Source organism: Silurus meridionalis, chromosome 9 (assembly GCF_014805685.1).
Source record: "Silurus meridionalis isolate SWU-2019-XX chromosome 9, ASM1480568v1, whole genome shotgun sequence".
Lineage (NCBI taxonomy): Eukaryota > Metazoa > Chordata > Actinopteri > Siluriformes > Siluridae > Silurus > Silurus meridionalis.
Genome location: NC_060892.1, coordinates 10,276,741 through 10,348,829, shown reverse-complemented (window position 1 = coordinate 10,348,829; position 72,089 = coordinate 10,276,741). Strand labels below are relative to the sequence as shown.

Here is a 72,089-nt window from a genome sequence, read left to right as displayed (position 1 = left end):
CATGCCCACAAAGAGTCCCTCTAAATATTGTGCTATGAAGTTAAGTGTGGCAACAAGAGTGGATGGCCAGTTTTGTTCTTACCTTGCTCTGAGTCAAGGTCTTTCACTTCGATATGACTGAAAAGAATATGAAAAAAATGCTGTATTTAAAGTGAATCAAAGATTGTGGAGCACATGCTAGAACCATCTAATATGACAGACTTTCATGCATTACTAATTTCCTTTGCAGTGGTCAATAATCTTTTAAATAAAGCTAACCAATATCTTCTTTCTTTGGATGCAAACATTACATCTTAGTTATTGTTCAAGTAAATCAATAATGCAACTCCCAAGCATTTTTAATTAAAATGTATGGTAGGTTTTTTTCTTTTCAAATGATCATTGATTTTCACTACAAATTGCCATGGTTCTTCAAGTAATCCAGTTTTCAGCAATGTTCAATTAATGGACAGGAAGTTTACCCACTGTTTTTCTTTCCAAGTTTATTCACTGTGATTATGTTTGTAGTCAGCACAACCATTTAAAAATGTTGTTCAGAAATGAAAACGCATACTACATACAAGCACCAGATCACCCCTCTAACCAACGATACTATGGCACCAACTCAACTGATAAGAAATGCCACCATTATTTATATTGTCATCTTTCATTAGGGTTAATATGGAGCCTGCTTGGTGCATCTGATGGTGCCGGCATGGTGCTGCATCTTTCTCTTTCTGCCCGTACACAGACACAGAGGGAAGGGATGCTGCAGGTTGTCTAGGCTGATTGGTTTCTTCTAAACCTAATCTACCTCCTGTGTGTGAGGGGAAGCAGTCAGAGAGATGGAAAGAGAGAGAAAGAGAAAGAAAGAGAGAGAGAGAGAGAAAGAGAGAGAGAGAGAGAGAGAGAGAAGGCAGAGGAAAAAAAAGAGATTGTGTGAGGTGCTTATTTTCATAAATCTATCTGCACACCAGAAACAAGAGAAAAAAAATAATGAAAGATACATGAGAATAAAATAGCCATGTAAAATATTTTTGTCACTTTCTCCCAATAGAAAGCTTGTTTGATATGTCAGCATAATCAAATCATGTCATAAGGGAGAGGAAAGTGTTCTGCCTTGAAGGCACAATTTTTCAAAGTAAATGCTATTACATTATTTTGCCTCCCCAGCGAAATATTAATTTTACTTCATTATGGGTGCTGTTATCAATCTGAGCCATATGTCTTTATTTTTCTCTTTTTTTCTTTTTTACATTGTATTACCAATAACAATTCAATTTATCTGATGCAGAACTGCTACATGTAGAATTCTGTCCATATTTGCATGAAGCAAACTGCATAAAAATATCACATTTATAAATTGATTTGATTTATTCATTTGAATTCATTAGATTTTTTTTACCATAATATCAGTCAATGTACTGACCCTTTATATGAAATTTCTGTTAGCTGTTCTGGTTAGATGAGCACATATATCACAGAAATGTGTTACATATTTGTTCTCATATTTATAATCATTGCTGACTGAATATGATAATGCCTGCATCAATACAAACATCTGCATGGTGACTTTAATAAGTCTCTAATGTATGTTTACTAAATGCATATGAAAACTTGAAAAGGATAATAAATCTCTCTTAATTTTTTTTTTGATTAAAGATTGTGATTAAAGCACCCTTGACATTGCCACTTATCTTGACATTTTATTTCAGCTGAGTCCCATGTGGCCTAGTTGGTTTTCTTAAAATAATTTATTTCAATTTAAGCTTTTGTTTTTTTTCTTTTTTTCTTTCAGAACTGTTCTCTGTAGCTCGCATTGTACTTCCCCTCTTACCCGAAGTGGTCATAAGAAAGATTGGCTGTGCTTTATAAGTCATACGTCTGCCAAATTGCATGAGCACTTATCGTGGTCATTAGTTTCCATTCAGATGGTGGAGGGACGTACCGCGCTGCTGTGCTTGGCCGTCTCTCCTTGCTGAGCCACATCAGCAGTCGAGCAGTCTGTAAGGCTTTCATCGCATCTAGGGATATAATTTCTCAGCTTTTAATAATGCAGTACTGTTCAGCATGGTAGCCATTATTGTCCCTCCAGGACCTTGGCTGTATAGTCTCAAGAGAACCATAGTTTAAATCAACAAGGCATATACCAGGATGTGAGGTGAAGTAAATTTCAAAACTGCCTTACTTTGACATGGTGCTTTTAATTAGACTTTGAGCCCTTCACTGATTTTTACAAGTTCTCACTTGTGTGCTTTTTTCACAATGTACTTTTTTTCTTTCTGCAGAGCTGTTCATGCAAATGATATTTAAACAGATAAATAGCTGTGGATGAGCACATGCCCAGAAGGCCACAAGAATCCAAGAAAAAAAAAGAAAAAAACAGGTATGCAAAGAGAGAGACATCCATCCTTCCGAATTTGATTACAATTGTTCTGTGTGCTTATGATATTGTTTTTCAAGCCACAGACATAATTACACACTTGCTGAAATTAAAAAGGCTTGGCACAAAACAATAAATGCATGTTATTCCATGTTAATTACCTTCTGTAAAATAAGACAGCGGTCTAAAAAAGTAGAACAGACAAGAGACAAAGACGGATCTTTGACACAAAGGTGAATGTGAGACTGGACTGTTCAGTTTGCAGAAATGGCATGTGGCTCAGTAGCATGACATTATTAACTGGAGATATTTTTTCAGGGCTGCGTAAGTCACCTTATATTACAGAAGGCTCTCTCAGATCGCTCGTTTAAAGGTCGTTCAGCTCTGAGTTGAAACATTTCCAGGTTCATGTGACTGGATTTCCACTGAAAATAAATCTGTGTGTAAAATCTGCTGTATATAAAAACATACTCATTAAATGTACCCAATCAAGTTTTTCAGAATAATGTGAAATATTTATGAGATGATACACATGTAAGCCATGTATCACAGGTTTCATTATGTCACTGATTTCAAAAAGACGATAGGAAAAGAAATATAATTCTGGAGCTTCGCAAGGATTTTTTTAGTGAATTTTTTTTTAAACAGACATTAGTAGTTTATTAGTGGGTATTGGTTTAATGTATGTTCAAGTGATATATTGGACCTGAAAATTATCAATATCTCTGAATTTCTAGACTGCCGTACAATACCATATTATACAGAACCATAGCATTCAGTGATTCAGTTATTTAATATTTAAATCTAATACAATATTGTACTATAATACTTATAACTAATGACAGTCTGTATATCATATTGTCTCCAAATTTATAATGAAATTATATTTTCTTTTTTTTGTTCTTTTAATTTAATCCTTTAATATGTCTTTGCCCAGTTGAGGAGGTCAAAGCCTTCCTTCAATACACATGAAATGCCTGCATGTTTTTAAATGTTTACTTGTGTAACCTCACAGGGCCACCGGATGAATGAGGAGGAGATGCTAACCTCACAATTCTCTATACATGAGCTAAACAGATTGCATAATTTCACTCTCATCAATAATGGAAGGACAGAGGCCGTCCTTTCCACACAGTGAGCAGGCCAATTGTACTTTCTTGGATTATTTTGCCTCACATAGTTTGTCACTTCATATTCTTGTTTCCAGTAAATGTGGTGATATACATAATAAACAAAATCAACTTATGATTTCAATTTAGTTCTGGATATTGTGGAAGACTAGTGATTTTGTTGTTGAAAATATATCAGTGGCAACAACAAGTCATAGTCTACCTCAGTGACCAGGACACACTCCTACGATAGTGTTTCATACACAACGAATATTAGCGACTGATATAATGATAATCATTACTAGCATTTTTATCAGGTCCTGGAGAATTTTTTAATATTCATCTTAGCAGGCTGTTAAGAGACAAAGAAATTCTTGACTTCTTTCATTTCATTATAGGTAATTATTCTTTCCTCCTTTTTTACAGACAAATTATTTTATGTGCATGCTGAAAATTATTTTTTTCCCCCAACCTGTCAAATAAACACAATTCCCTGAGGTTTCTGTCTCATTATTGACCAAACAAACAAGAAGTGATTATAAATCAAAATAATTTCACACACAGTAGAATGGATCGTATTATTTATTTTGTCAGCCTCTATTATTATTCAGGCACAAAGTCTTCTAGACATTAAAACATAAATGTCTCTCTCATGGCTGTAACAATGCATAATAGGATGCCTTTATACAATACAATATCAGTCGGCATTCATCAGCCTTTAGATTGGTCATTAAATGGCAACAGTTTTATAAACACAATTCTTTTTTATTATATTTCAATGAAGCATTTATCACGGAAAAAAAATGAAAGAGGTTATAATACATATTCACACCATGTGTAGTCATGGATACTGTTCTGATTGGTGTGGTGAACAAAGAAAGACAAGTGTGTCCTTGGAAATTTTCAAGAATCCTTTACTTTTTGCACTTGATGTGGGTTTAAATTATGGTAACACCAATGGCTTTTAAAAGACAAAATGCCAACATATGCCATATCTAAAAAAAAAAAAAACAAAGCTGTTGAAGGTTAAATAATGATTTGCTATTTTAAAATCAGGAAAATTATAAAATTATACCAGGTTAGTTCATTGAGCAATTTACTAAGAAATCACAAATGTGATTTATTTTTGGTGCATTTACATTCCCTCCTTTTTGCTCCAGTTCTACTCTTATATAACAATTAGCATGATTGTGGGATTAGCCAGAGGTATATATTCAGTCAGAGGCCTTGCTTTACAAATACTAATATCTAAGGACAGCATAGTTTTTCATTTGCTGATAAATGTATATTATTTCAACATTGTTATTTTTTCACATTCTTTAAAGAATGTAAAGTGAGTTGGGAAATCAGATTTAGGAACATGCACAAGCATGTAATGTTTTGCAGGAGTGGAACTACTGAATATTTCTTCAACATTTATATAACATTTCATTTCACATCTTGACACCATTGTTCACACTGGCCTTGTCTGTTCAGTAAGTTTAAAATCATCAGGGATTTTTTAAGGTGAATGTGTTTCTAAACCATCTACTGCAGAAAATTATTATACTCATGAAAAAAAAATGTTGTATTGCATTTTATTCACTTGACATTTTCACAATGGAAACCAGGGTTTTGCACAGTTCTTTTGTCTGTTTCTACTGTCAAGCTCACTGTTTGCAATCTTTTAATGTCACTAAAATATAATAGTTACATATCATTTAGAAATAGGAATTTACCATAGCTTAGCATAACATTACTCAAAGCACATACCTGTTTCTTAGGCCTGTGTGTCTACTAAAAATAAATCATTCTGACTTTGGCATTGGTCCAGTTCTAAATTGTGATCCAACACATCAATAGAAATAGCCACTGCTGGCCTCTGTACTCTTAACACATATAACATTTCTGAATATTATGAACAAAAATATACACTATTAGTATAAAAGATACATGCAATAAATAAGTAATCATTTATTTATTATTTTAAAACAAGGCAATCAGTCATATAAACATTATGCTAGTGAAATAAAATTTTTGTGGACTTGCTAAAGCAGGTAATGTAAGAATGTATGTTTTGCTTAATAAATAACAAGAGCCATATCAAAAGTACAGTTCATTAATAATTGAACAATGAAAAAAATATTTTATGAAAAAAATGACATTTTTAAAATTTGCAGAACTTTTATGAGGGTGGCTCAGAAATGCTAAAAGAGGAGAACTGTGGGAGATTTAGTCACTCAGTCAGTCCCAATTATTTAAAAAGCACTTTAAAATACAATGACTGTTGTTGAAAGAGCTGAACAAATTATTAAATGTTTTGTTGTACAAACATATTTGATTGTTGTGTCCACTTTCAAGTACATAATTGGTACAGCAGGAACCTTACTATTAATAGCTTAATAGATTAAATGTAAGGCAACTATGTATCTTATATCCAATAAAAATGTGTTTAGCATTTACAAAACCACAAAGTTAAACATTAAACATGCTATTATATTGTGTTGAAATTTGCTCATTTGAAAAAAAAAATATATAGCTTATAAACTAAACCCCCATAGTTCTGAAAACAGGGCCTTAGGACCCTCAGAGGCTTGTGAAACATAGGTGGGGGTTGGGGGATGTCTTGTTTTTATTTATGATGGCACAATTATGTATATAAATACAATGATAATAAAACTCAGGAAGGGTCTACTTTTTCTACTGTGCATTTGAACACTGTGCTAGCAGCAAATACTGCTGTATGTGTTTTATCCTATATAATGTGGTTCTTCATCAAACTAAAAGAAGATGTACCTGAAATAATCCAAGACACTGGAATGAAAAAGACACATAAATCAGTGTTTCCAGTAAATACTACTGCCATCCACAACTCCTATGCAGGTGATTGACTCCTATAATTCCTTAAACCTTATGACTGAAATTGAGTTTAGGACTATAAAGTCACAATAGTTGCTGTAAAATGATAACTGAAATGTATGGAAAGCAATAGAAAGGTTATTACTAAAACTGTATCGTTACAATTGAAAATATAAAGTTATAATTATAACTGAAAAGTCATAATTGCTGCAGTAAGGTTAATCAGATGTTGCAGCATATGCCTATAGCTGTAGGTTATAACTTAGACTATAGTGTATACCTGTAGCTATCGGTTAAAAATGACATTGGTGCATACACCTGTAGTTGTAGGTTAGAACTGAAACTGTAGTGAATACCTGTAGCTATAGGTTATAACTTAAATAGACTGTCTTAAAGTCAAGTCAAGTTTATTTCTATAGCGTTTTTCACAACAGACATTGTCTCAAAGCAACTTTACAGAATTTTAAGAGTTAAAGTGAATGGTGTGTATTTATCCCTGATGAGCAGCCGCCACGGCTGCTCATCAGGGATAAATACACACCATTCACTTTAACTCTTAAAATTAAGACTGTGGCGAAGAAAAACTCCCTTCGATGTTATGAGAAAGAAACCTTGAGAGGAACCAGACTCAAAAGGGGAACCCATCCTCATTTGGGTGACATCAAGAGTGTGATCATAAATCTTTCAACAGTACAGAACACTGGAGATTGAGAACTAACATGAGCACTGGAATGTAAGATTATGAGTAATGTTCTTTCTACAGTCTTTTACAGTCATTTGCGGTTATAAAACTACCATCATAATGATGGTATTAAGATTTGGAGTGATTTAAGCAGGACACCTCTGAACGCCTAGTTGTGAAATGCACTGGTAACTGTAAAATTGGTTGTACATTATTTATAGACTTACCAATTATATAATTAAAATGGTAATCAGGATACAAAGGTTAGTTATATTTTTTAAGTATTTTTCTAAAATGAAGCAATAAATCGTCTTTGGGCAGGACTTGTTACCAAAATAGCTTCATCAGCACCATTTGATTCCTGTATTGAATTGTAATTTAATACCATTCAGTCTAACCATGTTCATGTCCTTACACTGACCCGCTGGTCGCACTAATCATAACCCTGAAAATGTTTCATGGAAACCAAGCCAACAAGTGAGTGTGTGTTTGATGCACAGATTTCCGACATCCAGAAATGAAGCAGAGTTACAAACTCCTCCTCATCCCTTCACTGAGTCAAACACGACGGGATGTTTGGCGTTTCCCCCACTTGTATTCCACGAAATCCTGTGTCCTGGTCTAGGATTGGTTAAAAATCATTTTTCATAAGCAGTCCACCAATAGTGGATAGGAACTAGGGATGCTCGCCAATCAGGGACTAGGAGGCGGGATGTTTTGAATACGGGTGGGGAGAAAACGCGTTTGTGCCTTTGGGGGGAAAAAACATGGAGTCGGGAACAGTAAGTTTGGAAATGTATTAAAGGCTTTTATAAATAAGTGTTTAGCACATTTTTTTACTTCAGTAGTTAAACGGGTGCTGCTTTAAAAAAAAAAGCGGAATGTTTTAGATGTTAAAAGAAAAATGTAGCTAACATTTTGTTTGTTTTGTGTAACTTGCAGCTGGTTAGCGGGTCTTTCTTTTCTTGCTATCGTTTGTAGCATCAAAGCTAACAAAGTTTACTTAAAGTCTATAAAACTTGTAACAATGGCAGCTCAATTTTATTTTTGTTATTTTACAGTGCGTTTTTGTTACTTGTTAATAATTATAATAATAATAAAAGTTGTTTTTGTTACCTTAGTGCTTTCCAAAGCAGTGTTTTTATAAACGTATAACATTAATATAAATAAATACAGCAGAAAACCGTGCTAGATAGCTGAATTAGCAACAGCATCTATTACAAGACAATAATAATGATATTAACAAATGTTTTAACTATATATAACATGTAATTTAGATTTATCGAATAATATATGCAATGCATAATTGTTTTTATAATTTTATATAAAAAAGAAATAATAATAATATCGATTGCAATTGTGTTTAACCTGCAACATTTAAAGTGATGTGAATTGTATGTAAAAATGCAGACAACAACATACTCGAAGCACAAAACTGGTTTCATATCCACAAAATTAAATTTAGTTCCAGATTCACAATTTAAATAGATTTGATCAACTGTAATGCATTTATAATGGATATAAGATATTCAGAATGGCCAGACATTGCTTCTGTTTAATATCAATGTGTCTAGATTTAAACAATGAGACATTATTGCTATGTGTAATTGGTAGCAAAGAGTTAAAGGGTTACTGATCAGAAGATTGGTGGTTCAAGCCCCAGTATTGCCAAGCTGCCACACTTGGGCCCTTTAGCAAGGCTCTTAACCCTATATCATGGCTTTGCACTTCGACCTGAGCTTCCTAACATGACTGAGAAATATGCAAAGCAAAAAAAATCACTGTGTTGTAATGTATAGGTTATAAGTAAAAAAATAAAATCTTTACTTTTATGACAGAGATGCTGAAACTTTACCTATAAAGCGCAAAAAACAAACCTGATTGAGGGCCATGGGCCGAACGAAAATTAAAAAAATTTCTAAAGTTTCCAAGGTTTCTATCATTTATGATTTTATAATATATAAAATCAAAAAGAAAACATTAACATTAACTGATGCGGTTTTATTTTCACATTTCTAGTTCAGTTAATCTTATAGTACAATAAGAAACAATCGAATTTATTGTACAATAAAATTCAATGCCTAATACAGCTATTCTGTAAACTCTAATGTGAGGCATAAAACTGGTTCTTATTTGTCAATGGTTTTTCTAAAAAGCCCCCCCCCCCTTTCTTCTCATACATTAGTTTGGACATCTCTTTTTAATTCGATATAACTATTAAATATCTGTTGAAAGTATTGCTATAAGTATCCCATATTATTTACTATCACAGTGAATTTTTCTCTGATGCACAGTCAAAATAATAGTTCATTTAGTAGCTCCTAAATACATATTTTAGCTTTGAATGTCATCAATCTTAGTATGTACATTTCTTGTAGTAATCTTCTGCAGAAAAAGAAAAATGGATGCAGGATCCTGAGCACTGTTGTGCTGGAGTTCTACAGAGGTCATGTCTCCCAAAGTGGCTCACCAGCAAGGCAAGGCAGAGGACACAGCAGTGCAGGTGGCAGTGCGAGTACGTCCACTGCTCCCTAAAGAAATCCTGCACAACCATGAGAGCTGCATCACTGCACGGCCTGAAGAAAAACGGGTTACTCTGGGCCACGATCGCCACTTCCACTTTGACTTTGTTTTCGAGGAAAGCTCTGTCCAGGATGATGTATATGCAGTCTGTGTACAGCCCCTCATTGAAGCGTTTTTTCAGGGTTTTAATGCCACTGTATTTGCTTATGGTCAGACAGGCTCAGGCAAAACCTACACAATTGGGGAGGCAAATATATGTAAGTGTTACTTTTTTCTGCATTACCTCTGCAGTTTGCCCCAGTGTTTTAGAAGGCCAAAATGCAAAGCATTTAGCTGATAAGTCTTTTTCTTCCTCTTCCGGTTTCTTCTGTTAGGGGTCGCCACAGCGGATCATCCTTCTCCATACTCCCCTGTCCTGTACATCTGCCTCTTTCACCCCAACCACCTGCATATCTTCCCTCACCACATCAATAAACCTTCTCTTTGGCCTTCCTCTTTTCCTCCTTCCTGGTGGCTCCATCCTCAGCATTCTCCTACTGATATACCCCCTGTCCCTCCTCTGCACATGTCCAAACCAACTCAATCTCTCCTCCCTCACCTTGTCTTCAAAACGTCCTACATGCGCTGTCCCTCTAATAAACTTGTTTCTAATCTTATCTATCCTTGTCACTGACAATGAAAATCTCAGCATCTTCAGCTCTGCTACCTCCAGCTCTACCTCCTGTCTTTTACTCAATGCCACTGTCTCTAAACCATACAACATCGCAGGTCTCACCACAGTCCTATAAACTTTCTCTTTCACTCTTGCAGATATCCTTTTATCACAAATCACTCCTGCGACTCTTTTACACCCACTGCACCCTGCCTGCACTCTTTTCTTCACTTCTTTAACACACTCTCTATTACCTTGCACTGTTGACTCCAGGCACCTAAACTCCTCCCCCTTCTCTACCTCTTCTCCATGCAACTGCACCCTCCACTGCCCGCCCTCTAATTTACACACATGTCCTCTGTCTTTTAGTTGATAAGTAATATTACAAATTACCTGATCATGGCTTGTTTGTCATCTTACACTGAAGTGCTGTTGTGCTCTCAATTCTTAATGATGATTTGTTGATTATTTTTCTATTTCTAGATGTAAAGCTGTTTCTATTGGTTTTTAGACACTATGATTTTTTTTTTTAATGGATAGCTTTGTTATTTCTGGTTAAGATGATGAGCTGCTTTTTAACTTGAAAAGAGGAAAAAGAGGCTAGTGAAAAAAAACGTTAGCTGTTATAAGTGATTTTCACAACATAGCTGAATATGGTTTGTAGAAGCATTGGCAAATGCTGTGCAATAAGTCAAGAAACAGAATTTGGGCATGGTAATGAGGCTTTGCAACACACAATTGTTGAATATTATTAAAGCTTGTCTTCTGTCATTACTTTAATATTTAATTAAAATATACACTAGGGCTGTAGTTACCATATAAGGTGTATTTTATAGGTATACATTATTGTCTGTAGATCATCCATCAGGTTAAAAGGATCACTATTGAGTAGGAATCCTTATGGCGAGGATTATTCTAAGCACAGGACAGTCTGTCTACTTTATTGCCACATCTAGCATGTTGGTGCATGTTTTAAGAGTCCAAGAGCTGTTGTTAGCAGGATATTTTGGTTAATGATACGCAGCACAGGATTGAAACTGGCTGAGAATTTTTTTATAGTAGTGGTCCTGTAGGTGTCACTTTCACAGCCTAAATGAGGTTCAATTACACTGGCACACTGTACAGTCACAGATGTGCTACAGACAACAAATGTAAAAACTATATGTTTGGTGTACAATATTGGCAAATCTGTGTACACAGTATAAAATGTCATTTCACCATCATATATTTACTTAGAAAAGAAATTGTGGGATATTAATAGATCTCAATGTATTTTAATGTATTTGAACTAGTCTTCACTTAAAAAGTGTTTCTCATGACAGCTATAGAGTTTCTCTGTTTTATCAAGGCCAGTGATTTTCAGGGTTTGAAGATGGTTGCATGCTTCTTGTTAAAATCTTCCTCCGAGTTCACACACATTTGGGATGCCAACAACACTTCCCCCGGCGCAGCTGTCACTGCTCGAAAGCACAGCCCCACTTGCCATCTGAGATCTTGCTTTTTGGCATTTGGCTGTAGAGAGCGATTATGAACCCACTGCTGTTTATTTGGCCGCAGCTTCCGTCAGTGATGACGAGCAAGGAATCATTCCTAGAGCAGTGGCTGAGATCTTCAAGCTCCTGGACGAGAATGACCTTAGCGACTTCTCTGTCAGAGTGTCCTACCTGGAGGTTTACAAGGAAATCTTCAGAGACCTTTTGGAAGTGGAGACAGCGAGTAAGGACATTCATATCCGGGAGGATGACAAGGGCAGTATAGGTGAGGAGCTTAAGTTAGCTCAGGGTTTCCTGTGGAATCTATGAAATGTCATATTCTTCATTACCATGTACGAATTGCACAGCTATTCAAATATCAGTTTATCTGCTGGTGATATTTATATTTGAGTGTGCACCCAATAAATATATAAGCTAGAAGTTATTTTTGTTAAAAAACAGCAATATTGGTATATACTTATAAACTGTATATTAGTTTGTATCAACAATTGTCCATAACTCAGAAATGGTAGGTAAAGTAAATATCCACATTGCTTAAAGTATAACCAGATTGCTTAAAATCTTGTGTGGCCAATAAGGAGAATTTAGAAAATAGAGCTTAGATAGACAATACATGGAAATGTTAGCACTGGCTAAGTTTTACTCCTAATTTCAATCATTGTTTGTCTCATATACTTCTTCCCTAAATATGCTTAGTCATGAAAAGCAGCTAAGCAAATACATTATTATATTAACAGGCACATTATTGCTTCTACAGGCAACCAACAGTACATTGGTAATATATTTTGCAGAAATACCATCAAGTTTAGTTTCTTTAGCAGTAAGACCTGTAGATGGGTTAATCAAAATTTGAGTGTCAAAACATTTGTAGTAGTGTAAGTGCTTGTTTATTACTATATGTTTATTAGTTACCAAATAGCTTCTACTTAGGCCCATGTAGCCTTTCCCCCATATACATTTATACTGTGGAAAAATATTTGTAGGAGAAAACTAGATACTAGTCACACACCATACTAGACATAATAACTTGTGTTGCTGTGGTTGGTTGATTTGCCCATGCTTGTCGTAATTTTCTTAAAACTTCAGCCTGTTTTATTGTTTGTTATACAAATAAAATGCACACGATAAACTGTTAAAAATGAAATTAAACTGGGTATAAAAACAGGTCCAGTAAATACATTGTTATGCAATTCAACATCAAAAAGCAGGTAAAGAGTAGATGTGATCTGTTTTTGAGTATTATGTTTGTAATATTTACATTAGCTTGTATGATTTTATACATGCCCAATCCCATTGGTTGTCAACTTTCCAGTAGATGAAGTCAACTTTATTCCCTCACTCCTGACCACAAGTCTGTTTTGAATGTACAAGAAAATGTTTTTTAATGCTTTGTTCCCTCCACAGTTCTGTGTGGAGTAAAAGAATGTGAGGTGGAGGGGCTTGATGAGGTCTTGAGTCTCTTAGAATCTGGAAACACGGCCCGCCACACAGGAGCCACGCAGATGAACCCTCACTCCAGCCGCTCTCACACCATCTTCACCATGCACATGGAGCAGAGGCGCGGTGGCTCTCGTGCCGCCAGCAGAGATTCACAAATCCTATCATCTAAATTCCACTTTGTGGATCTGGCCGGGTCCGAGCGAATTCTTAAAACTGGCAACACTGGAGAGCGACTCAAGGAGAGCATTCAAATCAACAGTGGACTTCTTGCTCTGGGAAATGTAATTGGAGCACTAGGGGACCCAAAAAGGAAAGGCAGTCATATTCCTTACAGGGACTCCAAAATCACAAGGTATGAAGCTTAGTTTAAATCGTTATATATATATATATATATATATATATATATATATATATATATATATATATATATATATATATATATATATATATATACAGTGCACCCCAGAGAACAATTTTTTATACAATAATTATTTTGAATTAGACATTAGACAGATGTTTGTTGTGGTCTATAACATTAGAGAATACAGTATATAGCTAGTGAAGGAATGTCACAAATGATCAGTGGTAGTGTAGTAAGCTATGTGGCCAAAAGTATGTAGGCACCTGACTATAGCACTTGCGTGGTTCTTCAGACTGTTGCCTCAAGGATAGAAACAGACACAGTTTGTATCCAGTGTTTTTGTATGCAGCAGCATTACAATTTCCTTTCATTGGAACTCGATTGTTCCAGCATAACCATAGCCCTGTGCACAAAGTGTGGTCCATTTGCCAGTGATTAAGTGGAGAGATTCAAGTAGCTTGCAGAAACACCTGACCGGCAACCTCACCCAAAATCTGGGCCTTACCTCACTAATGTTCTTGTGGGTGAATAGGCAAATAATGAAAATAAGGAGGAATAAATTTAGAATTTAATGTCCAAAAAGCATATGGGTGTGACAGTTAGGTGTCCACAAACATTTGCCAATACAGTGTAAACTGTATACTTCTTAAACAAGTTTTAATATTTATATTATTAAGATGGCTAGCGCAGTTTGATATTTTAATAGTGTAGATGTAGTGTAGATCGGTTGGTACGGGGCCGCACAGAAAGAATACATAACTTACATTAGTTCCGTTTTATTTATTATCTGATTCTGAACGATGTTTTATTTTGGAAAATTACCAGATTTTCTCCGCCACATCTGTCTATGACTCAATCTTAATGCATGTCAAGATGCTTGCCTCTGTCAAATGTCTTACCTCCATCCGCTACCTTCTTAAAGGGGCTGCTCCGGTCGGTAACATAATACATCACCGCTAAATTGAAACCCCCAAGCTAGCAAAATGAACAAAAAACAACACAGTGGATTCACGTTTATTATTAAATTTAGAAAATACCAGTTTTTATGCCGGCCGTATCATTTTATTTTGTTGTATTTATTCGCCACACCTTAAAGACCGGTCCGTGAAAATATTGTCTGACATTAAACCGGTCCATGGTGCAAAAAAGGTTTGGGACCGCTGGTGTAGATAATATTTTAAATGATTTTTTACATATATGAACAAGTAGATTCTTTTAATAAATAGAAGAGCAAAATGTAGACACAAAAACAGATTTTAACATCCTAGTTGTTAACAGTTGAGTAATTAAGTAATAGCAATACATGGTATAAGAGTATTAAAAATACTATTATAATAATATAATACTGATATTTTCATATCAGTATTATATTAGCCAGCCCTAGGAATTGGGAAATATAATTTAAACTACTTTGTGACATTTTAGTTTTAGCTGTTCCCTGAATGACTGAAATAATACAGAATTGTATGTTTCCCATTTCCTTAGAATTTTAAAAGACTCACTTGGTGGCAATGCCAAAACACTCATGATTGCCTGCATCAGTCCCTCATCCTCTGACTTTGACGAAAGCCTTAACACCCTAAATTATGCCAAACGTGCCCGCAACATTCGAAACCGAGCCATGGTGAACTGTCATGGGGAGCCAGATCGTGTGGAAAGCCTGGAACTCCAGATCAAAGCTCTAAAGCGGGCCCTGGAGAACCGGCATCGCTCTGAGACCCGAATACTTGCACGTTCAGAGCCCGAACGCCAGGCACGTTCCCTGGAACCAGATGTGTGCAAGTTGCAGGCAGAGAGCACCCACTATAGGACATGCACAGACTCAGCCTACAGGCTGCTGATGGAGCTGCAGGGGGAGGGAACACTAAACCCAAGCCAGCTGTTGCGTGTGAAGGAGTGGCTTTGCGCTGTTGAAGAGGAGCGCAGTGGTTTGAGTACGGCCTCGGAGCTGGACAGTGGCATTGAGAGCAGTTCCACTGAGGACACTACTGCACTGAAAAAGGGACGGGAGCTTCTAAAGTGCCAGGTGGGTCATCGAACAGTACAGTTTTATACATGCAGTGGCCTGTTCATCGTCGTCACTCACAATAAAAAGCTTTTAATGTTTCGCTAACCTCTTTCTCATTATGCTTTCCTGTGCTTCCTAATTCCACCACCATGTCTCTTTGCCTTTCTTTCTATTTCCAGATGTCATGCCAAATACCTTCCTAGCTGTCTTTCTTTTCACTTTTGCAGTAGTTGCCCAATCATCCATAACCTCTTTACCACCAGCTCCCCCCTGTCTGATCTCTTCCCTGAATGTGTTCCTCTTTCAGTTTCCACAATCTTATTTTTAGTGTTGCTATTACTATCAAAATCATATAAGATATGCAAACTATTTTTCTTTTCCATTTTAGGGATGACAGATTAGTGTCCTTCTGTGTGAATAACCCTACCATGTTGATTAACTCTGATTTCATTCCTTGTTGCAACGTGCTAACATGTTTCTATTGTCCAGGAGCTGAATATGAAAGAAGAATGGAACAGGGAAAGGGAGAACTACATTTCCCAGCTTCAAGCACAGATCCAGCGATTAGAGCAGGAAAACACAGACTTTCTTGCTGCACTGGAAGATGCTATGGAACAGTATAAACAGCAGGTTAGAATATTGATACATATTTGACTTTCATCAGGGGTGAAAGATACATTTTTGTTGTTTTATTGGCATTTACTTCAATTTTGGCTTTAACTTTCATTTCAGAGTGATAAGCTCCAGGAACAGCAGGACATCATAGAGGAGCTTCAATGTCTTCGGGCCCATCCAGGGATGGGGCTGCTGACACAGAGACCCCATACTGCACCTAATAAGTCATTTCAGCAAGCAAGCCTTCGCCCAGGCCATTTGACACCTTTCTGCAATGGAGAGGCTGGAGAAACCTCTGCTCGGCAGGTCCATACCTTTCCCCTTGTTTATATTTAAGAACAGACAGTAAAAGGTGTTTTACTTCTCACAGATGGTGCAGTGAATTGAGGGTTAGCAGTAGGAGTATTCTATGTAACTATACAGCCAACATTTTTAAATATTCGTGCCACAGTTCAAGCAGTATCACATTTTGCATTAAAAAAAAAAAGAAATTTTCACAAACCATATGTTATCTGCAGATAAAAACTGAGCAACTAAAAACTGAGTCTAAACAACTGAATGTGTCATACATTGCTGCTGTATATGAGTCAGCTTAATTGCTTTACAGAACTTCATCACTTAGTCTAATATAGTGAGAGAAATTCCATAGCTAAACTGATTCTTTATTATCTAACTAATCATTTTAGACAGAATCTGGACAGTAATAATTCTAGACTCTAGTAATTAAAGACTGATCCTAACTGATACTTAGAATTTGCATAATACATGCACTGGTACTGATGTGTGAAAATGTGACATTTCAGTTATATATTTTATTATTGAACTTTTTTTAATAAACACTTTATCATTGCAAAAGACATGGTTTCCCCTATGTCACTTTATACACACCATTCAAGCAAGGAAGGAAATGGTAGCTAGCTACTGAGGGCAGTGATGCCTGTGCAACTAACTAGCTAGGTGCCATTGGGCCAGTTGGAAATGATCTAATATGCAAAGTATTTATTGGAAATAATTCTTTCAAAAATTGTGTGATTTTGTGTGATATTTGAGGCGTCAAACCTTTATATATCATATGCAACATCATTTTTATATATCATTGTATAGTATCTTGTCAGAATATCCAGGTAGTGTGGAGAACAATATACATTTTCTTTTCTAAATTTTCTATATATAATGTAATGTTCTCTGTAATATAATCTATGCTTTCAGACTGGCATGAGTGTTTCAATGGATTGTCATTCATTTTTGGAAAAGGCCCATTGGGACAAGGAATGTGAGTCCTATGAAGAGGATAGAGAAGGCGAGAACACTTGCAACAAAGGAGTCAAAGACAAACGCAAGTATGGGTGGTACTCTTTTTCTTGCTACTTCTCTAAAAACAAATCTGTGCACATATTAAGTGAAATCAGTTTGAAGAAAGTAATGTTTACACTTCATGTATAATAGCACATTAGAGTTCGCTTAAAACTGCAAATCGGAGGGCAAGTGTTATCCTGTGCCTCGATTGACCGCAACACAGCAAAACAAAGCACCTGACCATTTTGTCAATTTATAGTAAATTATATTTATAATAAATATAATAATAATTTATAAGTAAATTTAAACTTTTTAAAAGTACCAGTGGGAGTAATTATTGTGGCCATGTTCCATCAGCCAGGAGCAACTATGGAATCCAGAACAACTGCCAGGTTCTCAGGCTAGGACCACCCACAAAAAGCAACGTTTGATGACTTAAGAGAAACTGCCAGTTTGAACGCAGGGTAAAAAGAAGGAGGCATCAAATTAGCATGAAGGGTGCCCTGAACCAAAATGTAATATGTAGGCAGTGTAGTGAAATGTGATTGTAGAGATGTTATTTAGAGTTGGTGGGTGTGAAAAAGACTTGCACACAACTCCACTCCAATCTAATGATCGGTTGAATGATTACAAGACGTGTTATTTGCTTTGCCAAAAAGTGCAGTCAGTGTTTTAAATATAGCTTCAGTTCTTTGTAAGTACAGTGCCTTGCGAAAGTATTCAGCCCCCTTGAACTTTGCGACCTTTTGCCACATTTCAGGCTTCAAACATAAAGATATGAAATTGTAATATTTTTGTGAAGAATCAACAACAAGTGGGACACAATCATGAAGTGGAACGAAATGTATTGGATATTTCAAACCTTTTTAACAAATAAAAAACTGAAAAATTGGGCGTGCAAAATTATTCAGCCCCTTTACTTTCAGTGCAGCAAACTCTCTCCAGAAGTTCAGTGAGGATCTCTGAATGATCCAATGTTGACCTTAATGACTAATGATGATAAATAGAATCCACCTGTGTGTAATCAAGTCTCCGTATAAATGCACCTGCACTGTGATAGTCCCAGAGGTCCGTTTAAAGCGCAGAGAGCATCATGAAGAACAAGGAACACACCAGGCAGGTCCGAGATACTGTTGTGGAGAAGTTTAAAGCCGGATTTGGATACAAAAAGATTTCCCAAGCTTTAAACATTCCAAGGAGCACTGTGCAAGCGAAAATATTGAAATGACCACTGCAAATCTACCAAGACCTGGCCATCCCTCTAAACTTTCAGCTCATACAAGGAGAAGACTGATCAGAGATGCAGCCAAGAGGCCCATGATCACTCTGGATGAACTGCAGAGATCTACAGCTGAGGTGGGAGACTCTGTCCATAGGACAACAATCAGTCGTATACTGCGCAAATCTGGCCTTTATGGAAAAGTGGCAAGAAGAAAGCCATTTCTTAAAGATATCCATAAAAAGTGTCGTTTAAAGTTTGCCACAAGCCACCTGGGAGACACACCAAACATGTGGAAGAAGGTGCTCTGTTTAGATGAAACCAAAATCTAACTTTTTGGCAACAATGCAAAACGTTATGTTTGGCGTAAAAGCAACACAGCTCATCACCCTGAACACACCATCCCCACTGTCAAACATAGTGGTGGCAGCATCATGGTTTGGGCCTGCTTTTCTTCAGCAGGGACAGGGAAGATGGTTAAAATTGATGGGAAGATGGATGGAGCCAAATACAGGACCATTCTGGAAGAAAACCTGATGGAGTCTGCAAAAGACCTGAGACTGGGACGGAGATTTGTCTTCCAACAAGACAATGATCCAAAACATAAAGCAAAATCTACAATGGAATGGTTCACAAATAAACATATCCAGGTGTTAGAATGGCCAAGTCAAAGTCCAGACCTGAATCCATTTGAGAATCTGTGGAAAGAACTGAAAACTGCTGTTCACAAATGCTCTCCATCCAACCTCACTGAGCTCGAGCTGTGTTGCAAGGAGGAATGGGCAAAAAATTCAGTCTCTCGATGTGCAAAACTGATAGACATAGCCCAAGCGACTTACAGCTGTAATCGCAGCAAAAGGTGGCGCTACAAAGTATTAACTTATGGGGGCTGAATAATTTTGCACGCCCAATTTTTCAGTTTTTTATTTGTTAAAAAAGTTTGAAATATCCAATAAATTTCGTTCCACTTCATGATTGTGTCCCACTTGTTGATTCTTCACAAAAAATTACAGTTTTATATCTTTATGTTTAAAGCCTGAAATGTGGCAAAAGGTCGCAAAGTTCAAGGGGGCCGAATACTTTCGCAAGGCACTGTATCTTTATTATAGCTACTTAGATTATGTATTGATATGATTTTTCTACAGATGCATAAATATTACCTGGTCCAAGAAGGATGCACCATTTCAAGGATCACCCAGAGGAGCTAGGGGATCCCTGTCTCAGGTCCTGGGGCCTAGCCACCCTCAAGGATTACACTACAGCAGACGAACGTGTAAGTTCAGCACTTACATTATACAGATTCCGAATTATTACAACCCTTGTTTTGTAAGAATTAATTGTAGTTTTTTGGTTTGTTATTAAAAATTCATTCCTGCATTTCATACTGAATCTATGACAGAAATGTAACACTTTTATTTAAATCATTTAAATATGCATTTTCAGTGTTTGATAGATGACCATATAGCAGTTTGCACACCTGTGTGCTGACAGTTTTGACTGTGTTTTGTGTGGATAGCTAACACCAGTGTAGGGGAGAGTTCTGTGCTGGAAAGCCTAAGAGGCTGCTTATTGGAGATGGGTTCAGACAGAGGGTTGCTTCAGGCCCAGCAGAAGATCAGAGAGCTTTCTGTCACCATCCGAATGAAGGAGGAACTCATCAAGGAGTTGGTCAAAACAGGTAATTTTGATCATCCAGACATGAGTATGTGTGATGAGCACCAATTGCACGAAGCTTTTTCATGTCTTTTGGATTGAAATAATATATGTTTATTATACCAAGCAATTAAATATTTTATTTTTCATAAAAGTAAATATTCCAGCACAACTTAATCGCTGACATAATGATTTGAATGAGACTGACTTTCTTTTGTTATTGTTATACTAAATGTAAAAATTAGTTTGTCTTATCAGATCATTGCCCCAACATGTCTACATTCAATGCCCTGATGGTATTTTCTTGGTGTGTTTACAGGAAAAGATGCCCAAGCTATGAATAGGCAATACAGCCGAAAGGTAGCTGAGCTGGAGCAGGAGGCTGAGCAGGCACGAACTGAGCTCACAGAGGCCCACAAACAGCTGCAGGAGCTGGAGGTGCATGGCAGTCGTGATGCTGCTGACCGCTCTAAAGCCCAGGAGTGCCGGAGAAAGATTGCAGCTGCGCAAAGCAAAGTGCAGGTCAGGCTGTAGCATGTGTCTATGGTTGTTATATAGGAGTTACAGCATCAATTGATTATAATTACATTTGTTGTGTTAAATACAGATATTGAGTCTTATTTATACCTTTAAAATGGGATTTAAACATTTAATAACCTGGTTTTTAAAGTGGTACAAGGCATGTTTGATTGACGTCTTCATATTCATTGGTCTGACAGAACTGTTCATAACTGCTATAAATATCATAAGCAAGGGATTATCTTGTTTTGGGGATATTTCACAACATTTCATGTTACTATAAGCAGATAAAAAGTACAGTGTTTTTTATTGTTTTATAAATACAAATTGTAAGAAATAAACAAGTGGGCGTGTATTCTCTCCCTCTCACAGTATACTACTTTTTTTCTTTACTCTTTGCTTGCTAAGTTGCTAAGTCATGGCCTGTTTTTTTTGGAATCCGTTTTGGCAGCGGACATGGAACGTGGGTGTAGGGGCAATCCCACACTTCATTCCTTAAAATTTTTGTAAAATATATTATATAGAAAGAAATATGCAAACTTTAAAATTGGGCATATTGAGTTTGTAGGTCAGAGATACCATGCCACAAAAATTTGCAAGAGGTCCCAATTGTAATTTTCTTCTTTCATGAACAACTTATTGTAAGAATAAGGGGGAGCTGGGGAGCTGGTAACATTCCATTATTGGACAAGCCCCTTAACCCAGCTGCTTAGTTGTATGAATGAGATAAATGTCTCTCTGGATAATGGCATCTGCCAAATGCCTTAAATGTAAATGTAAAAAATTAGAATTAATTAATTAATATAAACGTTATGCTACAATCAAATCGACAGTGTTACTGGCTCTATGATGTTATGGAAAATATGAATAGACAAAAGACAAATTCAACCACATTGAAACTCAACTTTTTTTAATAGATTAACTTTAAAGTAAATGGATCAAATTAATGTTTAAAATAAAGGTTTCTGTTAGATGTGCAAGATGTGCTTGTTTGCAAGAGGCTACTGAAGAAGAAGAATAGCAGAAATTCACCTTCTTTTTCCAAAGCTTTCTTCTAGATCTTGTGTTGCAGGAGTAACAGATGCATACAAGGTCATTTTTTTTTTGTCTTTGGCAAGTGTCCCTTTCAGCACGTTTGGTTTGTTTGATGAAATCATACTGTCATCTTATCCCTAACGCTTAATTTGGGGATGTTGTCACCCATGTAATATATGTACTAACATAACAGCATTGTATCTCTGAACCAAAGATCACATGGATTTTATCTTGGCAATTAGATTTGAAGGGAGCAGTGGCTCTGTGCTTTTTACTGGAGGGTTGAAGAGTTGATTTCCCAGTGGAGCATTAAGACATTGGGACAAAGCATATTAGGCCTGCAGCTGTAACCATCCTTCCACCATTTTTCTTTTAGAGATTGTCCTGAGGCACTTGAGCAAGGAGTGTAATCCAAAATCACAAGACCTTACAATACCTCCAGGAACACTAATAACACAAGGAATGCAAATCCTTGCAATTCATATTAGTTACCTTGGAAAAAATTCCTTTGCTATTACAAACCCATTCATCTGCATATATCAATAATTTGTTGGCATGTGTTTACCTAAGTGCCAAAGTGTGGGAGTCCTGTCCCGAGAAATCACAGCACTGCAACGTTCCAATTTTCTCATTTATTCAATCTCATTTAACACACCTGATGGAGGTCTTCATGGGCTGAAGCCCAGCTGTGGTGTACAGATTCACCCTGAATCTGCATTAAATCTCAATACAGCATGGAACAACTCTTTGTATTTTAAAATGTGATTTTGTTTAAAATTGTCATTGTTTTCAGTGTTATCAACTATATTCATTAATTCCACCTGGTTTTTACATTTACTTACTGTTGCCTTGATTTCTCTATCATTTTCATCAACACATCTCAGTAGTGTATGCAAAAAATGTAATGGTTCTTTTTTGTTTTAGATTTAACTGTATTTGTTTTGCATTTCTAAATGAACAGGCATGTTGTTTAGTGTTCAAAATCAAGTTAATTGTGTTTTGCTATTTAATATCCATATATTCATACAGAACAGACTGTCAAATTATACCTTACATATCTGTTATTACAATTGTATTCGGTTAATGGTTTAGTTTATAAATAGTTTATATGTCCGAAATCACACATGGACTAAATTACACAGGACATGCACTTGTGTTCATTTTGTAACATTTGTTTAAAGGTTTTCTATCAGCTGAGGTCTTCTAAAACCAGTCTTAAAAAGCAGATTGCTGTTAAATATAATTTATGCTAGAAGCATATGCTGTTACATTCACTGGCATATGCTATGGGTTTTGTGGTAGGAGCATTTTTTTCCTCTCTGCATGCCAGGATTTTCTACTTGCAATGTTGGCACCTCTGGTTTTTGTTTATAATGGTGACCGAGAACGTCTGTGCCTTAAAGTCTGGAACAGTGTTTTTTTTTTTTTACGGCTGTTAATTAATGTAAGAGTATTTTATTATTGTAAATGAGATGAAATTATATTTGTAATAACATTATGTATTTTGTAACCTAAGTCAACATCAACTGGAAAGACTTTTTGTCTAAACTGCAGCCTTGAGTGTGATGTCTTCGTTCCACATGTTTGCAGGTGCTGAAGCAGAGGCAGCGGGACACTGCACAGCTGGCCTCTCTGTCAGTGCAGAGTGAGCGTCGTGTGCAGGAGCTGGAGAGAAGTGTACAAAGTCTGCGGCAACAGCAGGACCAGCTGCAGAGGCGCCTCCGGGAAGAGAGTCAACAGAAAAGAAGGCTAGAGAGTGAGATGCAAAGAGGCAAACATCGTGTAAAGGTGACCACATTAGCAATGGGATTTTCAGCCATAACAGTACCACCAGCATTTCTGATGATCACTTATAAGACAGTTCATTCTGAGATTGATAAATAGTTGATTGGACATTTAAATCCCTCACACAAACATTATGTCAAGTGACATCTGAAATACTATCTGACCTTAACAAATTTTGTGATTACAATATATGCTACCTGTCTGTTTTCAGGAGCTCGAGATAAAGAATGAGCAGCAGCAGAAGATCCTGCGTATTAAGACTGAAGAAATTGCTGCCTTCCAAAGGCAAAGGAGGAGCGGCAGTAACGGCTCAGTCGTCTCACTAGAAGAACAGCAGGTACAGATCAGGAAAACTCAAACCACAGCATTATCAAAACAGAAATTGAATCTTTATTAAAGCCTGCCTTAGAGGTTTTTTTGTGGTTTGTTTTATTATAGGAACCCTTGTTACTGTCTCATGGGTTGTTTCAGCATGTTTTAAGTTTACACTCTGTGTTTTACTCATGTTTGGACTGGTATTTGAGCTTATGTTTTAAAATAACCGTGTTGTTGCTGTCTGTGATAAACATGCTTCATCTTATCAGAAATTATTTTCCTCAAGAGCAACAGTATTTTGGGTTGACAAAAATGTGGCAGAGTTCAAACTGTTACAGTCTTTGTGACTGTTGTTGGTCTTTTGAGCAGAAGATAGAAGAACAGAAGCGATGGCTAGATGAGGAGATGGAGAAGGTTCTGGAACAGAGGAGAGGTTTGGAAGACTTGGAGGGAGAATTGACCAAAAGGGAGGAGATCCTAGCCAAAAAAGAGGCATTGCTCTTAGAGCGTAGCGGCCTGGAGACCAAGCGACTCCGGTCAAGCCAGGTATATCTGACCTTGTTCATCCAACGTCTGTATGATTTGATACAAAGCATTTCGTGCAGACTCCACACACATCGGCCTGAAAATATATTCTTACTCTCTTAAAAAAGTAAGCTGACTGTGTTAAACCCAAGGAGGACCCTATGGCAAAATTACAATCTACATAATTAAACTTATACAGAATGTGAATAATAGGTATTAACATGAATTCCAGTCGCGAAATACATCAAATGGTTATAAATAAAGCATATAGTAACATTATCTAAAAGTCCATTATGATCATTTACCTGGCAGGCTCTAAGCAAGGACCTGGCGACACTGTCAAACCGTATTGAATCGCTGGAGCGGGAGCTATGTGAGCGAAACGGCCAGCTGCGCAGTAGCAGTGCTCAAGACTCACAACACATCCGCCAGGAGATCTCCAACCTGAGGCAGGAGAAAGAGCAACTCCTTAAACAAAGAGTAGAGTTAGACGACAAACTCCGCCAGGGTAACCTGCTGTCCCCTGAGGTGGGTACACAGCATGAACGCTGCTTTATTACACCTACATTAATTGATTGAGTTCCATTAGTGACCTCATTACATCTATATAACTATTATGTAGACTATTATTGCATTATATCTCAAGTTCAACTCCCTGTTGACCAAGTATATTAAATTAGGTAACTCTTGTAGGTAAACCCTTTTGTGACAGAAGCGTTAGCACATTATTATGCTGACAAGAGGTTCTTGTAGTTATCTATGGCTGTGATAATCTATAATGATAACATTCTTTTTAAATGCTTCTGAGGTCCTGATACATTCTGACTATATGTATTAAATGCACAATACTGTCTTAACCTAACCCTAACCCTGTCAAAAGCATTGCATCACAATCTATGTTACAAAACTCTGTTAAGAACTTAAGGTTTGTGATGTGTAAGAGGGTTGGCATTAACAAAACTTGAGAGTTACCAATCAGTGTGTTTAGAAAAGCTTCACTCCAGTATTTCCAGAACTTCTGATTTCTTTCAACAAGTCTCTGAAAAGTTTTTTGTTGTTTCTTGACATTAACTGCTCACTGTGTTGTAACTGTCCTGTAGGAGGAGCGCACCCTGTTCCAACTAGATGAGGCTATAGAGGCACTAGACGCTGCCATTGAGTACAAGAACGAGGCCATAACACAAAGGCAAAGACAACTAAGGGCATCAGGTAGCATGCTCACTCAGTGGGAGATGAACCTGATGGCCAAACTCACCTACCTGTCTGGCTCTGAGACACGGGCACTACTCTGCAAGTACTTTGATAAGGTCTGCTCCGACACTTTTTATTGACGTTGTGTTGTTAGGTTGTTATGATTGTCAAGGGGAGTGTATTATCAAAATTGATTAGAATTAATTCTGAATGTATAGTTACACTTTACCTTTCTTTTTGCTGTGAATTCTTTGAAGGTGGTATCTTTGCGAGAGGAAGAGCGGAAGCTGCAGATAGCCTTGGCTGAGCTGGAGATGCGATTGGAGGAGCAGCAACACCTAGTTGGGTGGTTGGAAGCAGCACTGGAGCGACAGCAGCTGGACACAGACCGCCGGCTCACACAGCAGCAAAAAGAGCACGAAATAAACGTGCAGCTCCTGCTGCAGCAGTGTCGAGGTAACTCCTCAGCAGACAAACCACCCTTTTTAAGACTTAAGAGTAATGGGAAGACGATGAGCAGAAAAGCTGTATCAGTGTTACTCGGTGCACATCAGAAGGGTTTTTTTTCATACTAAATGTAATGTAAAATAATAAAATAGATAATGTCTTATGGACTACAAACCTCAAGAGAAAAATTATAATAATAAAAATAAGATATAACCATCATAATAATAGGAACCAGCTAGAAATTGCTTGGGCAGAACCTAATATTCTAATGAGCACATTTGATTGATAATTTGTTGTCCTATTAGTTGGCTTTGAAAAATTAACCAATTGTTCATGCTTTCATTATTCATCCTTTGAGCTTCATATTGTGGGCCATAAAACCAACGTAATTAGAAAGAACTAAACCTAATTGAAAAGTAATGACTTATTTTCCCATGGACTTTAAAGATGGTGCTTAATTATAATCCTTTAAATTTAAATTAACACAGAGATCATCTATACACATTACAGGCAAAACAGTTTCATACAAAAAACAAATGCCTGAAGACGGTTCAGGGTAAGAGTCAGGCACCAAGCATTATGTTGCTGTTATTCCTGTGGATATATAAGAAAGCTGGCAGGAAAATTACAAATGTTTAATGTAGGATGCAGATCATTAGTCAAATGAAAGGAAAAGAAAGCATTAGAATCAGATAAGCTGATGCGAGTGCAGATAACTTCATTTAGAGTGCAAATATATAAAACAAGCAAACAAAAATCATTAAACAAATGCAAAATAACATGAAACATAAACCTGAGCATGAAACAAACCAACAGCATGAAACAAGAAGCATAAAAAGACAAACATGAGACAAAGGTGTGTCTTTAGTGACGTATGACAGTCATGTGATGGTGTGGTGGTTGATAGTGTGAATCATAGTCCACCTCAATTAGGCGAAAAAATATATAATTATTAAAAATAGAGGATACAATAATAATTACCTTTCGAAGACATGTTTTTGTCTATAATTAGCAAATATTTAATTTGTGTCAGAGAAATTTGTTAAACAATGCACTTGTCTCATTTGTATTTTTTATTTTTTTTAGTTTTCTGTTCTATTTTGTGAATCAGCTGCCAAGACATTGGATGGAATTTACTGTGAATGAAAAAAAATGTATATTGCATAAAAGTGAAATAAGTCTTACTTCCTCCACAGATCAAATGGATGAAGGTCTGGCTGGTAGACAGCGACAGTATGAGGGATTGATCCACAACCTGAGCAAAGAACTGACTCTGTGCAAGGCAGCCAATCAGGAGCTCAACAACAAAATAAGGGACATGTGTGGACTGGGAGATCAGAGCAAGAGTGAGCCTTTAGTTAAATGTTATGATAACTACCTTTTTATTTGTAATACTTAAATTGAGAAACTATATCCTAATTTACTCAACCTCAATATACTAAATAATAGCTAGTTTTCTGTAATCTTAAATTATGAACACATCAGTTTTGTAAATGTTTGTAAAATATTTGTAAAATCTCATCTTAACCAGGTGAAATGTCTGATTTTTACTGCAGGTGGAATAGACAAGATGCAGTGCAAAGCAGGTGGAGACAGTACCAGGTACACTCCTGAACCAGACAGAGTTCACAAGTCAAGAGAGGAAATGCGGGAGTTGGTGAATGCACCACTGCCCCCCACATGGAGGCGCTCTTCCCTTCCCACTGAAGACCAGCATGTAATAGAGGAACTTAAGCAGAGGGTAGCTTGTGAGATGCCAGCCAACAGAATTGTCCAGCCTAATATGAATATGAACACTGCATACTGGAGTGGAACAGGCTCATTGTCCCTTAACAAACCAAAGAGAGAGAGCAGACGCTCAAGCCTAAACCCAGGACACATTAGTTCAAACTCTGTTATCATTGATGTTCGGAAAAACCCATTATAGCAAACCTCTTATTCTTCTTGTTCTTTCGGCTGCTCTTGTTGGGGGTCGCCACAGCGGATCCTCTGTCTCTATACTATTTTGTCATCTACATCTGCATGTTTTCCCTCACTACATTCATAAACCTCCTCCTAGGCATTCATCTTTACCTCCCTTCTCAGAATTCTTCTACTGATATACCGCATGTCCCTCCTCTGCACATGTCCAAACCATCTCAATCGCACATCCCTCACCTTGTCTCCAAAACGTCCTATATGCTCGGTCCCTCTTTTAGTCAATGCCACTGTCTCTAAACCATGCAACATAGCAGGTCTCACCACCATCCTACAAATGTTCCCTTTCACTCTTGCAGATACCCTTCTATAACACATTATAGCAAAGTAATGTTTACTTTATAGTACATACATTTTTCATTAAACTGAATCTTTTCCATTTGTACAATTCTAGTACTAAGTTTATACTGTGGACTTTTTAAACCATTATTACATTTTTGTGTACAGGACAAAAGCACTTTATGTAATGGCAATATTCGTTGAGCAGATCTTTTTTGTCTGCTCTTTTACAAAAAAACAATTGCATGCTAAGTGGCCTAAATTTTATATACATGAACAATGTAAACAGTGTTGTATAAAGTTTGTGTGTGTATGTAAAAATATTTCAATAATAAATTTAAAGAAAAATTCGAGCCAGCCAGGAGTCGAACCTAGAATCTTCTGATCCGTAGTCAGACGCGTTATCCATTGCGCCACTGGCCCACTTAAAGAGGCTTTTGACGTGGCTCTATAAGACGATAGACTTATCTATCGGTGCAATATGTAATTTTAATGGATTATATAACGGGAATTTCTATCGCGATTTATTTGAGATACCTAACTAAAGCAGGCATGATTGCTAGCACAGCACCGTCTCTATTTTTAATGCGTTTGCATTAGTAACGAGTGAACTGGTTAGTATACACGTTTTTAAAATGTTTTCAGCTCTTTTGTAAATATACTTGATATTCAGTTTAACCTTGCTAGCATTTAATTTTATAATAATTACATTTTAAAAAAATAAAATAAAAACATCCGAGCCAGCCAGGAGTCGAACCTGGAATCTTCTGATCCGTAGTCAGACGCGTTATCCATTGCGCCACTGGCCCGATGACGCAAATACTTAGTTGATAGTCGGTGTTCTACTTCACGCATGTAATCTGTGACCTGTAACCGATATGATTATGCACTTTAATTGTTGCATTATGTTTGTAAAGCAAATGTTAAAGTTAATGTTGAATATCTCACCTTCAAAAGGGTCGTTAAAAAAAATCACAAAAATTGGAACGAGTCCAAAGACAAGTCGAACCCCCTTATCCATTACGCCATTGCGCCACTAGCGATAACGCCTAAATATGGAACTGTTTATGAAGCGTCTCTACGAAAACTGGAAATAAAATGTATTACTTGATTATTTGAGTAATTTAATTATATATTTATATCGACAGTTATTTGGGTTGTATTTTAGTTCTCTTAGTTTTAATAATAACGATATAAGTAGGAAGGGTCCTAACGTCCATCTTATATGTACCTTTTAGGTCTTGCCGTTTCAATTACATCTAATATGCATAATTATGCACAGATGTGATTGTGAATAAATGTGTCGCTTCTATTTGTGGTGATCTACATGACGAGGCACTTTAGTTGTTGCACTGTTTGTGAGTAAATTCTACTCGCGTTTCATTCGGTTTCAGTACATCTAGTGGTCGTGTGTGATCCTGAACCCGTCAACGGCCTCGTGGCCTAATGGATAAGGCGTCTGACTTCGGATCAGAAGATTGCAGGTTCGAGTCCTGCCGGGGTCGTGATTTTGAAGGAGTTGAGGTTTTGTATAAAAGGCGCTGCAAAAAATATTGGGGAAATGGAGAAAAAAAAGAACTAACCGTATTATCATATATTATCAATTATCAACTATATGACATGTAATCAAGACATCCTTGTTTTAATTTATTACTGTTTTTTTTGCGTATAAGATAAAATATCAAAACGGTGCTGCGACAAAGTCGACAGCTCAGAAGGGTTTAGTGTCTGTTTTGTCAAGTGAACACGATCTGGGATTAGTCAGTGAACCGAAAGATAAGGGGAAAGAGCAAGTCTATGTCAACCCACTAGGGGGCAGAATAGAACAATATTTTATATTTTAAAACTTTATTTCCCAGTGAGCTGTGTCTGTTCAGTAAAATTAGTACCAGTTCAAAAGGGTGAACATTTCAACAAGCAATTAAATGGAACACAATATGGAATTAGTTGATGTTTATGTAAGGAATTACAGCCTGCATTTCGTTTTAAAAGATGCAATCAGAAAGAAATCTGTACTTTCTGGACGTTCATTTCAAAGAAGATGCAGAAAAGCACAATTCAGAGAATTATTTTTACTCGGCCTGAGAGTATGTGACTCGCCTTTGATCTTTATTATAAAAGGTTCCTAAATTAATTCGTTTGATTATATACTTGAACCCAGACGGAATTCAGACTGGAGACATTTATTGGCTTAATATTTTTAAAAGAAAAGTATATCTGCAAGGTTGTATGGATATGTCTACCGAGCCTTTGTGTTGTATTCGCTGTCCTTTCAAACATCAACTAACAAATTAAGCATTACTGGTGACGAAAATGTCCTTCAAATACATTTAATACGGGTGGATTAAACTCAGTATTGTAACACAGACCCGAAAAGGCAAAGCTGAATGTAACCAAATTATGTATCCATCAGAAAAAGCCTAAACATTATTGCAGTTACTTCGTGTGTCCACTAGATGTCATAATTAGTTTCCTTACAAAACAGCCAATCGACGGGTTTTCAAATCAAATGTCCAATTTGACCACGTGTTTCGGAAAATACCTTTGGAAAGATTTGGTTAAGTAATGGGATATACATATATATATTAACTTTAATTAAATATTTTGTAATATCGATGTTTGAAGTTAAATAATGTATCAGCGTTTTGTAATTCCAAAAAAGACAGTAAGGAGCAATGCGGGTTTAAAGCCATTAACATCATCCCTTCCTAGTTGTGATGTGTTTTACACACAGAAAAAAAAAATGTTTAGATTCAGAGCATTATCAATATTAACGCTTATTTTCAATTACATTTTGTTGCATTTGTAAAGAGCCTGTAACAACTGGCAAAGTGAAAGAAAACAATACAGTATATACAATTTACATTTAATAATGTATACATTTATCCCTAATATGTAAACCAGAGGCAACAATGGCAAGAAAACCCCCTGAGATGATATAAGGAAGAAAACTTGAGACTCAAAAGGGAACTCCACCTCATCTGGGTGACGAACAGTACCCCCTTTACAGAATCGATTTCTATAACTGTCTACTAGATTATCAGAATTGCAGTTGTGTCTTCAGGAAATCGACGGTATTAACTGTTCACTGGAGGAGACTTTGGTGCAAAACTGTTCGTATCAATTGCAGTTCAGTGCGTTGTTTTAGTTTCTTAGTGCTACCAAGGTGGTGCAACAGGATAGATCAGGCACATCACTGCTTTTTGCTTACATGACAAAAAGACTTGTCATGTAAAATCGTAATTGTTTTAATCAATTTATTTGAATTAGCTTAGAGTGGTTATCTCTTCTGCTCTCTCTGAAACCTGTCCCATGTTAATACTGGATTAAATAGACGGTAAACAAAATATATTTATTTAAACATATATGTATTGTTGCAAAAGAATAGCTACAATCGAAACATTTTTCTTATTTTTGTATATTAATGTGTGGAAATATCTGTGTAGAATTTCTGAGTTTTTACCGTAAAAAACAATTTCAGTGATCTATTTCTCAGCAAAATGGCTGGAAAAAGGGTAATTTAAAAGGTTTGAAAAGCTGTATGTGGTCCAGTGTTTGTGTGATTGAACGATGAAGAAAATATCGGTTTATTTCATTTATTAGTGAAGTTATTTAAATCAATCTATATACCTCGCTTTTTGTTTAGACTATATTTTGAATTATTTAATTATACAACATTAATATAGTATCACGAGTCTAAAAAACAGACTATATTCAAACACGTTTTCATGTATTTTCGAGTCGTTTTATTCAAACAAGCGTTTTGACGCAATCAGATGATCACAGCGTGAAGTCGCCGCTAGAGGTCGGTGTTGTCGCAAAAAGGCTTGCACATAATAATTAACGTATTTGTGGCCTTGGATAATCTATTAGGCTCTTCAATTTAGTTTTGATTCGCAGACAACTCGCAAATAAATATAAATTTATAAAGCTGGAGATAAAATAATTTAAAGTAAGTGTACAAACAACGCATCACGCAACGTTAATGACACATTCCCAGCTCTACTTATACCATCTTTTGGAATTATACACTCTGAGATTTGGTAAAGATGAATATGAATGCATTATGTTAAATACTACAATTCAAAAACTAGATTTTGTGAAATAAGACATATAAGGGCACAGTATCTGTTTATTTTCTGCCACGATTCTTTTCTTACAGAGCTTACCTCTATGAATGATTCCCCCAGGACGCAATAAAGGTTAAACTATACAAAGATACCCGAATCTATGTGCAGTGTACATTTAGTGTACAATTAAAGAAAAAACGAAAAATGTCGTTTCCTGAACATTTTAATTAGCGTTTGTAACCTACATATAACCTAAAAGGGGGAAAAAACATTTAAACTGGTGACTTAAAAATTATGCAATTGAAAAACAGAATTAAGATTAATCACGTTAATTATTCTGGTCAGTAGCACATACCCATTAAACCCACTAATTTGGCTATACTTACTTCATTGTACGTACAGTACTTTGGTTGCCTTTTTAAGGGAAAATCCAGAGGAAGCACCCTTGCCGTTTTAACCACCATAAAATAATGCCTAAAGGTTATGCTTTGTATGATGCAGGACGACTGATTATTAGCAGATCGAGGGTCGAAAGACAACTAGTGTATTCCTGTCTGACCTGCATTAAACCGAGAGGGTGGACTTTTAAAGTGAGCACTTTATAAACACAAAACGAAAAGTCAAGGGTCAAGGACTTCCATCAGACCGGCCAGTCACTCTTATTGTCTGTCCTTTATGATGAAAACCAATTGTATTTTATCTGACAATTAAATACAACCCGTGGATAGGTAGGAGTGTGTGTGTGTGTGTGTGTGTGTGTGTGCGCGTGCGTGCGTGCGTGCGTGTGTGTGTGTGTGTGTGTGTAAGATGGTGGATTAAACTAAGCATTATTTACAAGTTGTAAGTTTGTAACTAGTAAGTAAAATAAGTATAATTATTGTTTTCTATATGCTGTAGATTAAATGTCTGCATTGAAGACACTTAGTAGGCAATGGTAGATATTTCTGGATAAGATAATAAAGTAAAAAGAAATACATACATAATTATTTATCTAAAGAAAGAAAGGAAAAGATGACCAGAGTACATGGGTTTGGTAGACGTGATTAAGATTATTTCATATACACCAAAGATTATTTAGCTATATTATTTAAACATAGTTATGATTATTATCTAGTCGTTTATTTAAGGTATGAGTGGACTGTTATCTACGAGTATTCCGTATCAAGCAAGTTATCGAGTAAGATAATTGATTAATATAAAGCCCAGAAAAGTAAAAACAGTACAGTAGTTTGTTCTGTGTTTTCGGCTATAAATATGTGTGAATAATGACATTATCCTTCTTAATCAGATAATGACTGTGAGTGATTGTCTATGTCTCATGTCCCAAAAAAATCCCGACAAAAGGTGTAAAGAGGAGGATTAAGACCGTCGCGAGATCTAAATGCAATATTTGGTTAATTTTTTTTTTATTATTATAATCTTTTATTAATTTGCGTTTAAATGCTTAGTTGGGACCTGTGGTCTTGATGCGAACGAGGCTAACTTTCAGTTAACCCTCTGACTGCTCATTTAAGTCTGGCTGGACAGAAATGTACAACATGTGTTAATTCCGCATCTACAGCATATATAGCATAATGTTTTCGGTAATAAGCTATTTTACTGCGTCATTGTTTTTATTTATCTTAAAAAAAATTGCGGTGTTTTATATAACAGCTGCAAAGCCAAATTATTGCAGGCCAATGTTTAAACGAAGCATTGAGAGTTCACCAGTTTATTTTGATATAGATTATTATTGATAAAATTAATTTTTATAAAAATAATAATAATTATTATAAATTATATATATATATATATATATATATATATATATATATATATATATATATATATATATATATACACAGTGTTAACCATTACAGTTGTATACACAAGTAGGAATTAAACAATTAATTTTTAAAGTTTATTGTCTATAAAATATCTCGGTGTCGGAAAAGATTAAATAGATGTCCGCTAGAAAAGAGAGAGAGAGAGAGAGAGAGAGAGAGAGAGAGAGAGAGAGAGAGAGAGAGAGATACATCCTCTCTCAGCTTTGATCCGCTTTTCTCTGATTGGCCTGTGGCCTGCTGCTTCTTGACGTCACTGCGGGAAAGAAGCGACAGTGCAGGCTTTTAGACCCGAAAGCTACAGACTCCAGAGCCAGAGAGCGTCGCACCACACGCACGGAAGAGTCTGCTCCTGCCTGAAGCTCAGCTCGGCCTGTGAAAGGTCAGACAAATCCGCGAGCATCTTAAATAAAACACTAAACAACGGGCTTTATTGGTTCCATGGGAGGAAATCCCCCATGTTGGAAATAAAACAGCTCAGTTTCTGCTCACTGGATCTTAAAGAAACGCATCGCGGACTTACAGAGGAAAACGCAGCAGGGCTGTTGCCGTTTACCATCACGATTCATTTGTTAAAATATTTTGTAAGTGAATGTTTCAGAAGTACAACACAGTCCTGGTAGCATGACTTTAGCGGCAGAGATCATGCTTGGAGAACACCGAGAAGACCATTTAGATGTGCCCAACAATCGGGCACTTAACACTTTGCATCCTGAGCACGACAGAAAGGAATACGCACGGCATCATAAAAAAAGTAAGACTTTATATTTCGTTGTCAGAAATTGGACGTGATCTCTGGATCACAAGATCGTACCCATTATTGAATTGTCATAGCATAGACTGGTCGCTGACAAGCATGTGATTATAGCCATTATTACCTTTATTAATGTTTGTGATTATCTCTTGTACTCAGACTAAATGAGGAAACCAGACAAAGTGCTAACAATTAATCTTTATGTCCCTTCTACTATTACACCGCTAAACAGAGCCAATGAAAGTCATGTTAACTTACCGGAGTTAACTTTTAGGGGATAAAGTGAGGGTATACACGCTGCAGTAAAGCTCATTAAAACGGCATATGAGAGATTATTAATAATAGTAGTAATTACAACCTGAAAAAAATGCAATCCTCTAAAAACATGAATGCCAAATCTCTTCCCCAATTTCAATAGAACACGTGCATAAGGGTGGAATAATGGCATACATGCCAACATGAAGTTTCCATAATGAGAGTTTAACTTCACAATATTAGAATATACTTCTTTAAACTATGTTAAAGTTAAAAGGTTAAAAATAAAAAATAAAGCATTCATTGTGCATGCCTTATCTTAAATATTATGATTGAAAATTGTAACCGTATTAACAAGATAACACGAAGATAGGTTTGTTTGTTCCTTTTAAAATATTAATATGGTGTCCTGTAGTATACGTAGTAACATGACTCATTCACTTGCTATATACATCTTATTTAAGATGCAACACAACAGGTAAGCCAGGCAGTCACAAAGAAATCAAACCCCATGACGTCATACGCTGCCCGCGCTCCAGAGAATTGTAGGGTCATTATTAGGGGGTGGTGTCTACATTTAAATTAGTTACAGCTAAATAATAATAATTGCATTAGTTTATAAAAAGTATTTCTTGTTTGCTTTTTTTTTTTTTTTAAGACGAAATAAAGACGAAACTTTTTTCCGGCCTATAGAATGACATTTTTAAGATGTACCTGTTAATCTTTTTTCAAGATGATACAATTATTTTAGGTTAGAAATAAATTATGATTAGTTAATTGCAATGCTATCTAATCAATAGAACCATTATATTTACAGCGCGATGCTTTGAGTAAAATACACCAAATGAAAATACTTTCCAGGAATTAAAAGTTAATTATGGGGAAAGGGGCATCACATAACCATTTTATCATGACCCACGTTAATAAGTAAGCGTTTTATTTTTACTGTTGGTTACAATACAGCTTAATTATGGCATAAGACGTGTGACAAAAGATTAATAATGCTGAACATAATTTTAATGCCGTAATATCAAACAACGTCGATTCATCAACAATAATGATAAAAAAATGGTTCTGCTCGAAGTGAGATTTCTGCTCTCAAAAATTATTTCACCTAAAATGAACACACGTCTGTTAGGTTTTGTGCAAAGAGATATTGAGCGCTAAAAAGGCCAAAGGATCAGGAGGACTAATGTCTAACGAGGCAGATAAAATGATCTATTTTAGGAATATTAATCTTGCGCTAGCAATTATTAGACAACAGGAACTATTCTTGCCTAACGGAGCTAAATGAATGACAACCTCAAAAAAAAAAAAAAAAAGAAAAGAAAAACAACAGCACCATAAACTCTGGTGATCACACTGAATAAATGCCCAGGCCTCCTTAATACAAACGTGCGCACAGATTCAGTGTGCATTAATAAACGAACGTGCTTCTCTTTGTTCGGTTGCTAAGATATTAATCTCTTTTTTTGTTCATCATCAGGTCGGCACCTACGAGATGCTCCCCGTTACTTGTGTCGCGTGTGAAGGGGTCGGTTGCTATCTTTGGTTATCTAGCTGTATGAGTGTTTCTCTTCCTTCATAAAGCTAGATAACCGAAAGTAGGAGCGGTCTCCTGTACTGCGCACTGCTCCTGCACTAGAGCATAAACAGGAAAAATACTGACCACTGCGTGAAGATCAATCATAGGAAAGGTAAGCAACTGTGTGCAAGGTTTTTTAGCCAGAGATATGAAATATTAGCTGTGATTCTCGACCCCCAAAAACATTATTTTCACTTATACTTGACAATTGACATTCTAGAACACAGAAAACGTGTTGTTTTTTTTGTCTTGTTCTAGAATTTGGTCACGTTGTTTCTTTTCAATTTGCCTAATGATATTGTAGAACACAAAATAGATCTGTCAGCCTACAGATGTTTTTGTATTGACATCCTAAAGGCAGTCTTATGCAATGCGTCACTTTCACCTGTTATCAACCATCTAAGCAATTTGACTTGGCTTTCTAATTGCCCATAATGTTTAGTTAATGAATGTGCAGACCTTTTTGTTTTTTTTTGGTTATGCTAAGTATTTCCCGAAATTTCCTACCTATTAACGCTAATATGAAGGGGCGGGGTTAGCAGTACCAATTCGCGCGAATGATTTTTTTTTTTTTTTCAGTTTACATACGTAATTTGCATGGGAATGTGTTCCAGATATGCCCAAAAATATTTAATTAATAATGTTTATTATCTAAATTCTCAAAATGAGATCTATTTGCAGCCAGAGAGAAAAGTCTTTTATTATTCTATTAAAGCACAATATAGCCTACGTACTAAACAGTTTGCATTGCATATATAGAGCAAAACTTTTGCCTTAAATTTGGTTCACATTATCTCCACCCACTATACACTTCCTAGTATGTTCAAGAAAATGGAACAGTTTAACTTTGCTAAAGCCCCATACCACATTCACAAGTCAATTCGTCCTTCCACAAGCTCTTCATCCTGACTGCTTATGTATATAGGACTCTGTCGATGTAGCAGTCTCCCAAATGTGATGAACCACTTTCTTTCAGTCAACAGGGTTACATTACAGCCTATAGCACTCTTAGCTGTGAGGCCTACAGTGGCGCTCAATAGGCGTGTAGTGGTGCTCAATGGCTTGAGCACGGTCCTTACTAATTGGTTTGATTTGGAGGGACTTGTGAAAGGCCTGCACAGGGTTTTCCCACGACGGCACAGATTTCTGCCCGAAGTGGTTCAGGGGCCAGTGTGGATTTTTTTCTCCCAACAAAAGACAGTAGATGATGAGGCGGCTTATGGGTTGGCTGTCTTTAATTTGAATAATTACACACAAACAAGCGTGCACGCACACACGCACGTTATATGACTTTAGCACTTTGTATTTTCTATGGGAAAACGAAAGCACATCTACAGTTATCATAATTGCCACAAATGTCACAACCCATTACCAAATACAAGCTAACAAGTTTATATTGCAAAGATTTACTAATATTAAATCTTATTAGTCTACCTTGATCAAAAATGCTGCATACAAAGGCCACCCCCTCGAGGCTTACAAATGTTTTTGAAGTGTCCATCATAATCATATCAATTTAATGCTTGTATACAAAATTTGCATGCAAATTGATATATATATATATATATATATATATATATATATATATTATATATATAGTGAAGTAAAGTGTGTATAATGAGGTACATAAGACAGCAATACAGTTGTCTTGGACAGCTGCTTCACCGATACAACGTAAAGCTTTGACAGTGGTCTCTCACTTTGGCATATCAATGTGGCTTCTTTAGTAGTTTAGTCACAGCTGTCCCCTTAACCACAACATTAGCACCACATTACCAACATCTGTTTGAATTAACAAAGCCAAAATGTTTAGTTGAGCAGGATTATTATGTATGTGATCATAATGTGTAACTACCAGTACCCATTTTGTAAAACTCAAAGTGCTTCTTTTATTTATCAGTATGAAAGATGGTCACAGATAGACCTGTCAAATTGCCAGTTCCTGACTAATTAAAACCAATGAAATAAAATTAGCAGAATTACTTTATGCAAGTAAAGTTACATCTAGGAAATATATAAACCTGATCTTATTTATATTTTAAGTGCAATTATTCTAATAAAAAATATACTGTTGAAAGTCAGACATGTTTCTTATTCAAACCTCTAGCTATCTCCTGACAACAGTGTTTGCTTGATCGACCAACAACTAGGAGCTGGCACAACACCAAGTGGTAAGAACAAGCACTATCTCAAATTGGGGTTTGCTGTGTGGTTTAGCAAGTGTGAAGCACATTTAAAACATGCCAATGAAAAATTATGGCTTCTAAAATCTGACCTTGAACTGCTTTACTCTACTGAGGCAAGCATCAAGGAAAAATAAAATATATCCAAATATATTTGAAAATGTTTTTTGCATTTGAAAATGCTTTCCTCTCTGCTCCAGAAAAAGTCGTGTAGTATGAGATTTAGCTCTGAGTTTTTAATCAACTGCTTCATATAAAGGACATGAAGGATTGATGATGTGACATAAGCAGCCTTTTTACCCTCTAGCATTTGTTTAGTTTAGTTATTGTTTTATGGTATCTCCTGTTTAGTGTGTGTGTGTGTGTGTGTGTGTGTGTGTGTGTGTGATGCCAGTCTTTTGTAAAAAAAAAAAAAAAAAAAAAAAAAAATCACCTGGCCCTTGATATTCACAGGTTCTCTGACACATCCTGTCTACAAAACAACAGCTCTGACTTCCAGGCTTAAAATTAGTTTCCAATCTGTGGTAGATGTTACTGTTTTTTTTCTGCATTTTTATTTAATAAAACATGCCAGTGGTTACATAATATTTTGTGAAGTAATATTTTTTAGTTTTATATAAAAAAAAAAAAAAAGGTATGTTGGTTATCAGTATCTATAAAAAAAAAACCACTTGGAATATTCCTAAATGATGACTAGCTGGAGCTGGAATTGGAAATGATGCTAATGCCCAGAACTCAATGATGCCATGTTAAAACCACAAAATATATTTTGTATGAATCCTAGATAAGATCAAAGAGACAGAGATGGAATTTGAATGTCTTTTGGTGTGCTTCAGAATGCGCAGTTAGAATGACTCCAGGACATTAGGCTGGGGGCTTCAGTGCAATAAATGAGCAAAGAGAGGAAATTATATGTCTGTCTCCATCTCAATAATGATAAAAATGTATGGCTAGCTATCACATTACATATTACTGTTATGTAAAATTAATGCAAGCAAAGAAATTTTGTCATCATTCATTAACAATGATCTTTTCCAGCTAAACTGGTTACCCAGCTAAATTGAATAAGGGTTATGGGATGAAATTACGGTTGGATAGCGATTGATGGTGAAGCTGATATAGTACACCTATCCTGCAAGCACTACGTTAAACACACAACTATAAGCTATAAATATCCAAAAAGCCAAAAGGTTACACAACCTGCAATATTGCATTTATTGTTCTACTTGAAGGACTGTTGGGGGGAAAAAAAAGCAGAAATGGTTAAGTAAACAATTCTAAGTTCTTTGTTGTGGGCTTGCTTTGCAAAGAACACAAAGGAATTACAGTTATTTTGCTCCCTGATATTTTTTCCGCTATCTGAAGACAGATTATATGGTAGTTGCCATGACATCTGCTTTGGCAGTGATTAAAAGGGGCTTTTTATTTAATTGTGCTTTACTCTTGTCCCCCTATAGTGACTGCCAGGCCATTCACACTGTCTTGATGGAGCATAATAGCAAAAAAAAAAAGGCTATCTAAATGAAAGAGCAAAAAATAATGGTCAACTTTCATCCTCTTTCTACCAGCCACCTCCTTCAATCAACGGAAGCATTCAGTGCCATGCCTGCCTCCCGGAGCAGAGGGCGGGCAAAGAGAAAAAAAATGATGTGCAAGAGGCTACAGTTCATGTGCCAGTGGAGACAAAGAGGCTGCCAGTCGCCACGATCCCCACAGATGCTGAAGATTGGAGCTCTGAATGAGGGGCTGTCCTTTGAGGAAGCCATCTTGACGGAAAGGCTGGCTGCCTGCTTCCTAAAATGGCTGTGTTGGCATGAGGTACGTTTGCATCATTGCCTCTGTTTGACCAAGCGTTTGCCATTAGTCCTAGTTCAGAGCAAAGCTTTGAGTTCACTCTTTACTGGCTATGTTGATCAGCTCATCAAATACCTCAGTCAATCCTGCTGCTTGACAATATGTTAACATATTACTCCTTGTTTTTAATCATGTTATTGTTGCTTCTAGCTTTTATAAGCATGTAGTGAAATTATTATACAAAATAAGCATGACATGCTTTCAGTCAGGAGAAATAGAAACATTTAAAGGTTACATATAGAACAAATACACAGTAAGAAGGTGCTCACAGTTTAAAATAATCATTCACATTTTGTAATTCTTGATTAAACTTAATTACCAAATTTATTTTATTAAAATATGTATTATAAGCCAGCACAATGTAAGAGTGAAGTAGCAATGAAAGTTATGATAGAATAAAAATTACATAATAAGAACACTGTGATTATCACATCAAGTGTCACTTTACTACTATATGCAGAAAGATCCTCACTTGTCAAGTTGTGTTGAACCTCCTGTAAAACGATCATAACTACTTCACATTTAGCTAAAAGGTGTTGCTATATATTCATATCCTTTTGACCAGTGAACCAGAGCTGACCCAGTTTAAAGTGCTCTCAGGCACTTTATTGAGTACTTTTAATAAAATTCATTTTTACTCTTCGCCAACTGCAATATAAAGACGTTGAAGTACTTACTCTATTCAGCCCATCATCTAATGTTGAGATTAATCTAATGACATGGCATCAAGGAGCATTCCTAACAACATGAGTAAACTCATTCATCAACAGCTAATTTACAATGTAGCTATTGACTGGTACTGTAAATGTAGTATGGTGCAATTAGCAATTTAAAAGAAAAATATTAAGTTTAGATGTCTTCTTCTGGTTTGCGCTACTAAAAATGAAAGAAAAAAAAAGAAAAGAAAAAACACGTACATTCACATGGATGACTTTTTTTTTTTTTTTTTTTAAAGGCCAGTGTTTTTCAATAGTGTTAATTATCTGTCCATTATCAAACTATTTGAATATTAAGGTTAGTATTCAAATGTGTATAGTTCTCATCTGGTTAAACATTGAAGCCAAAGAGGTTTTATTCCTCATCTTCAGAGTAAAGAAACGAGTTGGCATTATTTACAGGCCTAGTTTGGATCTCAATTGTCCAGAAGATAACTCAATAGTAAATATAATACCTTCGATAGATGCAGATTGTAATTCCCACCAGTGTAACAGAACCCAGACCCTTGTACTATATTATTTGGTATAAGATTGTAACATTATAGATGTAACCACAGGTTGTACATAGGAACAACGCCACATATTACTCCAGCTGGTTCTCTCTCAATAAGTACATACAAAACGACCATATTTAGCAAATATTGGATAAAAAACCCACCACTACATAAATGGGTTTGTCAATGTTTAAAAGCATGCGGATGTGACTGAAGTGATTTTCCAACAGTTTGTTATTATTGCGTAAAAGCATCATATCAGTGCATAAACAGCGTATCATGCACCAAAATGATACCACTGCAAGACTAGAAGGTTTTAGGCTTTTGTTTGTCCCTACGATGCAATACTGTTCTAGAAAAAACACACATTTGTCACTAATGTGTTTTAATGCATAAAATTAGTGGAATGACTGCCGACCGTGTGAACAATAGCTGCGCGTCTGCAACGTGTTTCCGACGTCCTGAGGCAGGACACAGCTTACCTGTAGGAAGAAGGCTAAAGACAGTCTGTCGTTAACAAAGGCCGGCTTTCTGTCCTAATCATTTATGTAAAAATTTTAAGAAAGAAAGAAAAAAAAAAACGCTGAGACAGGAAGTTAGACTCTTCGTGTGGAAGAAAGATAAGTTGAAATAAAAAGTGAAGCCATGAAAAACGCTCTTGCAGGCTTCTTGTCCATAGGGGGGCAAAAAGGATGCAAAGGAAGCAACAACGCAGAAGCAGTGTGTTAATGAAAAGAGGGCACGCGCGGGTATTAGCATAATTGCATAGGCGCGCGAGCTCACAATTAAAGGCGCAGTGACGCTTTAATGCAGCCTCCATTTCTGAAAAGCGTTTTCTTTCATGTTATGTGTAAGTGTTTAATTGTGTGTGTGTGTGTGTGTGTGTGTGTGTGTGTGTGTGTGTGTGTGTGTGTGTGTGTGTGTGTGCGCGCGCGCGCGCGTGGGCTTTCTAAATGCCAATGTGTGTCGAGGTCATACAAGACGACATTAGCTCCTGAATTCAAGTGATAAGTCCCTGTATAAAAAAAGAGACAGAACCATCCCAGGTATTTCAAAGCTTCCATTATGATAAACAACGTAATGAAGTGGTTTAATTTCCTATTGAAAGCCGTATCAAGTTAGGCCAAAGCGTTTACAATTATATATATATATATATATATATATATATATATATATATATATATATATATATATATATATATATATCAGAAACCCTCAAAATAATTACAGCTCTTAAAGAGAAATAATAGCACAAACGAGATGCACTTGCAGGAGAGCCCAGATTGAGTAAGTCTAAATGTCATGCACATTAATGCATAGTGTGGGAGATGCTGTCACATCCATAATGGACATAAATGCACAGGGAACTATTAGAATGGTTAATCAAATGCATCTTCACAATGCCTATTGATGAACATGTGATGATGGTTGTTCAGGTTATGCAATGGAAAATTTTAGTCCAGAAGTCCACATTCAAAAGTGGATTGGAGTGTGTTACACATTTGGTTTTATTGTCATGTATTTACAATAAAAGAGTAAATACAGAAATGCATCATCTTTTTTATACTATTATATTTGGCACATCACTGTAGTCTACATGCATGAGAAGAAGTGTCTGTGGATGAAAGGAGAGCACTTTGCCTTTAATAGCTGTTTTCTAATTAGGCAGTGTATTACTGGAGGAAGGGGAGGGGAGGCTCCCCTTCCTCCTTTGCTTGTCTCAGACCTTTATGTCCAAGATCTTCACTGGCTATGTGTAGAAAAAATTCACAGAACAATACAGGTAGCCACATAAAGATAGGATTTATGATAGATTTTTACATACTAGCTGCACACTCCAGTATGTAGTAGCTCTTAAAACTCACTTATTGCTTTATACATTTATTTTACAAATGTTATTTTGTGTATTAGATGAGAAGCAATGTGTGTGTGTGTGTGTGTGTGTGTGTGTGTGTGTGTGTGAGTGTGTGAGTGTATGAGCATCGCGTGACTGATGCAGAGCATTGGCGTTAAGTGTTAATTATGCCACTTGGCACGGTGCCAATCCTATACCAGATCTTTCCAGTTTTCATCATGCAAATTTAATTGAGCTTTGTTATTGAGGTTCAGCTCTAAAAGCCACTGTGTATTTCAGCAGTGTAGGATAAATGTATACCTTATGGTTAATTACGTAGTTGTGCAAAATACTACCTATCCGTTTACAACAAGGAACGGGATAATGACTGTACTGTCATACAACATAAACTGCATGCTTAGCATTTTTTTTATTATTATTATTATTATTTAAATTGTATTCGCTTGAAGGGTTAATCTACATTTGACATGTAAATTAGGCTGCGTAATTAAACCGTGGATTAAATAATGATTTTTTTTGGATGCTGAAGCTGACCGCTGAATATATTAGTAATTATTTATAAATATAATTAGTATAATATATATTCAGCTGTGTGTAAAACTGAATAATATTTGACCTGCATTGCATCTCAGCATGCTTTATTATGTTGTGTATTTTGTATGCAGTACGTTGCTTGGCTTTGTCTTTAATAGACAGATTTTTAAAATGTCTGAGTATCCTATGTGCTATGTGCCTTCTTATTTTTATATTCTGGGGAGGAAACGTGGCTAAAAGGATAGAAATATCTGGTGTATAGGGGTAAGCATATAATTACTTAGCTGCATTAATAATTAGCATGAAGGTCCTAACAAGGAAAATAAGACAAAGGTGTGTGCATGGGTGTGTGTGCCAGATCTAAAAATTCTATATAAAACAACAAAATGCTGTTTCAAAACTACAAAGCATTTATTGCTTTATAAAGATGGTCCAATTATGTGCTGACATCATACATTGCATAACATGAAGAAAAGAAATTGCCTGCATAATACATCCAAAATTATTTCACTGTGGATGGCTTGGAAATATTCGGACACATAGGGTTGAAGTCTGCAGCTGTAGAGTACATGTTAGTAAACAGTTAGACGTTACTGCATTATTATTCTGATCCTCGTCTGCCCTCTACAATAGCAGCATTGTAAGTGTAGCTCTTGACGTGATTCTATGGTGCCCCCTTTTCCCACCATTGTCAGCATGGATGGGGAGTGAGAGACACAGGAGGCACTAGACTGGGAAAGATGCTCAGTCCCAGACGGAGCCAGCTGCCTAAATTAGCGCCCAAATCCCGAGAGACAATCTGCTGAAGAGGAAAAAACAACAGAGAGAGCCCTTATTTTAGTGTGCATGTGGAAAAATGGGTGGGAGTGCATAGGTGCATACAATGTTTCATATTTCTGATCATGTAATAGTAACTATTTGATGTTTAGTGATGTTTGGGTTTTCCATGCATAACATAGTCATGCATGTTTTCTTATATCTCTGTTCAATATTCTGCAGAACATAAAACGATATAATAGCTTATCAGAAATAAAACATTTTTGTCTTATCACAGAAATAAAACAATGGGTCATTGGTCCCAAGAAAAATAACAGTGTAGACCTGACAGACAGCCTGTCTCTCTTTTCCCTTCTGCCAGGGCAGAGCAGTTGGGAGAGCAATTAATTAAAGCGCCATTATAATATATTACCCAAAAGAATTGAGCCAGCGTTACAGAAAACCACAAAAAAGAGAGAAAATGTTTACACCAGGGACTCAGTATTTCATGGGAAAAAAAACATGAAAGAAAGAGGAAAGAGGAATAGATTATTCCAAAAGAGTTGTGAATTAAAGACAAAATAAAATCTCTGTGTCAAGATCACCTGTATGCTTAGGTTGTCTCCCCATGACCAGATCATTACACCTTTAAGAACAAATCTCAGATAACTACATGATGGAGCTGGTGTCTGTATGGTGGGAACCTTTGCGCCCACCATGTGTGTGGTAAGAAGTGGTGGGTGATATGTATAGGGAGGGGCAGGCGGGCTTTACTCTCTGACTTTTCCTGTGGCCCCATGTGGCAGATGCCGCAGCTGGCATGCTAATCGTAAAGGCCTGGGAGCCGACTATCTGGGAATATTTGTCTGGCATACTAACAGTATTTCCAGAAGACCCCCGTCAATAATATCCCAACTTCCCCCACACCCAGAACCCAAGCCCTCCAAATATCATGTAATTTTTCATTTCCACTATCAACGTTTTTTTTTTTTTTTCTTTATTTTTAATTTCATGACTTTTTCTTTTAAATCAGTGAAATCTGATTTGATATTGTGATAACATAGTACATGGTGGAAATAACACTCATACAATAATAAATTGGCAGTGCAGTATGGCACAATTACATATCTCTGTTATTGCATCACCAAAGGTTTAAAGACCACTCCATTTATGTTTCTCCATTCATGTTTATTATTGTCATATATGAATTTAAATGTCATCTTGTTTTTAATAAATGCCCTAGATACACACTACAGAATTCTGTCAAGACATAAAGATACTTGCAATTACTATAGTGAACACCGTAAAAATCTCAACAGTCAACACAGAAAAAACCTCATCAAACCACCTCTGGGATTTTGCTGAGGATGTTTTATGGTGAAATCCCTTTTTCATCCATTGTGCCTACCTCAGCTGCCGTTCCTGTTTTAATCCCAGTATAAAAGTGATTATCCAGAGAACGCTTGTTCCCATCTTTGTATCAGCTACAGGGGCGCTTTCAAATGGCCTGTTCCCCTTTCTTTGCCTTGTCACTGGCCAATTGGCTGTGAAAAGTTTACCACTGGAATTCTTGCACTGCAAAAACTGATATATTAGCAAGTAAAAATAAATTTTATGTATATTGAATTTTGTCTAATATTTAAAATTTTAAGATTCAAATAGACCAAATGTAAGATTATTAGACCTATTTATAGTCATTTGTTCCAAGTTCAAGCCTGAAATGTTCTGGTCATTATGATAAACGTGTTTTCTGTACATGTCCATAATAATAGACATTTAAGCGGTCTTACACAATGATAGATCTGAAGAAAATAGAGTCAATCTCTGACTTCAGCTTAAAGCCTAAAAGAAGGGGATAAATTGAACACCAAGTGCTTCATATTGGAGCATATGAGTGACAGAATGTTTAAAAAAAAAGGGTATATGCTCATGAAATGCCAGTAATTTCAACAATATAAGAATTTGATAGACTGTCACTGTACATGACAAATGAAATACACTATTTGTTTTTTCTATATTGTCAAACTGGTCCAATAATATAAAATAAAATGAAAAATAAAATGCAAATAAATACAGCAAAGTTTCAATATGGTTTCTTTGAACTCAAGTTCAAGTTCACTTGGAGGATGTCTAGCCAAGGCTAGACAGACTGGGTACTTCTTCATCCAGTTCTGTCAACTTTGTCTCCCTGTCTACCCCCAAACCAAAGGGAGGGGACTCGCAGCGCAGGGCAGTTGCCAAGGGAGAGGGGGCAGACAGGCCCAGAAATGTGTTGCTGAAAAGGCCGGCCTGTCAAAGTGTCTGAGGGAAGTCAGGCTAGTTGCCCCCCACACCCACATACACACTCCATACGCCATCCCTAGCAGCTGGGCACATTTACAGTGTAAGTGTGGGTGCATTTCCAGGGCCTGGGAAAGTCAGCTTTGCGGTGAGCACTTTATATTCATCAGGCCCTCCCTCCACCCCTCTCTCAGTGACTTTGGTAAACAGCCCCCCTCATCTTAAGAGTCTAGTCTATCTCCATCTACTAAGTCCTCCTCCATCTTTATAAAAATATTTTACTCTTTTTCCCCTAATTTTATTTAAACTGTCAGTTATTAAACAAAAACACATTGTTGCTGTATATGTCTAAATTAATTAAGCCTGTTATGTGGTGATTTTCTAATAGGTTAGACTAGTAAAGCTGTGGAGGTTCTGACTCCACCAAGAACTAAACTGGGTATTAACTTCATACCAATCAAATATAAGACAGAAATTTTCCAAAAAGAGCAAATTGTTTTTAAATGAAAGAATACGGGCCATTTTGTGAGAATATTTTTGTCATAATATTCCTCAGTTTGGATGTGTGTGTATTTTCATATTGCATTATAATTTGAGTTTATTGGCAATTACAGTAAATGTGTTGATTTCTGTAGTATAAAAATATATGTGGGTACAGTGTACAGTAGCTTGCAAGAATTTTGGTGAGAAAGACAAGTGTGTGTGTGTGTGTGTGTGGTGTGTGTGTGTGTGTGTGCGTGTGCGTGTGTGGTTGTGTTTTCTTGAGATCTCATTGAAGTCGGAGGACGAGTATCGAGGATAAAAGGCCAATGATTTGCATAAGCTGCATGCTGTCTGAGGGCTTGGGGCTGGGGAGGGAAAAAGCGATATAAGGGAGCATAAAAAAGGAAAGAAAGAAACCCCACATTGTGGAGGCAGAGAAAGAGAGAGGGTGCTTGAATGAGGGAGAGGATGAAAATTAACAGAAAAAGAGGTCTCACCAAGTCTCCTGGAGGGATTAAATTGTCCAGAAGCCTCTCTACACATAATTTGGTCAAATTGGTAATGGCACCACTACATAGTACTCATGCATGATGAGGAACAGCAGTGATTTTTATGACTTTGTGAAGCAAACAGGAAAAACATGACACGGGTCCTGTAAAGAAATGGGAAGGTGGGGCATTGGCAGTTGATTATATATAGGAGATTGAATTATTAATAATTTTTGCAAACATAAAGTTAGTGATTAATATACAGCAACATTATAACCACATAAAGGTACCATTTCAGTTAGAGTTTATATGAAAGAACCCTACAAAATCCTGAAAAAGCCTTGTTGCAGTTCCAATAAAACGTGACCATTGTTGCATATTTCCTAAAAATTTATTTACCCATTTATTAGATGGCACAAATTATGGCCACAATTTGGTTTTTGTACTTGGCATAAAATGAATCAATGCCAAAACAATTTCCACTCATTTACTGTGCATAGAGACACACATTTAGAATGCAACTGGATCTTTAGTCAAAAGATTATTTAATGGGAGAACATGCATTACACATGATTCAACACCAGAGCAGGCATGTTCTCTCAGAAGCTTGCAGGGACATCCTGGAAATGCAGTAAATTGATCAAATGGATGCTTCTCCCTTCCAGCAGTATGGATTTAATACTCTTTTGGTAGATAAAAACTCTAATGTTTTTATTGAATGCATGTACATTCTGTGGACAGTGATGTTGTCAAACCATCTCCTCTGCAATTGCATGTTGTATCAGAGTTGAGAATGTTCATAGCATCCCATATTTATATTTATATTTTCTTTCTTCTTCTAGGAACTCTAGGGCAGCATCAAGCAGATGGGATACTTTTCGATTCTAGACTATTCTAAAGTCCCTGTGCCACTCTCATCAGCTGCGTTGGTCCCCAGATATCTAATGACTTCCGGCTATTTAATAGTGGACAATCAAAACAAATTGCAAAACATACAATATTAGGAGACTGGCATTAAAAAGCTTTTTGCTTCTTGAATAAACAACATGACAATCTGTATAAAACTGAATAATCTGTATTTTTAAAGCTACAAAGGGCAAAGACTAAGTATGTATTGATCATTCTAGACTGCGCAAAATGCTGACAAATGCCAATGAGCCTAACTGTGTGAGCTGTTTACATTGTATATTTTATTTTCTATTAAGTGAATTTAATAAATAACTGTAGAGTTATTGAACATAGGAGTAAATTCTATTGTCTATGTTTAAATTTTTTCTTCAGAGCTTCAGTCTCACTGTGAATAAATAAAATGTATTACTTTCTATTCTATCTATTAATCCTTGTCTTTCAGTTCATTTTTGTTTTTTCTTTTTAATAAACATGTGCAATATAAAACTGATATTTATGGTTTGAATTGTTATTCCTAGAGCAAATATTTTAAATCTTGTTTGTTACTTGTGTGCCATATGTAGATTGGCACTCTGGACACCCATAATGCTACCATACAAGGTAATTTAGACCAAATAATTTAGTCATTCAAACAGTTTACAGCTTAAAACACCTGCATGATTCAGACAGGATTCACCAACTATTTATTAAGTAATTATAAACAGTACAATGGCATTTATTCTTAAAATGTGTACTACAGAACAAGTCCTTCATCTACCACAGCAGGTGTTTTGGATCCACATCTTATGTACAAGAATATTGCTAATGAAGTACATATGCCAAAAATACAAATGCATCAACTTTGAAGTGCTAGATTTAATAATTTGCTTCATTGTGCTAAAATGAAATTTAATAACAATTTAAATACAAATTATAATGAAAAAAGTGTCTATTTAAAATAAAAGAAAATGTCTATTTAAGCAGCCACACTCTCAGCATATTACAAAAATATTTAACAGCCTATTCAGGAAAGTATAATGATATTCCTCTTAAGAATTACACTGAGGAAAATCTAAGAAAACATTTACAGTTTTATAAATTATTGATCATTCATACATCGAATAAAAAAGTAGAATACCTATTTACATAGAGGCTTAAAGATTCTGTGTACTGTATAAATTAAAACAATTAGCCAAAAAAAGATTTATCTATAAAATTTGAAGCAGGTCTTTTCACTGGACATCTTCTGATTATGTAATAAAGAAAGTTGTTTTGCACTGCAATCAGGCTTGTCTTAGAAATCCTGATATTAAATGGTAATGGAGGGAAATATTTTAATGTTTATTTTGTAAATCATACAGAGGCTACTGGAGCAAACATATGACATTATTTGAAGCACTAGTTACCAAAGAAAAAGTATAAAACTGAATAAAACTGCATCATTACATGTATACTTACATTTCAAGCTGATAACATATAGACCTACATTTGCATGCTAATAATAAAATTAAGATAAAGCAGTGAGTGCTATAAGACCTGAGTTGTCCTATAAATAATGTCTTCAAATAAAATGCTGGTTTTACCATATATTTATAAAAAGGTCAGTATGAATTGTTAAGCTTTATAATTAAATTACAAAATGGAGTATATGTTATATAAACATTTTTAAAAAGCATACAGGCAATTGTTTTTGTTGTCAACAGTTACATAAATGTATAATTACTAATTGTTTTTTGTTAACTATGTTAAAGGGATACTTTTTGACCAAAGAATTGCGGAATTTATTCATTTGGTAAGTCTCATGGTCTTATAATTGCAAATGAGAAAAATAAATACACACATTATAATTTTTAAACTTATTTGCAATAAAATATAACTGCAAATAATTAAATAAATAACTAAATAAATAATTTAAGTTCAATGTCAGTGTAATATTTTGGTAAACAGGTGCACTTATAGAGTGAAGTTGAGTAAATAAAGAGGCAACATGCAATAGGCCTAAATTCAGTGCTCACATGCAGGTAGATATTGAAATTGTTTTGTTAAATAAACATGCATTGCTTTTATTAGCAAAAATAACATAATATGGATTTATATTAATTGGAATAAGATGCAGTCAGTGGAGGTAGGCGTTGTGCGAGTTTGCGTTTGATCGCCAGTCTCTGGAGGGTCGGACAGGGTCAGAGTTGATCATCAGGGGTCAAGTGGGTTGTCCAGCTATTCCCTAATGGCTAATCTGACAGGCTGAGTTAACAGGAAACGACACGATTTTCCTCATCCTGTCATATCAGTTCATGTTAAAAACCGACATGTGCAATAATCAAGGATTACATCTGTTTAAGACAAAATCTTAATATCTTATGCTAGAAATCCATTATTGACACATGGGCAACCCGTTAAGATCTATTTAATTTAAACCATTTTTTAAACCAAATTTCAACTCATTTTGCACAATACATTTCCTAATATCTTTGTTTGATTAATTTTAAAATGATTTAAACTATTCAACTCTTTAAAACTATACTTCCAGATTTATTTATGATGGCACAGCTAAAGATTTAAAATAAACCTTATACGGTCTAAATGTGTGTGAATGCTGTTGCTTTGTGCAGCTGATTATATATGAGAATGTCTCTGCGTGTGGTACTGGACCATCATTTGTATTCATTCTTAGACTCTGGTCAGATTTTCTGCTTGTCATAAGAGAGATAAATAGGCATGGATTCTATTGTATTAAAAAAGCATTCAGGATCCATTTATTAAAAATAGCATGCAGAACTTAATCATCTAGGAAGAACCAAACATTAGTCTATTATGTTTCGTGTTGTGATGAAATTCTGATCGCCAAAGATGGCTACATGTACCAAAGACAAAACAGCCAGTTCATGTCCCAAATTAAAACACTGGAATGCTGAACCTCAACTCTGATTCTCCAAAAGACATTTTTTTTATTCCTAAATGTTGGGTTTGGGTTCAGCTGAAATATTATCTAATAAATGTAATAATCTATTAGAAGGTAAAGCATACATATATGCCATTCCTGATGGCCTACACCAGAGGTTTTGTTCAGCAACCTTTATTTGTGACTATAGTGACTACAACCTGTCAGAAAATTAAGAAATAAAAGAATTGGCACCACTATAGCCAGTTGGTAATAAATAGCCGTTAAATCTCACAGTGAATGTGATTCAGGGTGCAAATTAGCTACAGAGCTGCTCGTCTAGTCTCAGAGAACCAAGGAATCATTGTGCCATCATTTATATCTTCCAAATCAGTAAGCATTAGAGGTTGTGCTATATGTTAGCATAAGAATAGAACGGGTCCTGTGAACTTCTGCGACCTCCTGACTCTCTTTTTCCCTACGATGAATAGCACCACTTTGAGACTCCCCAGTCTCTCTCCAACAAGCTTGAACCATGCCTAAATTCTTAATTATGGTAATTTATTATATCTTAAGCTCCCAACCGCCTTTATTCTTGTCCATCTACAGTTTGTTTTAGGCATTCATGCCACCTTAGAACATCATTAAAGCCTATTATTTGGCAAAACTCAATAAACCATGCTTCCATATTGCGCTAAAAATGGAACCTGTGCATTACAGGACAAATTAGGCAACAATGAGCAAACTAATTATATTCGTATATACAAATATTCCTTATGCAAATGTAAACATGTACCAAAAATGTACCCTGATATTTATATAACATAGTAATTCAGCTAAAATCACTTATAATAATGGAACAAAAAAAATACTTATTTTTATATAATGTATAGTTAATGCCAAATGTGTACCCTGATCTTTATATCACTTGATACTAATACTATATATATATATATATATATATATATATATATATATATATATATATATATATATATATATATAATTTTTAAATGTAGTTTATCATGGCAATCCAGCCCAAATTTGAACATCCTGTATCTGCAATATGCACAACACCATCTCAAGCAGCCCCTCCTAGACCTGTCTGTCTCTAACGCTCAAGCAAACCAGACTTGAGGGAAAAAGGCGACATCTCTGGGCGGAAACACGAAGCAAATTCATTTAGCGCTTTAGAAACCCGAAGTTCAGGGCTAGAAAACCAAACGATTAATAATATACGTATCGGTTAAACAAAAGGGAAGATGAGGCCGCCGCCATATTTAAACGACGCCATGCCGTGTTAAATGAGTGAAAGCCTGTTATAAAATATCACATATGTGCCTTGAAATAATATTTAATACCCACAAAATGGTGAAAAGTACAAATATTACTCCGATTTTAGTCATTTTCCTACCCCAAGATTGATCTGCGCCTCCTTGAAGGGCGCACTCGGTGGGCAGAATGAGACTGAAACTGAGCACACCAAAGCATTAAACAACATTAATTATGGCGGCGAGATAATTTATGCATAAGCTAATTGGGGTGATGTAACAGTGCGCGCGCTGTATCGCGAGAGCATGGAGATGCGCGCCTCATTTCTGCTTCAGTTAAATTGCCCTTAAAGCCGTACATACACGCCATCATACATACACGTGAACACAGTTCTATAATACATTTGCAATGTTCTGGCGTCATTTCGTGCATTTCAGTTAAGCTTGGATTTTAGTTTTCATGAATGCACACATTTTAGTTTTTCTAGAATGCACAAATAGATTCTTTGTAGAATGCTTAATCTTTCCCATCTTTCATAGAGTTTCATAGCGATCCTCTGACCTTCATCTTTTTTCATGTGACATTTTTCTTCTTTAATAAACCTAATTACCCCATCAGCCCGGCTGCACATAATGCAACACATGACAAATGAATGTTTGACGTATAGGCCTACTAACAATAGGACACACCGAGAAAAATAATATGACGTTTTTTAGTTCATATGATCGTGGATATGTTTGACAAGAGTCTTAAAATGTAAATATTAAAATATTTATATTTCTTTTAAAAAATGTTGTTTGTGTATTTCAACTAAGCATTTACTGTTAATGTATTATATTTCAGTGGCCAGTTGACATTTTCCTTTTTTCTAAAAGAAAACAAGTTAAATAAACAAATAAGTAAATAAATATTTCTGTGCATATCCGAACAATGCCTTTGTTGAGTTTCTACATAATGTTATTGCTTTATAGTTACATATAGGCTATGCAATCAGCTCAGTCTAATGCAGTATGGCAAACTTAAAACCGACTTAGTATCCTGTAACTTACAGATTAAAGGTTATATGGACTATAAAGGCTACTCTATTGAGAATTAGAAATGTTTAAAACACACACACACACACACACACACACACACTTGTATATATATATATATATATATATATATATATATATATATATATATATATATATATATATATATATACACGTGTGTGTGTGTGTGTGTGTGTGTGTGTGTGTTAAACATTTCTAATTCTCAATAGAGTAGCCTTTATACACACACACACACACACACATATGTCCCCTACGAATCCTATCAATTCAAATGAGTGATTCATATGAAACTTATACGATCACTCACTTATCCTGAAGCATTTTTAATGAATTAAATTAGATTATAAATCGTGGGAACATACAGACAGACATGATTCAGCCCGCTTTATAAACCACAGTTTACATTTCAAATAATTTACATCTGAAATATTTTGCAGGAAACTTAAGCAGGTCACTTTTACGTTCAGAAGGTGATTAATAAAAATAAAAACCCTGATTTTTTTTGTTTTAATTGTCGGTAATGCGTTCACAAAAATAGCTTATTGGCAGCATGAATAATAAATAATTCGATTCTGTTGACACAGCTTAAATTACACTGTACGAAATGATTTCTAGTAATATGAAGTTTTATTTGAAAGGGAATCTCTGCTTTTACATACATACATACATACATACATGCATACATACATACATACATACATACATACATACATACATACATACGTACGCATGCATGCATGCATTCATACACCAAAAAGATTTTTCATACAAGTCCATACATACATGCATATAAAGTGACAGAAAGTTAACACAGACAGATAAAGAATAAACAAATACGTACATGCATATTTACTTATTAATATGTAAACGAAATATGCTCAACACGTTTCGTGAGCCACAGCTTTAGGCTTTAAAGGTCGTTTATTAGCAAGACGTTTTCAATAGATTTGATATGTGAACTGGGTTTAGATTTTTTTTAAAGCCAAATTAGCACCTTCCCTTCGCTTTTAATTTGATGCAATCGTTATCAAGCCCAGGTCTTTGTTTCACGAGCGCTCACACAGACGCGCGCGCGCGCAAACACACGCGTACGCGCACACACACACACACACACACACACACACACACACACACACACACACACACCGCTATAGACAGAATCTCATAATACGTGCGGCTGCCAGGCATTTAATGTATTTAAGAACTTTTCTCAAACTATTGCAAGTTTAATGAAAGAAAAAACCTTAGAAGTAATTGTATTATAGTGTAGTGGAAATACTACTACTGCTACTATAATAATAATAATAATAATAATAATAATAATAATAATTATTATTATTATTATTATTATTATTATTATTATTATTTGCTGTAATGTGTATTCAGTTTTATTTATTGCATAACGCATTTAATGCGCAACAAATTTATACAAAATTAATCTATTTATAATTTACATTTCTAAAAATATATTCACATTCATGTACGATCTAATATTGCAAAGAAGGAAAGGAATAAATAATACCCACTCATTTACAAAATATCGGTTTACATTTCTAGTTCTGATCTCTCTCTCTCTCTCTCTCTCTCTCTCTCTCTCTCTCTCTCTCTCTCTCTCTAAAACAAAAAAAATTAACCATGTCTAACCCCCATAATGAGATCCGTTCCTTTGTGTTCCGACCTGCAAAACAGAAACGGATGGGAATGGTTTCAGAGAGAATTAGAATACAGTCGGATATACATGTTTATAGATGGAATTGACATCAGCTTAACCAGAACCAAATTAATAATATAGTAGTTATTTAAACGAAAATAAAAAAGCAACACCTCCTTTAATACTCAACAAAATATCTAATGATTCTTTACATTTTCAAGCATTTAAGCTCATATTACTTCATAAGAGTGAGGATTGGAGTCAGGGTGGTGGAAACACTAATAGGTAAATCCATTTATACCAGAGAATATGTCAATAGTTTATACTGTAATGCAAATCACGTTTATATTAAGCTGATTGTTGAACTTTGTTGCTTGTGTGGTAACCACCAATTTATAGGGTTAATTTGGGAGAATGCTCAACAAACTGACTAGTAATAAACTCAGAATTACATGTTTATTTAAAATGTATGGAGTCTAGTAGGTCAGCACTTTGTAATGGTCAGTGAAATTTCTGCCATGGTCGAGTCTTAAGTTCAGTTTGAACTAACTTGTTTTACCAACATTTCGCAGTACTAACTGTAACTCAAAACAGCAAATGTATTATGAGGCCCCTTAATAAAATGTTTAATAGTTTGTAATTGTTGTGATAAAAAAATGAAAGAATAAACCAATTTACGACATGCTTTCACTGAAAAAAATTATCCATGTGCTTTATGTTTTGCCACATCACCACACCATCATTGATTGCTTTCCTACCCCACATGCCATGTCTTGTTTTATTGCTACTTCCTGTCTGACATATATTGACTGGAAAATTAGAAAAAAAAGTATATGCTTTAGCATAAACCTTTGTTTCTTCACTCTTTCATAATGACACCAAAATGCTTTATACTTAGTCCTATTCACATTTAAATTGATTAGACTTATTAGCATAGCTGTGAAACATGTCATTTTTGGGTATCAGTATCTAAATGACTGTTTATCTGCAGAACACTGTATGAACAAATGCTTAACAAACTAGTTGTAATTTACCTGATTTGAAATGAGTGTGTAAAAAGCAGAGAAATCTGATTTGAGCAGGACATTGGGTACCCCAGGAGTTGAAAAACCTAGTATAAGTGCATAAGTTGAAGTCATCATTGTTGGTTCTCATGCAGTTTAGGCTACTGGTATTCATCTGTGGGATTTTGTGGATTCTAAGAACACCTCCTAAACCTTTCAGTTAATTTTAATAGACATTCTGAATTGAGCATGTTTAGTCCAGTACAAAACATAGACCAGGTTAAAGAAAAAAACAGCTTGGGCATGGGGTGAAGGATGTTGTTTTGCTTGTCTAGTAGAACGAGGGAACGTTAAAAGAAGAGGAAGTTGCACAGTAGATTCATTGTGCTATAGTCTGTCACAGTCACAGAAAGGTTTAGCATCACTCTTCAGGGTTTGGTGACTTGCTCAGAATGTTAAAATAGCCTGCCGTCAGGTTTCTTTCACTATGCAGAGAACGTGGTGATTTGTGAACCAGGCTTTTCTTGCCCCTCTTATGCTTCTTCCTGTGCTGTATTGAGAAAGAAGGGAATGAAAAACAGGGAAACATTGGTTGAAAGGTTTGGGCTTTGGCATGGGGGGGTTGAGGATTGGGGAATAAGCCATAACTCGTGTCTCAGTGGGGTGAAACATTGCCTTGTGCCACCCAGGTGCCTGGCATGCTGGGGCTTTGTCAATGTGGTAAAGGAGAAAAAAGGTTGGAGAAAGGGGAGATCTTAAAAAAACAACAGATTTACATTGAGCACTAAACATGTAACACCTCTGTAGCCTGAGGTGGCCTGAATATCAAGTCTAAATACATAATAAGCAGGTTTTAATAAGGACACTTATTCAGTCTTACACCATAAAACTCCCATTATATCACAATTTATAACTATTTCAGAAATTTCAAACAAACCAAGACACAATCCTGATTTTTTCTTCATATTTCTTCAATTTTCTTATTATAAAAGCTCTCTACCTTTCACACATTCTCTTTTTTTAACTGCTAGCATGTTACTTTCATTCACAGATCTCTATAACGGTTCTTTTAAATAAGTGAAATAAGTATTATGACAACAGAATACAGAATGTGTTAGTCAAAGAATATTAAATCATGTAAATGATCATACTTTTTTATAAATCTGTTCTCAATATATATTTGAAAATATAAATGTATGTATCAGCCTTCAATTAATATGTGCAGCAGATTTTTGAAACTTTGCTGGAATTTATTATAATTCTAATATAAAATTAACTGCAAGAATACTTTCTAATACTAAACATTTAAATTCCAGCAAATTTCTAGAACCATTAAGATTAAACCTCTTAATGCATTAGTTCAGTCACACTTTCAAGTCTATATAAAAAAGGTGGGAAACAGTTGACAGAAAAATGACAAATGAATGCTTTGCTTTTTTTGGCAGTAGAAGAGCTTAGAAACCCACAGTGAGCAACTGACAGGCAGTTTTATTGAAGCCATATTCCACAGTGTCTGTCTTAGCTATTAGTTTCAGAAAAAAATGAAATGCAATCATTAGAACTCACCATGGGTTGCACATATAATTGTATGTAATTACACGCAATGCACAAGCATGTATTAGTTTTGATTGATTGAGCTTTTAGGTGTGATTAGTTTACACTGTTTGTTTGTTTGTTTGCACCAAAACTATAGTAAAAATGGTCACCGTTATTCAAAATCTAAATTCTAAAAATTATTTTACTGAACTGGTGAAGCTTTTTTCTTAATGTGCTCACATAAAAAATCTGGGTAATTTCTGATTTTTATAATTATTATACTACTGCCCAAGTTATTGAATTTGCTGAATTCAAATGCAAGGAAGAAATGCCCTCTTTTTGTCTTATATTACATCATAACAGAAATGCACCTTAATCAGTTTATTCACTGATATAGTCTGAGTGTACAATTCATTGTATGTACTACAGACAGAGTGCTAGAGTGAGGTGCTGATTTGCATTCTGGCTGTCACACGTCATAATGGCACACAATGCCAATCTCTAGTCTTGGCATGCCACTGTGGCACCCTCTGGTGGCAACAAATACTATGTTTCTAATGTTAAGGTATTTCCTCTACTGTTTTCAATCAAAAGCATCCTTACAGATTGTCATAGTCAGTGTTACTCCTAAATCATTCGTATTTTAAGTATTCTCAGTTTATTGTGCTTGACTTCAATTTACCTTAAAAAAAGGAACGCTCTGTTCAGTTACAGAGTTGTCTTAAATTTGGTGATGAGACATGCCTTTATTCTTCAGATAACTATTCTCAACAAGTGTTCACTGTTTTGATTATTGACAGTTAAAAATAAGGGAAGGTCTGTGCTGCACAGGAGAACAAGGCACCAGTCAGGAGGCAGGAGCAGAAGGCCAGAGTGTACCTCGGCCCTCAACAAAGCTTCCCCGAAGCTTTGAACATTGAAACAAAGCACAAACATTTCACTTTGCTTTGCCCACTTTGACCATTCAGATCTTCCAATTTACATTGGATATCCTTAGTGAGATCAATTGTGTACAATTATCTGCTGGGACTTTGATAGTGCAGGCTCGCATTATTTCAACTCGCTGAATCCTAAAAACGAAACAAAACAAGACAGTGTTTCGTACCATGCCTTTTGCAGTGCAACACAACTATAATGAGAGCATGCTCTAAGTCTTGGGTCATTTCACACACATTCCTATACACAATGCTGCCTGGGCACTGATAATGCCTATTGAAAGTTTGCCACTTTTCATAGAGTGGGCAGTGCCAGGCAAATCTGTTCTTCCAGCTAAACTTGTCAATTTAGTTATTTGACTTCTGTTTAAATGCATGCACAAATTTCATACATTCCCACTTGAAAAAACATATTTGCATACATGGCGACAAGTAAGATCATCTTTTCTTTTTGATCCAGAAATGCAAACGAGGGTTACAGGATTGGGTTAGGCTAAAACACAAGAGTATAGTGTCTTTCAGAGGGCAATGCAGGCCAGGTTCAGACATCACCATTTGTGGGCTCTTTACATGATGTGACAGCCCAACTATAACTCACCAAATCCTGCATTTTGGGCCACTTTCCTGCCTTGCCCATTTACAATGGTTCAGTGGAGATTTCTTTATTTCATCACAGACAATGGCCCTTTTCTTTATAGCTCCCTCAGTCTCTTTTTCCTCTCACGCAGACACACACACATATGCACGCCTGCATGGACACACGCACGCACACTCGCTCACTGCCATGCGCATTTTGATGGTAATTAATGACATCAGTGAGAAGCGAGATGAAGAAAAGCGAGGTGCGTTTGTTTGCTGCGCAGACCGTGGGAACCTCGAGGCTCTTGAGGGTGGCGAGTCAGAGGCTGGAACAATACTCATGCTGTTGCCTTTCACCCAAACACCCCCACTGCACACACACAGACTTCCTGAGATTCTCCCATCCTCTCCACTCTGTCCTAGATTCTCCATCTCTACACTGTACACTTTCTTGCCCTATGTTTTGACTGCCCTCTTTCTGTCTGGTGCTGCACTACAGAATCAACATAAACCTGATTCATAAATGTAAGGACACAATCCAATAATGTTACTTAGATTTTCCAAAAAACCCCACAGATACACATGAAAGTTTAATTTTCCTGTTACTGTAGAGCATCACCTTAGTAAATAAAGCATGCATCATTACTTTCCCTCTTTCATCCTAGCTTCATCATGGCACAGATGTCAATCTAGGCCACAATGTGATTTTATAAGCAGTGGTAGGAGGAATTGAGTCTGTCAATCAAAATCTGTTGGTGGGTCAGCTATTCTAATAACCTCTCAGTCCACGTAAAGTTCCACAGGAGGAGAGCAGTATTTCTCCACCCCCATCCTATGTGCTCTTTAATAACAGGGTTTGTACTAGTTCGACGTGGCACCTATGTAATCACTTCTCACACTTTCTTCTACTGCACCATGCCGATATCTATAATTACACCCTTTTATGGGCTTTGCCACTGAGCCGAACACAATATGTATGCTAGATACTATAGATGAGATAGTAGGATCCTTTCAAAAAACTGTACTTCACTCATGCCATTTTTCATGTCATAGGTTTCTTTGAAGAACCTTCTACAAGAGCAGAAAATTGTATATGATAAGACATATGTCATATGACATATGGTGCATTCATCTTTAGCACAATGAATATACTCTTTGAGGGGATTATATATTGTATATAAGCTACCCATGGTGAAAATATCACATATTCAACATTCAACATTTTTATTTTCTTTGTAAATATGCAAGACACGCACACAGACTATAGGAAAAGGAATGACCTTTTACTTGACCTTTTTTAAAAAAACATTAAATATATTCTTGTCAAGACTAACTAGCTTCAGATCCTCTACTGTGTAACTTAATGACAAATTATGCATTTATAGATTATTTGCAGTTGTGCATGGTAGGTTTTGTAATGCTATTGTACAACATAATGCCAGAATACACAGATGGACTATAAAAAATACTTAAAAAAAAATCAGAACAAATGTTCATACAGTCACATGACTGAGATTTTGTATTAGTCTAAATAATACTATCAGGACACCCATAATTTAGTTTTGACCTGTATTGTATACTATGATATTATTTTCCAATACACCACAGGCAGACATTTAGACATCAGACTTAAAAGAAACCTGACCAGACAGTGCCTACCAGACAGTCAAGATGTGGAACAATGTAGCCACTCCACCCATCCCCTTCTGGCACAACCTATGCCGGAATGTGGCGGCTGTGCGTTCCCAGACATGATATGCATTAATTGGCTGCCCCCTCCACAGTGAAGTTTTAGTGCAGTAAGACTGTGGAACCCTTTAACATCACTCCCAGTGGCCCCAAGCGGCCCCAGGAGTTCTTCACAGTGCTGCATGTGGCGGTATGAATATGCATGCAGTGATAAATGGAGGCAGGCCAGCACTTGATTGTGATCCATGGCTAGAGCACAATAGTCCCCAGTCCTTTTGCTTTATAGCTTTGCTCTGCGAGTATGCAATGGTTTCAATGCAAACTCTGATTTAGATGCATGGGAATGGTACGGCCTCTCCCTACCCGAGACATTTTCTGTCTACCTGGGTGGGTTTATGTCCCTTTAATGGTCTAGAAATACTTACTGGTTAAACAAATTTGTATAAAAGGAAAGGAAATGTGTTCACAGTACATTTGTGGTATGCTTTCTGATATGCGTGACCTGGCATGGTGAATTGAAAGAACAATAGACAATTAAAGAAGACTTTGAAATCCATGATTATTTAATTATTTAACATTTTATATTTTAGTCATTTTGGTACTATTTTCAATACATAAAACACAACACAGACAATATTTTACAAAAGTTTGAATTTTAATAAGTAGGAGTGGAAATACTTGTGCAAATGTAATTTGTCACTGCATTTAAATATCATTTTCTGAAGTAAAAAATATGAAATTGTGTACCACTGTAATTAAATATTTGTACTATTACAAGTCATTTTTTTTCTTATAGTCTTATTTTTTGCATGTATGTGAATATCAGCATTCTATTTTTCTCTCATCTAGCCAATGACTCTGATATGCATCAAATGGGGCCATTTTAATTTTGCATTCAGTCAAATTTATAATTGCACACTATATGACCAAAGGTTTATGAACACTTAACCAACATACCTACATGAACTTTTTTAACATCCTATTTCAGATTTAGATCCCCTTTTATTTTATTATAACCTTCACTCTTCTGGGATTTCCACTAGATTTTGAAGTGTGGCTATGGGGATTTATCCATTCAGCCACATGATCTCTAATGAGGTCGAGCACCCATGTTGGGCAAGTCAGCCTGGGACACAGTCAGCCATCCAGTTCATTCCAAGGAAGTCCAGTGGGGTTCAAGTCAGGGCACTGTGAAAGCCATGAATTTTTTTTATTGAATTAATGTACCTTATTTGCTGCTGAAACATGTTTTAACCCCTTTGTTCCAGTAAAGGGAAATAGTTATGTGACAGCATACAAAGCATTGTTACATCACCAGAGTCTTTTTAGGAGTTAATAAAAAAAAAATGTATTTAAGGAAAAATAATTAACTATAAAGCATAAAGTTCTCTCCCATAAAGAATCTCTCATGCTGGAATAAAATGCTGATGCCCCTGATTCCTTCAGTAAATAATTAAGTAATTAAATATTTTCAAACATTTAACAGAGTGTTAATTTAGGCCAGGACTACTGTCGGTGCCATGCTGTTAAAGAAAATGAACTCTTTCTGACTTGAAAATTTAATAGTGCGCTAATATATATTAAATATTATTTAAAGCACATTTTGGTGGTTCAATACTTAAGTAGAGAAGGCAAACCTTTAAACCCCACTGTATTTATGTCCATCACTCACAAAATGCAGTCAAAATGGATATAAATTATGCCTTTCCTCTGCCTGGACAGGAATGTGGTAACTTTTTCAGGCCCAAAACAGAAGTGAAGAAGTCAAACATGCCCGCCTTCAGTTGACCATGTTTGAAGGCATAATCACTGCAATCTACAGAGATCCTAGTCTCACACATACTACACGATTAAGCTGTCTATGAGCTACTGTCAGAAAAAAAGAGACGTCTGGACCAACCTGACAAAGAAACCATAAGTCATAGCATGCACTCCTCCACTCGTTGTCCTGCCTAGCAACCGCCATCAAGTGACACAGAGGCTTCATCCCTAGCAACAAAAACTGGGAGATGGGGAGGCCTCACACCTTAGCAACAAGAGACCTGCAGCTGAGAAAGGCACTTCTCTGGGTATCTGAAAAGACACTGTCCTCCTTCACCACCCACCCCCAAAACAGCCTTTTTTTCTTCTTGGTGTGAAGTTCATCCGATGGCTCTGAAAAGACAGCCCTCCCCCAACTCAGACACTTGTCAAATGAGGAGAAGAAAGAGGCAGATACTTGGTGGATAAGATCATGACTAATCTGTTGTTCTTTACTGCCGAGATCCGACAGAGTCTCTAAAACAAGTTGCTGGCTGAGGTGCATACAGATGACTGGCTGTAACCAACACATTCATGGAGTATGAAGAACAAATGGGGGAGTGAACATGGGGATGGATGTAAATCCTTTCATAATTCAGAATTCAGAAAAAGCTTTTGTGAAGGAAGAAAGTTTTTCTACTTCTCTCCACAGGTTTCATTTCAGTCAAATATCACACAACAATAAGCTATTTAAAAATAGTAGTTTACATAGAAGCTTCTTTTTATCTTCCATTAATCTTCCATTCACTGATTACATTTTCAGAAGTAGTTAAAAAGCAAACAGACAAAAATATCCCATTCACCTATTACAGACAGTATAGTTTGTGCTCATGCAAAGAGTAAGAAAGAGCATTCTGTTATATTGTATATTTTAATGCAAAATTCAAACATTTCTGCTACATCTTTAAAGTCATGCATGCTTTTAGCATGGGGCTTCCACCTTGCATGCAGTTTAAAAATACAAACAAAGCAACCAGGTGGTGGAAAAGAGGGAGGTGTACCATGCACTTCTGCTCCCTTTTGTCTAATGGCACACACTTTTTGGCCATACCTTCTCCTCCCTTTTTTTCTCCATTCTTTCAGGTAACTACCCTTTTTTCTGACAATTAATGAAAGCTCATGTTTGCCTGTCTCTGTCCGATAACTGTGAGGATTGATTAAAAGTGCCTGGCAATCAGTTTATTCCAATCAATTAGGCCCATTTTGGCCAGAACTGGCTTAACAGAACTAGCCATAATCAGTGGTTTCACCTCATCATTAGCTGTAATTCTAGCTGTGATGTGGCTTCAACTAATTCTGAGGTCCTGTCTTGACTGGGGGTGGGAATGTAATGCCTTGGGCAGGAAAGACTGGCTTCTCTTTATGTAGAGCAGATGCTTTTCTCTATTGATTCTATCCATCGTCACCTCAAGATCTCTTGGGTTGAGAGAAGACCCAAGGAACAGAGGAACAATCCTGTGAAAGGAGGTGTGAGACCAGTAGTAGATGTGTTAATGAGGAAAAAGGAAGTTAAATTAGCACAGACTAAAACCAGCACAGAGCACGATTATGTGTTGTATACCACAAGCGTTTTCATGATGACTTCATACAAGGGATCAGTCATCTCCATTCTACAGACTTCAAATGTAGATCCTCTTTTGAGTGCTTAAAACATCCACTCTGGTCCATTGCATGGTTGAACACCTCTTCCTTTCTTTTGCTCTTTAACTTGTCAATCAAGTTTTACAACTGAATGAAAAGGCAAATAATCAGCTTTTTGAAATTAGTCGCCATTATATAGAGTCCCGTTACATCCCTCCCACTCTTTTTTATGCAAGACGTATGCAGGTGGATCCTCTAATTAGATGGATCTTTTAATCCAGACCCCGCATGGTCCATCCCAATTGTTCAACCACCATCCCTTTCATTATAGGCTTGATGCCTCTACTTTTGTGTCCAAATCAACAAGACCTAGGCTTCTAATGATTCAACTATTTCTACTGACATGTTACACATGGACTTACCCTCATCATTGTCCGTAGGGTCATGCTCTAGTGTGCCAGAGCTGTTGACCCTTACAAATGGATTCATGTCACATCATGACAGGCTTGATTGAGTTTTAACAAGGACCAAAGTTCCTGGCAAGAAAGGAAGATGAATGAACATAAAGAGAAAGTAGATGTGAGGAGAAATTTGAGAAAAACAACACACATAAGACTGGAAGAAAAGGGTCCTTAATGAGAGAACGTACCCGACAGTTTAGATTGACATGGTATTGTAGGCTTTGAACTGTCATACTTCTCCTTGTCTCGTGTACTATATATAAAGATGTAAATCCAACAACAAATGTAATCTATAATAATCTAATGATTAAATCTGATTCTGACGTTTTGTCTAACCCTTTGTTGTGTAAGTTTTTAAATTCCCTGGATCCACTGGCATGGTCAGACTTCCATAGGTCTCCTAATAGTAAATACTTGTACATTTTTCTATAGATTTCTTTTAGGTGTTCATTTGATAATTTTATTTAAAAAATGTACTTTATCTACAGAGACCACTGCTATATTCTTTGAAAACCACTGGAAAAACCAAGCTAACTTTTTTGTGCAAAAATAACCAAGAATGTCAATTCTATGTAAAAAGATCTGTTCGGCCAGATGTACCAATCATCCTACAGCAATCAACCCCTCAAAGTGATATAATTATCAGGTCAGAAGGGGAACGGCTGGTGCATAAAAGACACCACCTTTCTCCCACCCCCTTCTTATAGCCCACCATTATACCCCACCAACAACAGGCCAATTTGTCCGCGAGGCCCCTTGTGCCCACACTCCCTGCTGAGTTATTTAGCTCCTCTCCTGCACTTCAATGGCAGGTACTGATTAGAGGGGCTGCAATCTCCCTCCCCTTCTCCAAAAAGAGAGGTTGAGAGGGAAAAAACTAGCCCCCTTCTTCCAGGCAATCTTTAATCTGATTACAGGCTTTCTACAGCCTTTCAGACAAGACCAGCCTTGTGGGACAATGGAAGACCAAGTGGTTTCACACACAGCCTCTGAGCTATGTGATCCAAGTGTAGAAACTCAGGGTGCTCTCCCTTGGCTAGTAGTCTCTTTCAGGTTACACTATAGTTGGGTCAGCCCACCTGTCGCACAGGGTCGGGAGGGGGGATTAACGAGGACATCTCTGTTACAGGGTCAGCCCCCGCCTTTCCATGCAAAACCTGTTCTCCCTCCCTCTCTACATCCCCTGCAAACATGTTTGATTAAGAAGAGAAGATTTGACCTAGACGCCTTTGCTTTTCGCCCACTTGGTTTGAAGCTTCATGTTCCTCCTCCAACCCATGGGAAAGGAGCCGAAAAAACAGTCCAAATGCTGGCCTGCCCAATGCAAACCCCCGCTGTCCATCTCATTTGTACCTTGTAATCCTTCCCAAAAACCTGCATATCCTTGTCAAGTTTATTTTTTTACCCTGCTTGACTTTTTCATGAGAGGCTTACAAAATGAGAATTCTGTAAAGAGCCACTGCACAATGGTTAAGCTACACTCTTTAAAAACAAGATTCTTTGATAAGGCAATGGTCGTGTATAGAACAATATTGATTCAAAGACTCATTCTCGTGCTTAGAGGTTACTTTCCGTTTTAGAAAATTGTTTTTTATAAGTGCTATTCAAATAATGTGACAGTTGTCCGCACAAGGTTGCATTTCTTTTACATCTACATTTTTTATATATCAAATATTCAATAATAAACTTGCATAATGTAAGTGGTTATGTCAAATAATTGAGGAGAAAAGCAATTATATTAATAGCATTTGCAAACAATAACAAGTAATACAGAGATACAGGGTAAAACATAGTGAGCACAGTTGTGTACACTCTGCTTGAGAGGTAAAGGGTAGTGCTTCATATTAATATTGTTATTTAATTATAATGTACATAATAATGTTGCATAGTGAATAGGTAGCTAATGTTTTAACTATCCAGAAAACTTTTCTCACATTTTCAAGTTAGAATTAAATCAGTTTTTATAATATATTTAGATTAACCTTTTAGTGTTGTGGTTTTCAGTGAATTGTTGAGTTACATATACAGCAGGTGCTTATTTCAGTAGTCATCTAATGGTCACTATACCTTTACCATATCACAACATTTGATTTTTGACACACTGTTTCTGGTAATTAACTTCAAAACTTGCTCTAATACGTCTCCCAATTGAAATTCATTGTTTTGCCATTTTTTGTATTCAGCCATTATGTTCTTTCTGTTTTGTTGTTTTTCTGCCCGCTCTTATTGCTATACATTAAAGGCATTTGGAGCATTTGGATTTGAGATCAAACAGAAATTTTAAAGGACTAATCAGAATTTCAACAATTACTTCCTGATATTTATACCTAGATGTGTTAAACGACCTAGAACATGGCCCGTTTGGTTCCAGATCACCCATTTGTCAAGTAAGTAACAGTACTAGAATAAAGTCTTAAAATAAATAAACATAAATCACTTAAGTATAAGGTAAAACATTTAATAGTTAGTTATATATATTCATTGCAATAACTGCATCAAGCATGTCAGCAGTTTCAGGATTTAAATTTTTAGGTAGATATATTCCCTTCAGTTCTCTATTCAGGATTTAAAATGCATACTTAATTAGGTTAAGGTCTTGTGTTGATTTAGCCAGTCTAAAACCTTCCACTTTTATCCTGATAAAGTCATATTTTGTCTTGGCAATGTGTTTTACTCATCTTGCTTCATGAAAAAGTTTCTCATAATTTGAGTGGATGGATTTCTTTGCAATTTGAATGAATTTGTTCAGACTGCTGCTACCATCATGAGTTACATAATCATTAAAGATTAGTAAGCATTTTCTAGAGGCAGCCATGCAAGCCCAAGCAATGACACAACCTTTGAATGAACCACCCCTGCTTGATCGATGAGCTTGTATGTTCTGGATCATAAGTAGATCCTTTCTTTTTCCTCACTTCAACCTTTCTAGCACTTTGTTTGAGGTTAATCTTTTAAATCTGACTTCAATTTTTTTGTTGATAAGTTGTTTTATCAGTCTATTAAGGTACATTGGGACACCAAGAAAAGGCTTGTAATCAATATTTTTGATTACTTGTAAAATGTGTGATTTCATGCAAACGGTCCCATGAACTAAGTTGTTTAATAAATAGTTTAATATTTATTATTATTTTATAACATTTTATAATATAAAATAATACAATTCTTATTTATATTTGATTATATTAGCTAAACTACAAATTACTTATCTGTATAACATTAACAAATGAACAAAATATGTTTTCCATTCCATTACTTTTGATGAGAATTGTTTATAGCTTACAACTTACCATCAGATAATTTTTTTTCCTGCTTAATAATATATATTTCTTATTCATTTAAAACACGTTGTGTGCATTTTTTTTTATTGCTGCTAAGACTGTAACCATGGTTATGAGGCTAAGCTAATGTAATGTAAAGATGTTTTGGTTGGTATGCACTGGTGCACAGAGCTGAGATTTAAAAAGAAAAGTTTGTGAGAAAATTCATTCTGAACTACCTAAATGAAAAATAAGTATATTATATAAAAATAGTTTATTTTATCTTAAGGTTCTTTAAATCTAAGTTCACATATATCCATCCTTTTTTATTTTATTTTTTTTACATATTACTTTTTTCTTTTTTTTTCCCATTCCATCATATACAATTTTTATCTTTAAATGTACAAATTCAAATATTATTTAGAAATACATTTAATATCTACTTACAATTTGACTGTCAGATATTCACAAACCTCTTCTGTGTATTTTAAGTCCATTAAAATGTCATGGGGATTGATCAGGAAATCACCCTATTGACCCTGTTTGACCTCTCTACAAGAAGTTGATTTCCATAAGAATAGTGGAATTGAGTCAGGCCTGAGGGTGACCAACAGGCTTAACACCAACAGATATGCTTGAGAATTCAGTTTATATAAATGTTGAATAATTAAGAATATATTTTTTGTTGTTGTTATTAACTGTATTATTTTAATTCCCAACAACGCATACAGTCTGATTTTGGAATAGAAATACTATTCCTGAAGTAGGTTTGAATCGCATTCATTTTTCCGATCAGAATGCATAACATACAGAATCATGCAAGCAGCAATATTACTTGGTTCTGCTGACATAGCAGCTTATAGGCATTGGGGACATTTCTCCTGAAAAAATGAGTGTGTGTTGTTGATTTGAACGAAGAACCCCACCGGCAGAACAAGTACATGCATGAGGGATGTCGACTAAAGATTGTGGTGTTGAGCCATTTGCCCTTTGACCTCCACCATGTCCCATGCACTTAACTAAACAAACAGTTTAGGAGTCACACAGTGGGTGAACAGCTGACATAAGGGCAAAACAATAAGGTGACCACATTAAAACAAATGTCATTGTGCAAACCTTTCTAGCAACAGAGGATTAAAATAGAAAAATATCAAGGTCCAGCAAGCACCTTGTCCAGCAAACCCCCAAATTGCAGGCTTTTTTCCAATTACTATAGCCCAATGCTTTAAAAACAAATTGGTCTCTAGAATTAAAAACATTTCTAGATTCTCTAAAATATTTTTTTATTTGTTAATTTAGCAAAACTACTAACCAGTCAGACTTCTAAAACTTTATTGAATGTAAGTAGAGTGCGGATAGAAGGAAATTAATTCATTGATCTATCTTCAGTATCTACTTTATTCAGGTCAAAGTAAAAAAAATATAATAAATATGACTTCTCTGTTTTTGTTTAAAAACTTATTTGTATAACACAAAAGCAATTTTTTTTTTTTTTTTAACTTTACTTTTATATTTCAATATTGTTTGCAGACAACCGTGGTTGATAAAATATAGCAAATGTGGACTTATGGTTTATAAAAACTATTATTTGCACAAGGTAAATAAATGTATAGGTGTAGATTACATAACATCTAATTAATTGACTTTATCTGCTAACACTACACATTACGTCCTTTCCCAGCATATGAAGACACACAGACTGCTCTGCTGCTTTAATGCCGAAAGAGAATGAGAATGAAATGGTGATAAATAAGTGAAATATTTTTAGCCTGTCTCAAAAAAGTATTTTGACACAGCTGCACATTTTCCAAAAGCACAGAAACTTTCCACAGAATATATATTCATATTCAAATACTGATATCAAACTACTATTATTGTCACGTCAGTGTTACCATCATTTTTTGCCTTTAGTATGTAATAAACTTGGAAAGGTGCATGTTGTGTGCCTTGATTAACTTATAGTTAAATGGTCATTATAGATGATAGATTATTATTATCCCTTTCTTATTACTTGCATATGATGCTGTGCACCTTTTATATTTTTTTTCAAATTATACAGTATTTTAATTCTATGTTAAAACCATAAAAATTATATCAAATATATGTCAATTTTACAAATACAACAAAAATCTTTTTTTAACTGTTGAAATGGGGCCATCACACTTTGATAACTAAAAAAAAAATAATGGTTGTACATTTTATATGCATATCAAATTGATATATAATATTTACCTGCATGACTAGAGCTTAAAAAATGAATGTATTGTACATTTTTAATAAATGCTGAATGGTGATCCCTCAAAGCTGTGTAAATCCATTCCATTTTATTCTGACAAACGACAAACAATGAACTATTAAATACTTAAATATTTTTATATATATATATATATATATATATATATATATATATATATATATATATATATATATTTGTTTAGGATATTTCTAGTACAAAGAAAGAATTTCTTAGAATAAAAAAATCCCAGGTTTCAATCCCCAGTGGATAAAGTGAATTGTTATATAGCGCCACCGTGTGGTTGTTTAAGGGAGAATTACATACCATCTGCAGAGAAATAAATTACTATTGCTTTTTTTATTTATTTTTTTATCTATTTTAACACAAAAGACTTAGTTTTATGCACCAGTGTTTTATAAATTGTTGTACTAACATTTAATTTCACCTATGAAGTTGAATCCATTATTAATGCATGAGGAGATATGGGTGACATCATAATACATGTTACATAATCTGAGGTTATGACACCTTCAGACACAATGAAACCTTATTTTCTCCTGTATTTTTGTGTAAGTCACATGGTTTCAGTTGGCATGTTAACTTCAATGACACTTCCTAAACACAAGTGATCACATAATTCACATAATGTTCATGAATTCACTCTGCATTGTAAGGACATATGTTATAATGCTGAGATGTGATCACATTTTTCAAATAGCCATACAGTTTCTATAACACTACTTTAACAATATAGATTTGTTCCAATTTATTTAATTGAATTTTATAATAAAAAATATTTAGTTTTTTTTT

General features: G+C 35.8%; 1 protein-coding gene, 3 long non-coding RNA genes and 3 other non-coding genes across 7 annotated transcripts in view; 4 read left to right on the top strand and 3 right to left on the bottom strand.

Annotated features, from left to right (window-relative positions):
* LOC124391386 overlaps positions 1–3,480 on the top strand; it is a 6,254-nt gene extending 2,774 nt beyond the window's left edge. Inside the window, exons 2-4 of the long non-coding RNA XR_006926966.1 lie at positions 1,778–2,140; positions 2,268–2,365; positions 3,378–3,480. This is a non-coding gene — a long non-coding RNA (uncharacterized LOC124391386). The remainder of the gene's footprint in view (positions 1–1,777; positions 2,141–2,267; positions 2,366–3,377) is intronic.
* Positions 3,481–7,723: 4,243 nt separating this feature from the next.
* On the top strand, positions 7,724–28,677 carry kif7 (kinesin family member 7). Its single transcript, XM_046857834.1, has 19 exons — positions 7,724–7,773; positions 9,370–9,771; positions 11,724–11,924; positions 13,064–13,451; positions 14,946–15,486; positions 15,958–16,098; positions 16,201–16,389; positions 17,293–17,423; positions 19,744–19,871; positions 20,115–20,276; positions 20,571–20,773; positions 23,396–23,593; positions 23,802–23,927; positions 24,275–24,451; positions 24,743–24,958; positions 25,531–25,737; positions 25,879–26,077; positions 27,265–27,414; positions 27,625–28,677. Exons 2-19 carry the CDS (start codon positions 9,441–9,443, stop codon positions 27,993–27,995), a joined length of 4,059 nt encoding a protein of 1,352 aa, XP_046713790.1. The 5' UTR covers positions 7,724–7,773; positions 9,370–9,440; the 3' UTR covers positions 27,996–28,677.
* Positions 28,675–28,747, bottom strand: trnar-acg. Its single transcript has one exon. It is a non-coding gene; the product is annotated as a tRNA-Arg (tRNA).
* A 313-nt stretch (positions 28,748–29,060) lies between these two features.
* Positions 29,061–29,133, bottom strand: trnar-acg. The gene has a single exon. It is a non-coding gene; the product is annotated as a tRNA-Arg (tRNA).
* Positions 29,134–29,756: 623 nt separating this feature from the next.
* trnar-ucg lies at positions 29,757–29,829 on the top strand. The gene has a single exon. It is a non-coding gene; the product is annotated as a tRNA-Arg (tRNA).
* A 4,704-nt stretch (positions 29,830–34,533) lies between these two features.
* LOC124391445 lies at positions 34,534–49,853 on the top strand. The gene is made up of 5 exons (XR_006926977.1): positions 34,534–34,971; positions 36,713–36,923; positions 38,919–38,982; positions 40,563–40,812; positions 49,297–49,853. It is a non-coding gene; the product is annotated as an uncharacterized LOC124391445 (long non-coding RNA).
* On the bottom strand, positions 44,838–54,035 carry LOC124391446. The gene is made up of 2 exons (XR_006926978.1): positions 53,638–54,035; positions 44,838–48,618 (listed from the first exon to the last, which is right to left on the bottom strand). It is a non-coding gene; the product is annotated as an uncharacterized LOC124391446 (long non-coding RNA).
* Between the last annotated feature and the right edge of the window lie 18,054 nt (positions 54,036–72,089).

What these genes read in the sequence shown, in the direction of transcription:
- kif7 (XM_046857834.1), top strand. Translation starts at nt 9,441, where the DNA reads ATGTCTCCCAAAGTGGCTCACCAGCAAGGCAAGGCAGAGGACACAGCA. An exon ending in GGATGACAAGGGCAGTATAG is followed by an intron (nt 11,925 to 13,063) that starts GTGAGGAGCTTA and finishes TTCCCTCCACAG; the next exon opens with TTCTGTGTGGAGTAAAAGAA. An exon ending in GGAGTCAAAGACAAACGCAA is followed by an intron (nt 17,424 to 19,743) that starts GTATGGGTGGTA and finishes ATTTTTCTACAG; the next exon opens with ATGCATAAATATTACCTGGT.